Source organism: Cuculus canorus, chromosome Z (genome assembly GCF_017976375.1).
Source record: "Cuculus canorus isolate bCucCan1 chromosome Z, bCucCan1.pri, whole genome shotgun sequence".
Lineage (NCBI taxonomy): Eukaryota > Metazoa > Chordata > Aves > Cuculiformes > Cuculidae > Cuculus > Cuculus canorus.
In genome coordinates, this window is record NC_071441.1 from 33,734,203 (window position 1) to 33,806,291 (window position 72,089).

The 72,089-nt window shown below is 37.3% G+C and overlaps 1 protein-coding gene and 1 long non-coding RNA gene across 2 annotated transcripts in view; both read left to right on the forward strand.

Moving 5' to 3' along the window:
• Positions 1-18,329: 18,329 nt before the first annotated feature.
• LOC128850320 (uncharacterized) lies at positions 18,330-34,230 on the forward strand. Its single transcript, XR_008447630.1, has 4 exons — positions 18,330-18,402; positions 27,713-27,821; positions 28,463-28,642; positions 29,545-34,230. It is a non-coding gene; the product is annotated as an uncharacterized LOC128850320 (long non-coding RNA).
• Positions 34,231-62,861: 28,631 nt separating this feature from the next.
• Positions 62,862-72,089, forward strand: part of MAN2A1 (mannosidase alpha class 2A member 1) — an 83,739-nt gene continuing 74,511 nt past the window's right edge. Inside the window, exon 1 of the mRNA XM_054054780.1 lies at positions 62,862-63,259. Coding sequence (XP_053910755.1) covers positions 63,125-63,259 — 135 coding nt within the window. The 5' untranslated portion in view covers positions 62,862-63,124. The remainder of the gene's footprint in view (positions 63,260-72,089) is intronic.

Sequence of the window (72,089 nt, forward strand, 5' to 3'; positions counted from 1 at the left end):
CAGTCCTTAGGTCAACAGACATAAGGCTGACAGGCCAGCAAGTTAATATGCTGAGGAGTCTGTAAACTATGAAGCTGGAAATAAGAGCATCCAAGAAGGGAGAAAGGCTCTTTTTTAAAGACTAGCGAGGAGTTTATTTAAAAAGTACCTTTGTCTGGTCTTTTTTTAGTGCAGAGCAAAGTTTGCATGCAATTCTTCTGCTGAGTAAGTATCATGTAAGCAACAATACAACTTTGATATTCTAAAAATGGTAGAAGGCCAGAAGTAATTTTTGTGTTAGCAGGATTTTAACTTTTTCTTAGACTAGTAAATACTTATGCTGTTTCCAGCTTTCTGATTTACTGATTTCTAGATACTCCAAAGAATTTGACTTAGCAAGGTGCAAGCAGGTGGTGAAAACATCCGTATTCAGAAGTGTGGAGGCTACTGTGTAAAGTAAGAACGTACACACTAGCATTAGGTATTGCATCAGAAAATGTTTACTTCCATCACACTCTTTCAATGCTGAAAATACATTTTTAAACTAGAGATAGGTTGTTAACCTAAAGGTTGTTAAATAATACTGGAATCTGATTAATGGTCATTCTTGCAGTTACACAACCTGTTTGCAATTAGCAGGTAACCTGGTTAGTTGGTAAAATTTACTTGGTTTCTGATGGTGGCTTTCCAAATTTCATTTGGAAATAACACCAGAAAGTGCTAAGGATGCTGTATTGCGAAAGTAGGGAGGATTCTGAGGAGACTGCTCTGTTCTTACTTGTCTTTGACTTCTCTCAGAGCAAGGGAGTCCTGGATCCCAAACTAGGCTTCTTTTCCCACTCGTGCATGTTTCTGAGTGCACTGTCCAACAGTGTTGAAATATTTGGTCTCTTTTGTCTTTACATTACTTTTATTTCCCTTTTGTTGTCCTTGTAAGTTGTCTGTAATCTTCCTACCTGCAAAACTCTGCAACCAATCTTACAACTCAGACTAAGAGTAGAAACATATCCCTTTGAAACTACTTGCCCCTTTAAGAGTCCATTTTAAAACTCAACACTTTCATTTAAAATCAATACAGATTTTCTGCAGGTTACCCCTTGGATATAGTCCCTAACATGCCTCTCCACCATCACTTCCTTCTTCTTTTTTATCTTCTTTTTTAAACTGCTTCCTTTCCCTTTTCCTTCGCTGACTATGCATGCCATTAATGTCAGCTTTTTCTTCTATTTCCTGCCATCTGTATCTTGCTAACTTCCCCCATTTTTCAAACAGCATTGCATGCCACATCTCCTTTTCACATCAGTGCCACTAAATATTTTCTCCCTCAATTCTATCTGATTGAATAATTTATTCACTAAGTTATATTTTTATATAATTTCTGCAATACATACCTTATACTGACTTTCATTACTATATTCAGTGTGGAGTGTTTTCTGCTTACAGATGATAAAACAGAGAGAGAGGCTAAGCATATTAATCACAAGTAGCCAGGGCTCTGTGTCTGAGGAATGGTTTACCTAAGTGGCTAACTGATGGCTCTGCACTGTATTCAGTTTATTTCATAGTTATCAAAGATCTGCCATAAATCCACGTACTCAAAAAGTTGACTGATCTTGTTACTGGAAGAAAGGGTCAGGTAACAGCTATGGTGCCCAGCTCTGACACCGTTCCAAAGGTCATACTTCACAGTCTATGAATTACTGCTATCAGTATAGAACAAATGGGTAGGAGGTACAAAGAGTCAAGAAGGCTGTGGAGTGCTGTCCTAAGAGCTTAATTTATTCCTAATTTCCCCATGGATGCCAGTCTCCAATTGTTCTCTTGACCAAATATTGCAACTAAGACTCTGTTTGCTCAGGATAACATATCAAGTTTTTCCATAGAAAATCTTTAGTCTTCAAGGCAGTTATTTTCTGAGCGTTATAGTGAGGAACAAAATGAAACAGAATGCCCTCCCTGGAAACTACTTCACGAAAGTACTGTTTAAAATAAAATAACACTGTAAATTATGCTTTTCCTATATTTTGGTGATGTTTTGTGGCACATGATATTCTGATCTTGGATGCAGTGCTGTCTTTGCAAGAAAGAACACCATCAGCAGTTCTTGCATGTGTTTTGCTACAGATTTGGTCTAGCAAATTCGTGTTTCCCAAAGATTTAAAAAGCCATTTCTTAGATCTGTACTCCTTTCATCATGCAATTACCCTTTTAGTGATACAGGCGCAGTTAATTCCTCTGAATAATACTGCTGTACCCAGGAACAGTGGCATGACGCTTGAGCCAATAGGCTGTGCATATTCTCAAATTCAAAAAACATGAGGAATGATAGATTTTTACAACTACTGCTGTTGGCATCATTTCTACAAAGAACATTGTATCTTTTAATATTGTGAGGGTTTTTAATGAGACTTGTTTCAAGACATTATTTTTGTACTTGAGTTACAGGTAGACACTAAGCAGAGAGAAGTGAAGAAAACTGTATTATTTATGATTTGCTGCTGGAGAGGAGTATCTCGGTTTTGATATTTGTGTCCATGAACAGTGATGTCCTTGTGACTCAGCATTCCTTTCACTGATTTCATGGCACGAGATTCTTATGAAATTTTAAGGACCATGGGTAAAATACGTATTTTTACCAGAAATAGGATGTTATTCCTTTTAAATCGACAACAAATGCAATGTTACCTTGTCCCTAATCTTCTGTAAATTGTAACTATGTGAAGGCTTTTAGATCACATTTTTAATAAGAGAAAAATTATTTGGGAAATATTTAGTTTAATCAAGCAATGGAGCTGGGTGATACCATACTTTAGGAGGTTGTTAGCTTACCTAAAACCTTTTAGAGGAATTTCAAGCAATTCCATTCCTTTTCTCTGGATGACCTTGCAAAATACTTTCAAAAGAATTATTTCCCCTTGGTTGTCATGAAGATTATGCAAATCTCAAAATATGTAGACTGTAGCCAAAAGCATCTATACAACACGTAGAGTAAAGTCATAATTTTATCTATGTGACAGAAAGAGGTGTATGTAGGTAGGCATGCACTATTTAGGCTTTCAGAAGATATGGCAGAAAGGGTAAAAACAACACTTGACTCTTAGAGTTTTGACTACTTTCACATAAAGCTGCAGGATGATCAGAGGGTGCCCTAAGGTGAGAGATTTCTATGTTAGTTTTATTTATCTTTTTATCACATCAGTCTGTCGCCTAATCAGCATAATAAAAAAATTTATAGGAATGAAATTTAGGAAGCAAAATCTTTGTCTTTTGCAAGATGTTTCTTTTGTTATTTCATCTAGTCAGACCTATCAGCTTGTACATAAGGTGTGAAGTATATTTCTCAAACATTTATGATAAGTATACAGATTGAATGTGCTGAAAAGGGGAGAAAAAAGTATTTTTTTAAATGTCAGTAAAAAAACTGGCTTATAATGTTGCCATATTCAAAAGTCTATATGTGCTTTGAAGAAAAGCTAATGTTTACTTTTACTATAATGTGTTACAGAGATGTCCTGACTAGCTGTATATGAGCTAGGCTGGGTCTGAAACAAGGTGGCTGATGTCAAGCTTCATATGTTTAACTTGATCTTCAAGAATGCTGTTTAAAGTGGACTATGCTATGCTAAATCATTCTTTTAGTTGAAGGAGATTCTTCTTGAACTATTTTTTTTTTCCTTAAACCATTTGTTGCAGGTGTACGTGTGTTTTCTTTTGAAGTAACTATTACTACCGTCAGAGCATTGCAGTTCCAGTGAAAAAGGACCATTTCAAAGTTTAATACATTTAAAGGACATTTGACTTTGTTATATTGCAACCTGTGATACAGAAAAAATAGTTTACTAGTGCAGAGAGAAGATAAGCAGGAACTATTCACAGAGATGAAATATCATCTAAGAACTTTGGCAAAATAACTTAGTATTTCCAATAGTTCCTTCACTTATTGCTCTGTAATTATGAATAAAGTACTGCACAGGATCTTGTTTTAAAATAATCCTTCAGAATAGTAACAGAATTATTCCACCTGGTATATTGAAGGCACTTTGAAAAAGATGATGCAAATTGTTATGTATCACAAAAAAACTGTGTAGATTACACATAAGCATTTACACATGCAAATGCAAGGCCGTGTCCCAAACAAGCTTATTCAGCGCCTTAGCTGTTAGTATGTCAATGGTTGAAGCTCATATTAAACAAGGAACTTCTTTTAAAAAAGTGATGCTCTCTAGTTGAAAAGTTCTGCCCTACCCCTATGTTTTACAGCTGGACTTCTCCCTGGAATTTTCCTCTGCTGTCTTCTCTGGCTTCTGTTATATAAAAAAAAAAAAGTAAATAAATATTTACCTCCTCCTTCAAAGGTGAGTTGTAGTAATAGGAATAACCCTCCAAAGCAATGGGAGGATCAGATCTCTCTGTTAGTATTATCCCATCCAAAGACAGTACAAAACAGAGCAGAAGTTAAACCTGTTGAAAATTATGCATTTTGTCCCCTGGGCCAGTAGCCCTGCTAAGCACTAGAGCTGACTTGGGAAGGATCACTGTAAGTAAAGGAGCATGGCAGCTTTCTGCTCTGCCTGGGTAGGTAGTAACATTTCTATCCATTTAGATGTGAAGCAGTAACTGAGAACCTTGGCTACATTTCTCTTTTTCTGCTGAGTGGGTCAGATTGTCACTTGATGTTGTTGCTGTAGCCTGTATTTCCAGTAATAAGGGGAAAAAAAAGAAAAAGAGTTGTATATCCTGGCAGGCAACAGAAAGATGGCAGAAACAATAGCGAGCTTGCACTGTTCACAGGAGAATGTAACAGCAGTATTCACAAACTTTCCCACCCCACCGACTGTAGCATTTCATTTCACCTTTGGCTTTCCCTAACTGTTGCAAGGGATCTCTCTTGAAATTCCCATTATTGATCTGTCCTGGAATTTCCATTATCCACTTAGCCTCTACACTTAGATGGCCCATCAGCTGCTGCTGCTTTCATAGTACATTTAAGAGAGAAATTTGACAGTTGAACTAGTAGCTATGGTTGCAGGCAATCTGCTTTGTTCTTGGTTTAAAGATGCCACAAATTAAGATAGCTTTGCAGAATCTGCATAAGCATTGTGCTTCCCATGTATGGAACATCCATCTTGACTGTAGAAGCAAGGTCAGGTAGCCTGGAAGGAATACAGAGGAATTGTCTGAGCAGCCAAGGATCAGGTTAGGAAAGCTAAAGTCTTGATAAAATTAAATCTGGCCAAGGATATCAAGGGCAACAAGAAAAGCTTCTCTAGCCATATCGGTGATTAAAGGAAGTCTGGGGAGAATCTGGGACCTCTCCAGAAGGAAACGAGAGACCTGGTTACCCAGGATACAGAGAATTCTGAGGTACTCAATGACTTTTTTTGCTTCAGTCTTCACCAGCAAGGGCTCAAGCCAAACTGCCCAAGGTCACGGAAAGCGAAGGCAGGGGCTGGGAGAACGAAGAACTTCCCACTGCAGGTGCGAGACCATTTAAGAAAGCTGAAAGTGAACAAAGCCATGGGACCTGATGAGATGCATCCATGGGGTTCTGAGAGAAGTGGCGGATAAAATTGCTAAACCACTCTCCATTATATTTGAGAAGTCATGGCAGTCTGGTGAAGTTCTCACTGACTGGAAAAGTGGAAAAGTTACTTCCATTTTTGAAAAATAAAAAAAAAAAGACACAGGGATCTAGAGGCTGGTCAGTCTCATCTCCTCTCTGTGCCCAGCAAGTTCATGGAGCAGATCTTCCTGGAAAGTCTGCTGAGGCACAGGGATAATAAAGATGTGATTGGTGACAGCCAAGATGGCTTCACTAAGGACAAATCAAGCCTGACGAATTTGGTGGCCTTCTACAATGGGGCTAAAGAATTGGTGGAAAAGGGAAGAGTAACGGACATCATCTACCTGGACTTGTGCAAAGCATTTGACACTGTCCCACGTGACATTCTTGTCTCTGCTTTGAAGAGACACGGATTTGATGAGTGGACCACTCAGTGGATAAGGAATCGGCCAGATGATTGCACTCAAAGATTTGTGGTCAACAGCTCAATGTCCAGTTGGAGACTGGTGACTACTGGAGTTTTGTGGGGGTTGCCTATGGGACCAGTGTTGTTTAACATCTTTGTTAGAGACAAAGACAGCAGGATTGAGCTCAACCTCAGCAAGTATGTCAATGACACCAAGCTGTGTGGTATGGTCAACACACTGGAGGTTAGCAATGCTATCCAGAGGGACCTGGACCAACTTGAGACCTGGGCCTGTGTGAACCTCATGAAGTTGCGCAAGGCCAAGTGCAAGGTCTTGTACCTGTGTTGGGGCAATCCCAAGCACAAATACAGGCTGGGCAGGAAATGGATTGAGAGTAGCCCTGAAGAGAAGAACTTGGGGGTGCTGGGTGCAATGTGTGCCTGTAGCCCAGAAAGCCAACTGTATCCAACAAAATAAGTGTGACCAGGACTTGGACAGAGGTCATTCTGCTCCTCTACTCCGCTCTCATGAGACCTCATCTGGAACACTGCATTCAATTCTGGAATCCTCAGCACAGGAAGGATGTGGATCTCTCAGAGCAAGTCCAGAGGTGGGCTGGAACACCTCACATACAAGGACAGGCTGCAAGAGTTGGGCTTATTTAGACTAGAGAAGGCTCCAGGAAGACTTTATAGCAGCCTTCCAGTACTTAACGGGGACCTTCATGAAAGAAAGAGAGGGGCTTTTTATCAGGGAGTGTAATGATAGGACAAGGGGTAGTGGTTTTAAGCTGAAATATTAAATATTTCGAAGACTATTTTTCCTGTGAGAGTGGTGAGGCACAGGCACGGATTGCCCAGAGAAGTTGTGGATGCCCAATCCCTAGATGTGTTCAAGGCCAGGTCGTCTGAATCTTTGAGCAACCTGATCTAATGGAAGGTGTCCTTGCCTGTGGAGGCGGTTGGATCTAGATGATCTTTGACGCCTCTCCCAACCTAAACCATTCTATGATTCTATGACGGCAAGCGCATTTACTAGTTGCTAAACACACTGCAAATTTGCATAGATTAGGTGAGTCAAGAGAAGACAGATCTATTTCCTTTATCTGTTTGAGGATTACAGTCTTATGCATTGCATCTACCTCTACAGACCCTTTATTTTTGCTCAAACTAATATTTTGAAACAATTCAGCTGATGGGTATTTCCCTGTAACAAATACAGAATCTGAGTGTTTCTAACTTTAAAGATCTGTTTAAATTCAAGTATGGGGTGTGCATTGCTGAGAAGAACAAACCAGAATAGAAGTAAAATGTCATTTAGTACTCCTATGATGGGTTCAATATTGGTAGCAATGAGAAAGGAATTAGGTACATCATTTTGATCTTTCACTGAAAGAAACATGGACAGTCTATTAACTGTGTTACACCATACAGTTTAGTGAGCAAATAGTGTTGTTCCTGAAATCATTACAGCATGTGAAAGATTTTATGGAGTTTAAAAAAATAAAAAAAAAAAGAAGGAAAAACGACTATGCACCCTCTTTGGTTTATATTGCCCCCTGTACTCCAAAGAGAACAAAATATTGGTTTAAGTGACAGGGAACAGAAAAAGGGGGACAAACATCTTCTAAGTGTGCTTTGGTAGCAGAATGATGTGAACCATGAATTTTGGTAAGGGTTTCTTCTTTCCTGATGCTAACCCTTGAAACTACAGCCCCCATGTCTAATGCTAGGAGAGAATGACTAGAAGACAGATCCTTCTAAAGTTTTCTTGTTCCTCCTCTCTAGTACTTGCTGATATATTTCCATTGTTGATTTATGTAGATGTCTTGTCCTTATCTAAAAACTAATGATACCCACTACACAAACAAGAATTATAGCCAATTGTAGACTCAGACACTATGCTGTTATGGGAGACAGGAATCTTAGTATTTTGTTGGATTCAATCTTATAACTGTGCAACAACTATGGGACATATATTAATGAATTAAATTGTAGCCATTGAGTTATCTGACTAGACATGCATAACTCTGCATTTGATCTTTTGTCTTGGTGTGGTCGTTCCTCTTTTGTCTACCAAGTCCTGATTTCTGTAATTTCTTTTTCCAAAGGTCCTTTTCATTTGACCAATGCATATGATACCCTTTGGTGCATTTTGACAAAGTATGTGAGGTACATCAAGCAATTTTGGATATAACAGTATACTGTTTAATACTAATGTGTTAACTCTGTACTAGATACAGAACTCTTAGGTTTACTCTGAAATTTACTTGAATGAACATTTGATATAACAAGTAGTCTCTTACTTGAACAGACTGCAGAATACCAAGTGGGGAAATAGACAGTTTATTTCACTAGAGCTTATCCAGAGTGGTCTACATTTTATACTCAAGACAATTATTCATAGAGTCATCATTGTATTTTGTGCTGGTAACAAGCCTAAACTGGAAAGACTTGGAAAAATGCACTCATCTTTTTCATATTGACATCATTATCCTTATCCTTAATTTGAATTGCAGCCATTAGTTAAATCTTAGACAACACAAAACCTGAAATTACATCAACCGATCATATGGAACAGTGTGCATTAAAACATGTCATGAAGATAATTCATTAGATTTTACAGGATAGCAAAACTCACCAAGGGGTATGTGTGTGTGTGTGTTTAAGTGCACAATCTGCTGAAGCTGAAAAAACAACTGCTTGATGAGTGTTTCTTCCTTTGTACCAGCCTACCCACTGAGCTGGTAATTATTCTTGTTTTTTATCTAATCATTACAAGATAGAAAACAATCTTTTTTTCCTGCTTTCTGCCTTCACAAATGATACATAAGAAAGTCTCAGTATTCTGAATTAATTTTCAGTTTTCCCCTGTCCTTCACTGTTAGTTTTAAATGTTTTAATATTTATAGACAGTAATTAGTGCTATTCAAAAAATAATAGTGTCTTTATGGAACAGTTGTACTAATTTCCTATCCTATTCTTACAGACACGGCTCTAGACAACAGGTAGGGAAAAATAGATATTCAATCAAAATGTGTCAAAATATTCAGGAGGGCATTAAAAACAAAACAGCTAACCCCTGACTTCCCTCAAAAGAAGCAAGTTGATTATGCAAATAGCACTGAAAAGCAATAATGACAAGTCCTTTTAGATTCATACCTGTACGCTATTTAATAAAATACTATTTTGTAATCACAAATCTTGAATTTTGACAGAGACTAATCCCATGGAGAGACTAAAATTCTGTTTAGAGAGACTAGATCCCATTGAGTTTCCCCTTAGAAATTATGTTTCTGTAGTAATTCAGTATGGACATTTATGAATCATCTTAAGAATGTAAACTTCAGGTAACTTTATAGTGGCGTACGTATACCTGAACGAAATTAGTATATCACAAATTCTTCAAAACAAAGGCAATTTCTTTGCTTTATGTTAATACAGAGTTCAGTATTACCAAGACATCAAGCTCATTACACAAACATAATAACAACAGTAGCAGCATCATTAATATTGTATTCATGAGGTAAATTGCCTTTATTTAAAACTTTGTATCTTATATTGTATAAATTATCATATAGTGCATATATCAAATATACTATACAAAGTCGTTAGTAGTAGCAGTAGTAGTTGTATTTGTAGTTGTAGGTATCCATGTACTAGAATTAGAATGCAACAGATTATAATTCCATTTAAATGGAAAATGCATGCATACCAGAAAACAGCACAAGTATATTCTGCTGATTTAAAAAACAACTCAGAAGAAAAATTATACTGAATATAGCTCACAATCTTACAAATTGGAGAGATCCTGTGATGAAAACCTTGATTCAAGATGTTGTCTTAGATGTCCATGCTTGTAGAACATATTAAATTCTGGTTTCTCCTTGAAGTAAAACCCGAATGAAATAAAAGATGTGTAATATTAAAAGTCTGATAGCAATCAATACAGAGAAGTGAAATGACAGAAAGATATTCAGTAGAAAAATGAGATGGGGAATGGAAGAAAAAGAAGAGTGAGGAAAAAAACAAAAGAGAGAAAAAATTAGAATCACAGACGGACAGTAAAGGAAGAAAGCAAACCCAGCCCACCAGTATTTATGATGAAGACTTCTATCTAAAGACACTTTCAGACTATTTTGGTCAGTAATATGTTATTCTTCTTATTCAACCCTTGTCTTTGGCCGCTATTGAAATCTCACAGGTTATTTCTGCCAGGATTTTATAACATCTCTCAGTCTTGTCCCAGAGGTTTATGTCTTACTGGTAACCAATCATTACTTCTTCCACAGTAAATTAGTATTTTTTTTTATTTTGCATAGAAATCTTACAGTCATCAAATTTGATTTAGCCTATCTAAATTGTTTGTGTATGGAAGATAATAATCTCTTCCATCAAATCATGCTTGAATTCATACTATTAATATTTAAAAATTTGTTAGTACATTTAGATTAAAAGTAAATAAATTAATGTGTTAATGGCAGTCATCAGTTTTAAACAGAGCTATGAACATTCTGTGATATAATACATCTAAAATATATACTAAACCTGAACAACAGAATAAAAAGCCAAAATGAAATGACTCATGTGGAAACGATGAAGTAACCAACATCCAGAAAGGAATACACATGGCTGGAAACAAAAAAAAGCAAACCAGGTAATAGAAAGCATATTGTGCAGAACAAGAAAATACAAACAGCATAAAATAATATGCAGAAATTAGTGTAATAAAATGGGAAACAGAGGAAGAAGATTAATGAGACAGATATAAAAATGGGCTCATGACATGCCTAATAATAGTAATGAAAAGGAATAAGGAAGTGGAAGATCACTATGTCTAAAGCAAATGTGTTGCACAAAGCCCACCCTTCCACTATCTCTGCTTTGACACTTTTTTAAAACAAGCGTGTTTTGTCTAGGTCTAATCTGAAACACAACACTAAGAAAGAAAAATCTTTGCATCCTTTGCATTCCATGAAAAGAATCCAAAGGTAATACTGAACTCTTATTCTGAGAGCACCTGATATGCATAAGTGTAGTATTTTTATATAGGCATCTTTTAAAGTGCTTTCTGTTGACAATGCAGGGTCATTGCATCTGTTTGACAAGATGGAAGAGTAAAAAGGAGGATGAAGAAGAGTAAAAGAAGGCAGATTACTGAGCTGTTGGAAGCAGCAGAGAACCACTGGTCTGTTTTCTACAACGATCTCATTTCCAAACTGACTTCTAATAAAGTGGTGATGAGCATATTTCTCTCCAGCCTAGGATGCAGAAAAATCTGGAGATACCAGAAAAATCAGCAGGCTCCAGCTGAATGATGGCTATGCAAAGTGTAAGTAAGTGACTGGCTAGACCCTGAAAGTTTAAAAGTTGTTGGTATGAAAATGATGAAATGATGAATTACAGAAACCTTAATGGTTTTAAGAGAACAAGAAGATGTAGGAAAGACTTCTGGTGAAAAAGAAAGACTTTCAATCAATGATAAAAGAATTATTGAATCTAGTGAAAAATTTTACACTTAAGTTGCCATTTCTATGACTCAAATGGAAGACTTTCTCCAGATTTTTTTTTAAATCGATTTCTAACTTTTTTCTAGTTATTCCACGAATAGATGTTTTAAAAATAATCATGTTGGAGCTGGTAGCAGTATAGATATGCTGAACCTATGTTTATTAACATATTGGTGTAGACTGATGAAAAAGCCAGGACAATGTGATATATATCTTCTTAAAGAGGCACCTCAAATGAACGTCTGGCCGGAAAATGAAGATGTGAGTACTAGTAAAATAGACATTAAAATAATGAAGACAATGAGGAAAGAAAGAGGAAGCCTTTGTTTTACTGTAGTTTTGCTACTCTGAAGGCTACTCTGAAGAAAAAGCAAAGCGTTTCGGGTCACATGAGCATTTCAGAAGGCTAAAAGTCTGTCTGAAAAACAGAAAAGACTCAAGGTGAAGGCATCTGTTGTGAACATAAAAGCAGATGTTCTGGCATGGTCTGAGGACAGAAGCCTGTGTCTGAAGAAAGGGAACTGCATTGTGACAGCTGGAGAGTATGGAGTTCCCACCAGAGACCACTCATGAATGGAAAAAGTAGAACCACCTTCACAAGTTATCACCTTTCAGATAGGACCATAGGACTTTGTTTTTCTTATCCCATAATGGCATCTTAGCATCCACTTTTACCCAGCCATCTCCTAAGTATTTGAGACACGACCTATGACCCAGTTTGGTCCCTGTAAATAATGGAGAAAAAAAAATCAAAACACCTTATTTTCTTTTAAAAAGTGTAACTACACAGAGACCGTAGAGGGAATGGCTTGTTTCAACTGTAGGACTAATCTGCAGGTATCATTTTATAACTGCACATGCAAATAGATCATTACATCAATCCATTATCCTCTATCATGCTAGTAACATGAATGAGGCCCACAAAAAGCGGCAGGATTCTTTTTTTACCACTGGTGAAGCCAATGAAATCAGAAGATGAAGGAATGGAAAACCTGTTCATTATCAAGACACATTAGTGGAACTAAGCTTAATTCTAGTTGCTTGCTACTAAGGGAGATTGAATTTATTTATATTCATAAGAAACTTTGAGAGTCCTTTCATTCAACTTAACCAAATCTATCACTTACATTCTCTTTCTTTTTTTTTTTGTTGAAATGCAACATTTTTCACTAATATCAAATATTCCAAATGCTTTGCTACTTCGAGTAGGCACTATGTATCACTCAGCTGTTCAGTTTATGATGCAGACTCATTATCATACTCATTATTGTGAATTATGGAAGTTGCCTGGCTGGCCTTCATTAACCATCTGGCACTTAAACACTGATTTGTGTTTACATATAATGTAAATTTTACAAAATCACCTGAACATCCAGTGGAAACATGGATTTGATTTGTTTCACAGTATTTTTGTAAGATGTCAGTGACTGTTCTAAACCTGTATTTTGCTTTGCTTTTATTATTTTATTTACATACATGGTTGACATACCACAATCACATGCACACATTAACAGAGATATTTTTTTCCCTCCCTCTACTGATAAAATGATTATTTTCTCTGTCATGATCAGTGGCTGATTTAATTAAGCCTTGATCAGGATCAGCATTTCAGACCATGGTTTTCACAGAGCAGTAGTTTTTTTGTTCAGAAATTTTGATCTTGGCTTTCCTGCTTTAGATAAGTTTTCAAACTTATAAGTTGCTCCTGAAACATTCAGGAAAAAATATATTTTAAAAGTATAACATTTCAGTAATTCTGTTCTAGTGCCCAAAAGGCACTACAGCCTATTCTTAAAGGTTCTGGAGGAGAAGTAATGCAGGTTAGATACAGCTCCTTTTTCTTTTAGAATGCTCTACAGTTGCTTTTTATTCTAGATTTTGACCATTCTTATTCTGCAGTGAAAACAAAATCCAATGTAATTACTACACTATCATTGTCAACTCTATTAAATCGTAAAGATTTCTAAATACTGATTTTAAAACATTTCATAGATACCTTATAAATATTGTACTATGTTGACAGCTTGAAAATTTCTGCAGCGTCAGCGTTACTTTCTAAAACTCTTGGGAAATGTATTGACATAAATTACAATGCCTACATCTGCAGCAAAGTCTCCACGTATCTTAGTCGTATATTTCTTCAAATCATTTGCCTGAGCCTAGAGACTAGTATTTTTTCACATCGTGCCTCTGAGGCATTTTCTGCAGTGCTTTCCTTCTATATGAAATCCCCCACCAGTTAGAGGTCCAGGCAGGTGGGTGGCTTGATCCCTTAGGGCTTGTTTTTTATGTCTATCTGTGCTTTCTAGGTGCATGAGAGAACTAGCCTCGTTCTTTATTTGAATAACATAGTTTTAACTAATGCTTTCATTGCCTCGCTTCTCATTTTGTTAAATTTACTGATGGTTCTCACTTGCTAAACTTACTGATAGTAATAATAACACAAGGATTCACTGTTTGTATGACAATAGTCTCATTTAAAATAAGGTTAGACCAGTTAGTTGCAATATATGGAATATTTTTCCATTCATAATAACACCTATTGATTTTTGAGCAATTTTCATTGCTTGTCAGCCCTTGTTCTACCTTCAGCCACTCAGAAGTCAACAATTTAAACAGAGGATTCCTGCTCTTTGCTGTACTAATACATATTATTAAGCTTAGAATCTAATAATTCTTCAGACTGTGAAGGCATCAAGTAGCTATGATATTCTTTTGGGTAAATTGCCAGAATGATAGAAGCATAATGATAGAAACTAAACAAATTTGTTTGCTTAAATGCAACTGTACTTCTCCATCTTGTGTTACTATCATCAATGATGAAACTAGTTGTGGAGTAGTAAATGTCGTAGGAGTAGGTGCATTTCATAACCATACGAAAATCAACTTGTATGTATACTGCTATGTGCTTTCAAACCAGCATACAAGCTAACCTATAATAAGGATTTCCACAAGTTCTGTTACTTCCTGTTTCTCCTAAAACAACACTTGTTACTTCTGAAATCTTCTGAAAGAATATGAATTTTCACGTAAGCAGAACTGAACAATTATTAATTTAAGTACCTTTGAAACACAAATTGCCATTTAGGGTAACTGTTTTCCAAAGAATTAAGTACCTAATGTAGGCACATATGGAATTTCAATTACATTTTATCATGCCTATTGCACACCATTTTGTTCTATCAGAAAAGTGCATTTATTTCTGGATAGTACTGTCACTTTTACTGATCTTTACTGCTTTAGTCACTGCCACCTTGTTCAACAGAATACATTAGTGTTGCCCTTTCCTTCGAAAGAAGATAGTATATTTTACGAGAGGTTAAGGCTATCTTTATATAAACAGTTTTCACTGCTGCTGTAAAACTTGCCTGTTTGGAGACTGATCAGTTGTTCATATGTTTGATTTGAAGCAATATACATGCACTTTACAAGAAACATTGTTATTGCATGGGTAAACTTCAAATGAACTTCCCTATTATTTTGTGCACCTGCACATTGTGATTAGGTGGCAGAAGTCAGAAATCACTGGCTCAAAACTGCTCTGTATTTTGGAATATCTCTTTTGGGGCATATATGTGAGAGCCATTACAGCAGATATTTTTGGGAAGATACTTTTGAGTGGGTGTCTTACTCATTGCCAGAAGTGTAGGTTTGTACAATGCATTGTGTACTGTCTTCTTCATTCCTGAAGAATGGCTATTTATTTTGAGTCCTTTATGTATACAGTGGTGAAGCAGCAAACTCTGGAGGACATCGGTATTACCACTGCTGAGAGAGATTGACCTTTGTGTAATTCCCTACATGTTCTTCTTTTTGGAAGCCACTTGTTCTGCTTAATCTTTCATTGCTTGCCAACTTCAGGTGAAAGCATAGTTAGGACTAACTGCTGTGTAGTCTCTGTGCTGGCTCTGCACACTTCCCAGAGAGTCAGAAAAGCTGTCTGCCGGGGTTTTAAAATTTGTCTTGTCCTTATCACAGCACTGCTAGCTTTGTATCACATTCCAAATGAACATCAAACTATTCAAAGTCAGGGGATGGGCTTCTGCTTCCATCCGTGAACATGACTGAAAATAAATCAACAAAGGGTTTAATTTGACTGCAGAATGTGGACTGTATGAGGAACAGTCTGGACCAGATTATTCATAGGAAAAAGCTAGAGATTCATTTCAGTTGTGTGTAAATAGTCAAGACAGCAAGAATATATATTAAAACTTGCACTGCTTTTCTTTGCTTTAATCTATTCAATCAAATGCTATAATCCATTTTTATATCTAGTATTCCTTTCATGAACCTGAGTGTAATCAGGTTGTAGTGGGCATTACTGTCTTCATATGAAATACCCCTTCCTTGGGATGTTGTACAGATTACATGTATATATTTTATGTACTTCATCATTATATTATACAAGTTTGTCATCAAATACAGAGCCACCTAAATGAAACTGCATCAGAAAACTTTTTATAATTACACAGTATATTTAAATATTTCATACATTATGAAATATGTTGCTCGCCTTGCAGCTCAGGCTGGACTGATTAGACTGGCCTTTAGGTTTCATCTGCAATGATCCAGAACACTGGTAATTAACTTGCAAAGCTAGTCCAAGAATATACAGTTGCAAGTATCTGCTATTCTGAAGAGACAGATTTAAAGGGAAGAGAGAACAGAAAACAGCACATTCATTTTTGTCATGTTTTGATAGCTCAGAATAACCGAGATTGCTTTTGCATATAGACGAATCAGCTTAAGAAAGGCTGCTGTATGGTACCACATAGTTGACAAAGGACTTCTGGTCATAAACCATTTTAAAAGATTAATATTTTTTTTTTTACCACTGCTCTCTCATCATAGTAATAGGATTTAATTTTAATGAATTTAAGTCCTTTGCCAAGAAGGGAGATCTGTGGAAATAGGATCATACGCAGCATTTTTAAGGGGTTGATTCCAACTTTTTTTGCTTATTCAACAAGTTTTATTTACTCGCTCTGTTGTCTACTCTCCTGGGGGGGAAAAAAAGAGAGAGAGAATTAACACTTTCTTTATATATTTGGGCAAGTAACAGTATGAGCTGTGGAGACAATAAAAATCTAGAGCTTTACCTGACACCCACTCTGAAAAGCAGAAATGTTAAATTGGAAACTTTGTAACTTTGACTGAAAATGTCATAAACCATATTAAAAGAGAGAAACCATCTCTGAATTTGGGCACTTTCTGTATGGACAGCTGTCAGTGGCAGTGAATCCAAAATATACAAACAAACAGTAAAGTTTATTGTGATAATATACATGACTGAAGAGAGTGCAGATAAGCAAGCTGATCTACATATACTCATTTAACAAACTAAAGTTTTCAGTCCTCTTAGTCGCTTTTTTGCTGAATAAGGAGTAGATCAGATCTCAATGATGTTTCTGAGAGGAAGACAGTGGTATTGTTTGTTGAAAAATGTCCAACTGAACTGAAACCATGGGTGTAGAGAAAAGAATGAGGTAGGTGTGGGAAAAACTCAGGTTACCTAAGGAAACCAGCTCGCTGAATATGACTGTGAAAGCCAATCTGCTTCAGGAATAAAATATTCTGATATTATGGGATAGAGAATTATCAACTCAGTAGAGCCCCTGGTTTTATGATGCATTCAAATTTGACTGAAAAGTCATCACCAGCTACTTACTTATCCTTATTAGGGCCCTGCTACTTCAGACCTCTCTATTCCCTTGTCTTCAAGTCCTAATGGCCATCATGCCTTTTCCTCAGTTAATAATAAGCTTCTTTGCTCTTTTATGTAAGCAAACTTCTTCATCTTCTTTCTTTTTCTTCTGGTTTTAAAACAGATTGAAATGTTTCATTTGAAGTCATAGCAATTGTTCCCAGCCTGAAGAGAATTCTGTTGTTTAGACTTGAAGAATGGATTGCATGTCTGAAAGCCTACTTTTTTTTCCTAACAGTATCAGTTAGTATAATATGAAATATAATGTTTCTCAGCAATCTTTTTCTGATTGTAATCCACAGGGACTGGTAATTCATTCAAGTACACTTGCTGAATTATGAGTACTATGCCTGTAGGACACAGATGGACACCTGCTTTGTTTGTAGAATTATTGCTGTATCTAATGGCAGTCAGTCACTCGGCAGACACTATCTAGACTGACAGATGAAAGAACTCAAAAAAATTATATGGACATTACTACTGTCGTGGGCAGAAACAGCCTGTCACCTTATTGAATTTGGAGACACATTCCTAAAAAACAGCCAAGGTGACAATCATAAAGTCATTTGGCCATGCAAACCAGAGGCAAACCACTGCAAATGGTCAGCAGTGTAGCTAAACATATTCTAGAAGTGTTCAGGACTCTTGCTTATGATAGCCAACAAGCTAGGCATGTACTCTATTTTCTCTTAAAAATAGCTTGTTACATGAGTCACTACTCCAGTTACAAACTCTATTTATGCTGCTTAGTGGAAAAGCTATTCTATTGATCTCTTCCTGGATGCATTTATTCCACAACATTTTGATTCCATAGTAATTAAAAGGAAAGCAGAGGTCTTGTGTCATGCCCCCACTTTTATTTGAGAGTAGCGGTTTCTGCTAAAAGCTAGGTTTCCTATACTTTCTTTTGTTAATCATAATCCCAGAAGCTGTACACTTTTTAGCATACCGAAAACCTGTTGGCTAAGGGTTCATGTTCTGTACTGTATTTTAATGTCTGTCTGTATAACTAGTTTTCCATGAACATGCACCGAACTCAAATATTTGAGCAAGCAAATCTCGTAGATCTAGTAGCTGCCTGGGCAAACACTAGCACACTATTGAAACTTCCCATGAGCTTTTTTTAGAAATCTGCCAGAGAGTTTGATTCAAGGTCTACCTTTGTCTGACAAAACAGTCAAAGTCCATGAAAACCGTGACTGGTTTTAAGCTTATTCAAGAGGCATATTGGTAGGCATTGGTAGGTATTTGTGATTCTACTATTTTTTATGTCATTATAATGTATTATTTATTTATTATTTATTTGTGCTGTTTTGAATGAATGAAACATTACTCTCTCACTGTTGCCCAGCCCCATTCCAGAGGCCTTGTATGTAGCATTGCTCTTTTCCCACCCTTACTTCTGATCTCTCTATCCCTCTTCTCCAGCTGCCTGAGTCTTCTTGTCCTCCACTCCCATTCTCTTTCTGCAGGATACACTTAATCTGTGGAAAGCTTTTGATTCTCCTTCTATTTAAATAAATAGGAAATAGTGTAAAAGTTCAGGACTGCACCTGTCCTTTTAATGAAAATATGTACTCCTTTTCCTTTCCTCTCTCTGGTCTCCCCCCATTCCTTGCCTCCCTCCTCTTCTGCTCTAGGGTGGCAGCTACACTAACCAGTTAGATTTTTTTTCTGGGTCTGTGTTGTCTCCGTCAGTTAAGAAACTGAATACTTTTAAAAGCCTTGGGCATGAAGAGGAATAAGACAGCAATATTACGTGTCTGACCGGTCAATATGCATAGTTGTTTAGGCTCATAGACGAAGTTAATCTCATGCTAATACCAGAGCTTTTGAAGTGTCCTATGGAAAAGTGTCATATTCTCAAACAGTGGGACCTGCAGGACTTGTGAGCCATTGTATAGTCTGAATAAATAAACAGTATGGATTATTGGTGACAAAGATGACATTTTACATACTGCTGACTGACAACATTACTGCATTCAATGAGGAATAACACATTTTAAACACCCTACAGTCCCTCAAGTCTACCTCCCTAGCAGTCTTAGTCTCTGTGTGTGACATAACAAATTTTCTGTCCGGTAGACAGAAAACTTTGCATTTATGAGTAATGAATTCCCAGCAACTAGGTAATCACTACTCCCTGTACTAATTTGTTAGCATCAATGTCCATGGAACAAATTTCTTGCTCGTGTGGAGAGGTAGGGGGAACCACAGATGGAAGGAGGAAAGTGATGCTCTGCATATGTGTGTGTGTGCGCGTGCGCACACACATGAATATTTACAAGGACTACTTGGGTGATTAGAAAATCCTCACATGTTCAAATTCGTAAATCACAATTTTTTCTTGTAGAATCTGGAAAGTGCAGTAGCCAACAATGCATGAATACTGGATATATGTCTGGTTTTCATATTTTCTGAAAATGTTATTTAATCATATAGATGTTTTCTGGTGGTATGAAAATACTTTCTCAAGCATAATAAAGATGCTACAGCGTGCTTTTAATCCTTTTCAGCTATTATATTTGTGGGCGATAATATTAGAAATATGTCCAAGTAAGGATGAAGACTGCTTTGTGTTAGGCTATTCTCCATTAGTCCTTAAGTCAATTATTTACAGTATGCTTTGAATAGGCCTAGTAGCATTTGCAGCACGACCCTCATTGATTGTTACATATTCACAGTGGAATTTTGAATCACTATGGTTAAGTCTCTGAATTTTTTTTTTATTGAAAGGTGACAATTTTCCTTGTGACAATTTTCTAACCCCATTGGAAAGAAAACAAGACTGTATAAAACTATGAAGTTAAAAAATTGTTACAATGTGCCTTCATTTTTCCTCCTTATCTTCCGATATGCTGATAGAGAAGTAATTTGTACTAAGGAAATATCACAAATTATTTTGATAAAGGTATGAAACATCAAGCTGTGCATGTATGTTTACACTTATGTATTGTATCACAGAATTATTAGGGTTGCAAAAGACGTCTAAGATCACCAAGTCCAGCTGTTATCCCAAGGCTACCATGCCTACTGAGCCATGTCTTCACTCTTTCAGCAAAGATGTTTTTCTTAAAATCCAATCTAAACTTCCCCTGGCACAACTTGAGGCCAATTTCCCTCATCCTATCGTTTGTTAATTGAGAGATGAGACAAACACCCACCTCTCTACAACCTCCTTTCAGGCATTTGTAGGGAGAAATAAGGTCCTCCTCCAGCCTCTTCTTCTCCTGGCTAAACAACGCCAGTTCCCTCAGGTGCTCCTCATAAGACTCGTTCTCTAGACCCTTCAGCATCTTTGTTGTGCCTCTTTAAACACTCTCCAGCACCTCAATGTCAGTTTTTTTTTGTAATTTTTTATATTTTTTTAATAGGTTAGTTAAGGACAGAAATAGTTTAAACAGAAGTTTTAACAAAAATGCTGATGTATATTTTCAGTACTAATATATGTATGCATGTAATGCATAGCTATGCATTTTTATGTATGCATTTGAATGTGTATGTACATGTGTGCGTATATCTGTGTGTACAGAGATCAATGGAAAGGCACAAATCTGTACAAGGTTCTGCAGTGCCCATTCATACTCAAGTGTTTTGACTGCTCTGTCAACAGCAATGTGGGATAAGACTTCCAAGTCTTGATTCAGATATTTGCCTAATCAAATCCTTTAGTTCTAGTTTACAGAAAAGGCACTGAAAAATAACTTCAGAAATAATCTCATAAGGTTTTCAGAACCTGAATAATTTTATAATCATATTTTAGAACATGACCCTAAAATTTTTAGATCTTAAAGTCCAGTGAAGGTTTGTATGATAAATTTACTGTGCCTTGGACACGGAAGAGCTGTCAACTTTTCAAATGTTTTGGCAGCAAAGTGAGTTGTCAGAAACAATAAAGGATTTAAATATGTCATTGCATTGTCACATCTCCATAGTCTTCCGCAAAATTGCATGTATGGTCATGTCTGACAGATACTGTGTCCTTCTGACAAGCATAGTGAGAACTATATTAGAGAAAGCCTTCTACTGTTGATTTTTCTTTAGTCTCCTTCAGAAGACTAGACCTAAGATGCCAGAAGGCCCAATTGGATATATGCTACCAACTGCCAAAAAATTTTCTAAAATATAGCCCTATTTCTTTACTCCAAACTTGCAAAACACATATTACACTTTTGAAAACATTTACTGATGCTATTTACTATGAGGGAGTACTTTTTTGTTTACAGTAATTTTCAGCAGCTCTCATCACAAATTCGTGACTGTAGGCATAGTACAAGTCTGTGACATTTTTACTATGAAGCACTGAACTGCATTGGATGGGAAATCTCATTAAAGTCCCTAGAGCTGCTTGTGCATTAATGTACTGCCCATTAAGAAAAGAACCACTAATCTGAACATACAATGGATAGAAATAGGGATGCAACTAAATTATTTTTTTTAAGATTATTAAAAATTTTTATTAATATTATATTAAGATCTTTTTCTTTTATCTGCTTTCATAGATTGACTGAAATGATGGTAATGTTGCAGACTTTTTCAAAACAAATTTTCAAAACAAATTTTCAAAACATACTAAACCCATACTTTTGGTTTTTGACAAGATGCAGGGGGCTGAGGGGGTCAGATTGTTGCTCATATGCTTGTAGAGATAACATAAATAAACCACTTTTAATTGTCACGCAGAACCATAATTAAATGCATTAGTCAGTCTTGAAGTCTGTCAACAGAAGATGTATGTGCAAAAGCACACAAACAGTATTTTTTGAAAGTAAGTACTTAAAGATGTCACATTTGTGTTCAAGTGCCTGCTGGGTAGGTATTGATTTTTGTGTTCAGGGCTTTAGTTCTTGCCCAATTTTGATATACGTATCCAGATGTCTACCTGCTGAAAACTGATTCTTTAGGATTATTTTTGAAACAAAAATCTTTTCCCATAAAAACATTCATTTACAGGTTGCTGAACTCTCTGCTTTCTACTCATCTCTTTTTTTGTGGAATTTTCTCATGACTACAAGATACACTACAGTGGCTCTTTAAAATTAACTTTGTAGTTCTGTCAAAAAGAGAAAGAAGAATAAGCGCTGCTAGAGACAGAAGGACAGGCTTTAGGATTAATATTATGTCTTGTGAGTATATTTCTATTGATAAGTCTAAAGACTAAAGTCCTTCAGTCCTATGGAGATAGCATGAGGACTGTCGTCTCCATATGATGGACATAATGGATGAGAACACTTTAAAGGACTTCTTTAAATCCTTATTTTTTTTTTGTATACATTTTCATGTGTCCTACTGGAACACAACTAATGTCAAATGAAACATACATAGGAGACAGGCTTTGTGAAACAGATTTTTACAAACTAGTAGATCAGTTCTATTTTTTTTTTTTTTTTTTATTTCTTATTCAGGCTGATTAAGAGTGACTGATACTCACAAGAATGACCTCCTGTAGATTTCACATCCAAGCTACTTCAATACTGTACTGGTGTACAAAAATCTAATGAAAATATCTGTTAGAAAATAACTATTATCTCAGGAGTTACATCCACTTTCATTGTTTAGATCAGGAAACTGTACATATTCAGGAAATGTAAACAACTTGAACTACGCAAATTACTTCATTAACACAGAAACTCCACCAGACACAAAGGGAACAAGAAATACCTGACGGTCAATTTTGTAGCAGAAGAGAAGACTGAAGCAAGCGGTGAAACTGTTTTTCATTAACCAATGAAGAGAAATTAAGCGTGCATAATACACTTAATGTTTGGACCCTGTTACTTGAAAGGGTTACTGCCTCTCACCAGGTATCTCTGTCTTGCTCTCACTATAACGGGAAGTTCAATTGTCTCCCACAAATGCTAAAGCTAGGCTTACCAAGAACATATTTTTTACACAAAGAGGGACTTTTCTCCACTACTACATTTGTGTGTGAGATTAATTGCCAAGCAGTATACCACCTTCTGGTGTACTTTTATAATGTACAAGAAATGTGCTAAGAATAGGTTCAAGTCTTATCACTATTTATCTATAAAAGAGCTGGAGCACACAAAAAATCTCACTCACATATTCAGGATATTTGTGATCCTACAAAAGCAAATTTCTTTCAACACGTTTACTTGGAAGAAATGACAATGAACTCAAATTGCTCAGGACAAAAGCCCCAACAAAGTTAAAGTGAGAGGGCAGCAGTTCAATCTTATTTATATTGCAAACCAAAAATGAGTCTGCAAGGGACTATCAAAGCCTCATGCCACGTAGGTGCTGTGCGTGCACGTTGTTTATGGTATTTGACTTGCTATTACCAAAACAAGTAGTTGCATAATGATATCTTAAATAAACATGTTTCTTTTTGATCATTAACAGTTGTTTCACCTTTCTTTCACTGTTACCAATCTGTTGAAAAGTACATTTGAGTAACTGGTCATTTCAGTCAAAGAGTAAATTCTGCCTACTGAATGAAGCTTTTAGTACTTAGGAAATCTTTTCTGAAGCTGCTTAAAAATGAAAAAGCCATTATATTGTATCTCAAAGTTATGTGATTGTAGTTTCTTAAGAGGTATGTTACATAAAGCCTGGACTGCAAACCCACAGTACGAATCATTCTAAAATATATTAAGTTTTAAGTATATTATGCAGATACCTCCATAACACATTAACTGATGATGACAAATGTCTTATGATGAAATGTTAGCCATTAACACATTGGTGTAATAAACATTTGGGGATAATGATGGCATCTGCTTCCCTGCAATTCTAAGCAGGCTTGGGAATATTTTTAAATTTGAAGCTATGCTTATATTTCCTTCTTGTTGAATTATTATAGACTCCATACTGAAATAATATTATACGTACGGTTTTCTCAGTCATTCTTTGACGCAAAAGTCAAAATGTAAACTTCACTTCTTATAGACCAGTCCTGTGAATTTTGTGGTTCTGGTGCTGGTAGGGAAGAAGCCTTTCTGCTTTGGAGATTCTTGTCCTTTGATACAGGACTTTGTAATGAATTAGAAATTCACCAAGCTAGGGTTTCTGTAATTGGTGGGGGGAAGACAGACAGGAAAAAACCCAAAATAATATGGTCTAGCCATCAGTGGTATATGTTCTGAGAACAATGCAACATAATCACATTCTGATTCTTACAAAAAATACCAAATCAATCTTTTTGAGCCACTTAGCTCTAGTATGGAAGAACCACATCTCTTGATGAAACAGGCAGAATATTGTGAGGATAGGATAGTGAAGTATTTATTTATAATGTCCCTTTCCAAAGAAAGCCACAATTAAAAAAGGTGTGTTTTGGATTCTGCTGTCACCAAACCTGCAGCTATGATGTTTGCTTTTCATATTTTCAAATGAATACATGTTTTCTTTTCCTTAAAGCTCTATTGAAAGTTTATAGAGCCGCAAAATATGATAGAGAACCTTAAAGCAGTCAAGAGAAGAATCTACCCCATGTGAAGGAAATCATCATGTAAAATTTGCTGTAGAATGCAAAATGAATGTACTGAGGAGATTTGAAGATTTTCAGTGGACATATCCCATAAGGCACATGCTCTGCAGCACCTAATGTGAGAAGCTACTGTGAGAGAGGACAAGATTTCAGCCTGTCGTCGTTCTGCCTGTGGAGAGGTTGCCTTTTTGTTTGTTCTCCCACCTCTGCGGAGAACAGTGAAAAATGTAGTATCTTCTCAAGGTGGTATTTTTGTTCATTGCATCACAGTATTTTAAAAATTGAATACAGCAGAATTTCCCATTTTGAAACAGGTCTTTCTCACACTAATAATAGTTTTCAATGATTGTTATTATTGTTTATAAGTATGCCATTTCTGCATCCTCATCTGATTTCCTGGCAGTCTTGGTTTCTTTATAATACATGTCTGAAGTTATATCTGTCCTGTTGTCCTACTAAACATCTTCTGTTTTTCTTTAGACATCCAAATTTTCCTGTGATCGTATGTATTTTGGTTTACGGTACATGCATTGATATGTAGTACTTAACTTTCTGTCCTTGTAATAGAAGTGCAGGAGAGCCATGAGCACACCCATTTGTTTAATGATATTGTGTAATATTTTATAGTACCGTGGAGCTAAATGGTTGCTGGAGCCGTTGATAGACAGTAAGATTTGCATGACTCAGCATTATAATTTTTCCTCCTGTTAAATGACTATAATAATATTTCTCACCAATTTGGATTATCTTTAATTTATTTTGTTATTTCAGTGTATTGGGTTACTCAATACACACGTGTAATACCTTTAGTCACATTTTAGTTCCTCGACTGCAGGCAATACTTAACATATGTCATTAAAAAAAAGCTCAAAATCCTAATCCTGTCAAGACTTTGAAATGCAAATATTTTTTTCTGTAAGACACATTCACTCAGGCATGAATGACAAAATGTAACAATTCGATTTATTTCTGTATAATCACACATACAAAATTTCATAAAATGCTTCTGAAAGGCAAAAGTAATAGCAAGATAAAACCTTGCAAACTGACAGCAATGTCTTTAGTGTATGCAGAAAGCAATGACAAAGTGGTGTGATAGATTAAAAAAAATGAAAGTTAAACTAGAAAAGGCAGAGGTGGGAGACACTATCAGCTCTTCCTTCCCCAATTTTTGTTCAAAAGAAGGATGTGGAATACCCAGCAACCTCACTCCACTATTTATTGTGGGTGATACGCTGATGTGAGAGACATCAACGCATTAATAGCCACAGCCTTGCTATGTTTGGGCTATGGCTTATAACTCAAAATGAGTAAAAAGAGTAGCCATCAAGGTGGAAAGCCTTATGCACGTTGACGTCTAAAAGGAGAGAGACACACACTATTGCTCAAGAAATACTTACTGTTGTAAGAATCAAGGAGATAGAATCTTGTTCTTTAACCTGAGAAACATATACAAAAAGAATATGCTGATGGGGAAAAGGTCATGAACCTGGGACCCATGTGCATGCTGCACACGAGCCTGTAAAACTTCAGCCATCATTATGAAAGGGCTTTATGTCCTCGCTTCCTTGTATCCTAGTTATGCTTAACAACAGAAAAGATGTTTTACTCCTTTTATTTTGGTCTCACCCGCCTTGCATTGTGCACAGCGATGAGGATGAAGACACAGGCAGGATGACAGTAAATTGTCACCTGTATCAGTCCTCTCAGTGTTGCAAAACTGTTATTCAACCTACCAAATATTTCTTAGCTCTAGGAGTCAAATGCCAAGTGAACTTCTTTTGAGCAGATACACGTCTTTGAGCCTAGAACTGACTCATATGCAAGTTTGCTATCCTAAAGCAGAGGTATCCATTATCACCAGTACAATGATGGTACAGAGACAGGTACTCCTCTGCAGCACCCTACAAAATCCTTCTGCCACTCCAGTTCTGACAATTCTGGAGACGTGGCAGCCTTATGGCCCTCAAATGTCCTCTGAGCAGGTACACACCTCTCAAAAATGTTCCACACTGTGTTGTCAGTCACAGGTAATGTTTTATGCTCTGTGAAGGGACGCCCAAGAACACACAGAGCTCAACATGTTCTTCAGGGAATACAACTAGCCAAAGAATACAGGTATGAGCACCTGGAGTGCCTGAGCACCAGGACTATGGAATATACATAGACAGCCTATTCACAGGCTGCAGAGTTTTGTCTTAGGAGAAAGGGTTGTGAGAAAATGTCTTAGAACAGTGGCAATATCCGTGCAACCAGGAGCTACCAAGGTCAAAGAGACTCTTGTAAGTCTGTGCTAAGCTTCATCTGCACTGTTTAAGAGCTCCTAACCAGTTCAGTGCCAGCACTGCTGAGGTGGGGGTGCTTGAAAGAGCAGGCACTCCCTGTTTGCTGTATGCTGTGTTAGCAAAGTTCCCGTTCTGACAAAGATATTACATTGAAAACAGCATTGTTATGCTATACAATCTTGCTTTATGCAGTTTTTAAAACTGGGTAAAACATGCTTTGCTACAAATAAAAATATATTTTCTAGCATATTTAGGATACTTTAAAACAGTGTTACAGCCTACTAGCTGACACAATAAGAAACCTATTAATAAATTCTGATCAATTTTCTCCTCTTGAGAAATGTGATTCTTGCCCCAGTGGAGCCTTTCCTGGAAAGAAAGGATTTAATACAACACACTGTGCCAGAAAAAAGTTATGCTGAAATGAACGGAAAATGATGTAACAGTAATCCAGTTCTTTATGATTTTTATTTAAATATTGGAATAATCAATTTAAGGAAAATTTTTCTGCATTTTCTTTTATTATAGCTAATGTCTGAGTTAGATTTCTTATTTAGTCATTCTAAATAATGTCTAAAGACCACTAAATGAATACAATTATACAAAAGGCACTGATTAATTTTGCACGTCTTCCTGCTTTCATAATCTTGTAAAGTAAATGGAATAATTTGTGCCATTTATGTTTCTTATTACAGTATTTGTCATTAGAATGAGGTGTCAGGAAACATTTAGACTGTCTCATATTTTATGAATTAAAGTAGTGTGCCATACTGTTGTGACCTTTTCAATATTCTGCATTTTCCTCCGTTCTGTAGAGTTTCTTTCTCTGCACATCTTCTCCATTCTATGATGGGAAATGTGAACACACAAAGTATGAAGAAGCGAAGAGAATGAAACAGTGAGTCTTTCAAAAATATTTCAAAGGTGAGCATTCATGTGGCATGGTATCGCAAGCTGTAGACCTTGCAGCAAAAAAAACGTTGCAGATATGTCAACAGCACTGATGCAAGAGTACTGTGTTGCACAGTGCTGTGAGAACGTATTGCAGTTATGGGGAAACTCATTGCAGTAAGATGAAGGATACAAAGAAGTTTTGGACTTTTCTACACATATCGAATCTACAACACAATTAGAAAAGTGTTGCTAACAAGCATTGTAAATATGAAAAAAATTTTCTCTTTGACGTTTAGATTCCTATCTGTTATGAAACATTATGATGAAACCTTCAAAGAGTAAATTTCTCTCACTGTGGCTCAGTAGAAGGCTCTTTTACATTGAAATGCATAGTGCTTGACAATCTTGGAGACATTATTAGCAATTTTAACAGTATTTTTTAACTCAATGATTTGGCTAACAGGAAAATGGATAATGTACCAGTGTGGTTGTGTCAAACTACATGCAATCATGGTCCATCTATGAGACTGTTAATAGGAAAAAGAACTGAACAAGCAGTATAATCGATTATATAATTCCTAACAAGATTTCTTTAGCTATAATTTAAAACGCAGCTGGGAAAATACAATAGCACTGCTGACTGCTTGTCTCACCTATCCTTTCCTTCACAGTTGGATGACGACAAAAAATGGTTGCAGAGATCACAAGTCTACTAAATGCAATTTAAAACTTCCTGAATTAAGAACAATATCAGCTGACTGACAACAAGATGCTGTAGCAAATCCTGAACACTTTCCTTCACTCTTTCGTCTCAGAATGGGTTTTCCTACAAAATGGATATATGACAAGAGGTAAAAACTTAATTTTTCAAAGGAAATGTAAGTAACTCTTACACCTTAGCTGAAATCACCAAGGTATTTGTCAGAACAAAACAATAACAAAACATCTATCTTATTCATCAAGACTAGATGATTGTGTTTTGTGTCAGTCTCATGACGAGAAGGCACTAAACTGAATTCTTTTGCTTGTGATTCAGCGTGAGAAGTCTTGCAAGGGATACCATAAACTCATTTAATCATATTCCTCTTGATGATGGTTGCTGTGGTAGGTTACTTAAATAAACAACTAGAATTGGCTTCTAAATCCTCTATGAGTCTCACGTAGCATGAGAAAGACATGAGTGTGTCTTTCAGAGTGACTAGCTAACTGACAGTTGGTCCTGAAAGGCATACGAGACTGGGTAGAAGATAAGAAATCTAATTGAAACAGTGAAAGTACGAAATAGGCAGTATCCCTGTGCTGAAAAGTCTCAAGAGTGTCCCCCTGTCATGACACCAGAGCACGGAAAATGGCAGCAGCATGGCTAACAATGGATGCATGGACAAGACTGGTGGACAAGAAAAGGGAGGAGAATGAAATGCAAGACACTCCTTTTCATAGCAGGAAATTTCTGCTATATCTAGAAAATTATTTGTTAGTTGCTGTTATTATTCATATGGTCTGATGAATGGTAACATGGTATCTAATTTTTAAAATACTGGCTTTCATATAATCTTTCTGTGAGTAGGCAACACTTTAGGGAAATTGGAAACTAAATACTAAGTGCTGGTAGGTAGACATTCAAAATGGCTTTATATCTAACATCTATGTCAAACTGATAATCTGTAAGGCAACAAAGTAATAGCATGTGTAGTTATTGAATACCAGACATCATATTAAGTGTGTGCAATTCAATTGTTTCTTTCTTTTACAGAGAGGTGTGTGTCTGCGAAGAACATCAGCTCTGAGATCTATCATGATTAGAAACCCATTAACTAGTATTTTAAACAACTACTTTATTGATTCTTAATTCTAATTGATTACTGATTCGCTTAGGATGTGTCTGTCTTAGTACGTTTAATTTGCTTGAAAATTTATTAGGCAAATCAGATATTTCTTTGACATAATATTTTTGTTTACATGAAGTATACCTAAATATTCCTTACCCTGAACATAGTGCAGGCAAACAACCACAAAAGAAAGAGTCTATGTCTGCAATCTTTCTTTTGTGCTTGCTTTTGTTGCCTATCTCATGCTTATGCACATGCGGGTAATCAATATTCCTAAAAAGAAGGGTTTTAAGGACTTTTAGGTGGGAGCTTATCTTTACATTGATAATTTAATGACATCCAGAATAACATCATGATTTCACGTAAGACTGAGTTTTATGCAGATTCAGCTTGCAGTAGCTGAGGCTCTATCTTGAACTCTACTGCCTGAAGTCCTTTGGCTGTAATTCTCCCCAAGTGTTCCAAATCACACCCTGTACATTTCATCAGGTTTCCTATGTGGTCTAGTGGTTGTCAGTACATAAAAAGGCATTTTTGCACTTTCTGCTTAAATTCAATCTACGTGTAAGCTATATCCAGCTATGTGACTGATGATACAAATTCACATTTTCCTATACAGAAGTAGCAGGCAACATATTACATGATTTTATACTGAGACAACTGATCCTTTGAAAGAAAAATCCATGAATCTATTCAGATTGGCTCCTGAAAATATTGTCAAAGGGGTGTATCTCTTGATGCTTACACATTCCTCTGGATTCACTGAATGCTTAGCACGCAGATACAAACACTTGTCAGCCTAAAGCATGATTCCTGTCATTTGGTTACTCAGTTTGAGAGCACACAACAGTGAGATGGATGAAATTAGGATCTGCTTCAGCTAGATTTACCCGTGCCTCTGTAAAATGATAGCTGAGGAAGGAAGTATACAGTACTCCTAGCTGGTACAATTAAAAGAGAATAGAAACTCTGCAAGGAGACTTGAAAGTCCCTGATCTTCATTAGTGAGCTTTTAAAATAGTCCAGCATTCTCTATGTCTGCTAAGAATGATTTCCTCATTTCTCATTATGTATGAATACCAGTGCACTGTGCAGCTCCAGTGCACAGTTGATTAATAAGGTCAGAATTAGAAAATGAGGGCTTTCCTTTTCTTACTGTCTACTGCATTGTCCTCTCAACAGAATTTTCTTTGCAGTTTTACTATGATCTGAAAAACAGAACTTACTAGAACAGGGCTTATGTATTTTATTGTGTGAGGCCCTGAAGACTGTGGGGTATTCTTAAATTTTTAAGAAATATTACACACTAGGTTTTTAGTAATTTAGATTACAGCCTCTTAAAAAATACAGAATATCTTAGAGAAATGCATTAATTGTCTACAGAGTCTTTTTTTGTTCACTAATCATTGTGTACTCAGACACCATTTTGTTTCCAGAAAGATAAGTCTTAGCTCTATCTGAATGATGAACAAAGCAACTCAAAATTGTTCAAATGTCACAATGTCATCAATCCAGAATGACTAAAATTCTCTTTCATTCAGTGATTAAAGCTCTGAATTTTAAATATATTCCAATTTATTTTAGCTCGTTACAAATTACTCAACCTTCTTCCCACGACTGCAGCCAAGGTTTTGCATGTGCTGCAAGCTAATCCTTTTTCCAACTGTATTTTTATTGGTATATTTTATGAGCATATTATCGAGTATTCATCAGCTCTTCCAAATAAAAGCCCATGCCAAGCATTACAAATGTTTTTTGGATTTGGTTGTTATTTTTTTCCAAATTCCTCCTTTCTTTGCCTGAGATTATGCAGTTTTAAGTTCTATAATATTAGCTAAAGTAAGTGGACTGGTAGTTCAGTTGTTTCATCTTCAACCACCTGAGATTTTGGGTTTGAAAAAATTCATGGAAAACAAGCAAAAAATCTGCAGTAGTCCCCACCAGACTGGCACACAAAAAGAAGGAAATATAAATTTAAAGGAATTTATTCTTCAGCATCATCAAATTAACCTAGTGCAGAAAGCAGAGTCTGGGAGAATCACAGAGTCACAGAAATGATGGTTGGAAGGAATCTCTTCTGTTTGAAGTAGGACTATTGCAACATAAGAACAAGACCAGTTGTGATTTTGTCCAATTGAGTTTTGCTTTGAGGACAAGGTTCCCACAGTCTGTCTGGATACCAATACAGTGACGCACAGATCTCCTACTGAAGAAGTTAATCTTCATGTCCATGTCTGAACTTCCAAGTTGAAAGTAGTGGCTGCTGTTCCTTGTTTTAAATTCATCTTCCAGGGAGAAGACTTCTGTCAAAGGTTCTGTCACTTTGAAATGTTTATTCAGGTAGTTGAAGAAGGTGTTAAATTGCCTCCCATCCTCCTCTTTGCCAGACTACACAAGCCCATTTCTGTCTACTGCTCTTCCCATGTCACATGCTGTATACCAGTAGCCATCTTGGTAGCCCAAATGGATTCTTTTCAGTTTCTCAACATCCACCTTTAACAGGAAGGCCCAAACTGGACATCATATTCTAGGTGCAGCCTCACATTAGGTATGTGGAAGAAGATAACTTCATCTGCTGGATCAGGATCTTTCAGGATGTGGCTAGATTTTTCTGCTTTTGTGGCTGAGGCGTACTCTTAGCATGCACTCTGCTGCAACCTCCAGGTCCTTTCTACCAGGGCTAATGCTCAGCCAGTTTGTTCCTAGTCATGTTTGATTAAAGGGTTTATTCTGCCCCAGGTACAGATTTTTGCCCTTCTTGTGGTTGAACCCATCCCTTGTTGTTATGATCCTTAAGTTTCTCAGAGTCCCTTTGGCCTAAAATACTACTGTTGGGTGTGCCAGCTAACTCCCTCTGAGTTAGTATTGTTCACAGATTTGCTGCTAATATGTTCTGTTTTGTCACCCAGGTCACTCATGAAGATATTGAACAATACATACCTCAGTACAGATGTCCAGCTAAGCAGGTGTTCCAGTCAGATGTAAAGTTATTGATTACTTGCTGTCATTCTTGTTGTCTAGCCAGTTTCCACTCCATCTAAAAGATGGACTCCATCTGTCTATCTCCACTCACATTCCAACGAGAATGCTGTGGAAAGCAGTCCAAAGCTTTGCTAAATTCAGATTATTTCACACCCACCTTTCCCTCATCCACATCCAATAACCAGTCATTTCATTGTTGAAAGCAGTCACGCTAATCAAGCTCACTTTTCCCTTGCTAAATCCATATTGACTTTTTCCAATACCTTCTTGTCTTTGTCAAGATAAATTCATAGAATGTATCTTCTTACTTTTTGGATAAACAGTCACTCAAGAAGATATTTGCAGATGACCTGATCAGCTTTTGATTTCTGACAGATGAGAGATGAACTCAACATTGCAATAAAAAATTGCTGTATTGTATCAGCTGTACCCACAGATAAAAAAGAGTTAAAAGCGTAGTTTGGAAGCTGGCCTTGGAGACTGGCTACTGAACTTTGCAGCTGATCTTTGCACTGTACGAGCACACATTGCATTAATAATGGAACAAAGTAAGTCAAAGTCAAATCACTATGCTTTTAAAATAATAAACTGGTTGGAATCAGCTGCAGAGCCATTTGACCAAAGCTCTATCTTGCACAGATACTGCAGTACAGCTTGGGATCTGGGCCACAGGTCAGCTTCCTAAATAATTTTCTTTGCTGCTTCATTTATTATGGCTTTAAAATACATAATTCATTTTAATACACTATTCTACAAGCTATAGTCACAGCTATATATTCCCTGGTTGTCTCTAAAATTAACTGGTTAAACCAGGTGGTCTATATTTCTTATTAAAGTGATACATATGGGAACAGGAAATAATTTTACAGTATCGCCATCTTGCAGGCTTTCAGGTAGATGCAAAACATTAGAGTCAAAAGGATATGTGGGTGAACCTATTAGTATACTACAGAGTTCCAGATGGCACACTAGCCATTATTTCATATACAATCAATAAGAATATCTCTAAATTTTCAGAGTATTAGGGGAACAGACCTCTATACTGTTGAATAATCCAGGTTTCCAACATCCACAAATCTATTTGCAGGCTTTGATATAGATTGGTCTACCAGAAAAAGGTAAATCAGAAATCTGTTTCTGAAATTAAAAGCAATACACTAGGCAGAAATTCTTTCCACTCTACCTATACTGAAAGACAAACGATATGTATTCAGTCCCTGAGATTTCCGGCTATCAACAGCTTCTTCTGACGTTGCTGAAAAAATACCTTTCTCATTTTAATTTATTCATATAGTTCAGCCCAAAGTCTAGTTCCACAATTACAAAAACTAAAGTGAATTTAAGAAGCAGATACTGTTTTCCTTTCACTTCACTCACCTATATAATGGAAGTGCAAAAAGATAGGACTTCCCAGTTTCAAAAATGTCATGGGAGTACTAATTCTTTCATATTATACATATACATAATGTGTTATTTATATTATGTCTTATTGTAATCTATTATATGTATTAAAAATATATTGCACAGTGTATAACTACGCAATAATTTGTTTTCACTACATCAATTCAAAATACAAACCATTAAGACATTAAATATCTACGTTATGTTATTTAGATTATTTAAAGATGTCTTCCCAATCATTAATAAAATACTTTAAAATATTGCTTCTTTTTATTTTTAAACTGCATCTCATTTTCTACATTTCTATAATTTCTACAGATACAAACACAAAGAAAAATTAAATACTCTTCATCAAGAATGTAAAGGATAATGATTTTCTAATAATAAAGCAAGAACACTTAAATGTAGATAAAATTTATGTTAAATTGATTAGTTGCACACACAAATATTACCGATACTTCCAGAAATCAAAAAAAGTATTATACTTATTCTAAATTCTCTATTAGCCATAAACAAGCTGTACAACAGAGAATCAGAGAATCATAAAATCATTAAGATTGGAAAAGACTACTAAGATCATCAAGTCCAACTACAAGCCTAACTCTGTCAACTTCACCACTAAACCATGTCCCTTAGTGTCACATCTACACCTCTTTTAAATGCTTCCAGGGACTGCAAGTCCACCACTGCCCTGGGCAGCCTGTTCCAGTGCTTGAGAACCCTTTCAGTGAAGTAACATTTCGTAACATCTAGCCTAAAGCTCCCCGGTGCAACTTGAGGCTATTTCCTCTTGTTCTGTCACTTGTTACTTGGGAGAAGAGATCAGCACCCACCTCACTACACCCTCCTTTCAGGTAGCTGTAGAAAGCAATAAGGTCTCCCCTCAGCCTCCTTTCCTCCAGAGTAAACAATCCCAGTTCCTTCAGCTGCCCCATATAAGACTTGTCCTCCAGACCCTTCACCAGCTTTATTTGCACACTCTCCAGCACCTCAATGTCTTTCCTGTAGTGAGGGGCCCAAAACTGAACCAAGTATTTGAGGTGTGGCCTTACGAGCACCAAGTACAGGGGCACAATTGCTTCTCTCATCCTGCTGGCCACACCATTTCTGATACAAGCCAGGATACTGTTGGCCTTTTTGGCCACCCGGGCACACTGCTGGTCACATTCAGCAGGATGTCAACCAACCCTCCCAGGTTCTTTCCTGCTGGGCACCTTTCCAGCCATTCGTGCCTAAGCCTGTAGTGTTGGATAGTGGTGTTGTGGCCGTGGTGCAAGACCCAAGACTGAGCTCTTTTGAACCCCACACAGCTGGCCTCAGCCCATTGATTCAGCCTATCCAAACCCCTCTGTAAGAGCCTTTCCTTCCCTCAAGCGCATCAACACTCCCGCACAACTTGGTGTCATCTGCAACCTTACTGATAGTGCACTCAATCACCTTGTTGAGATCAGTGATAAAGAAATTAAACAGAACTGGCCCCACCACTGAGCCCAGGGGAACACCATTTCTGAAGGGCTGCCAAAGGGATTTAAGTCCATTCACCACAACTCTACGGGCCCAGCCATCCAGCCAGTTTTTCATCCAGTGAAGAGTAGACTCATCCAAGCCATGAGCAGCCAATTTTTCCAGGAGAATGCTGTGGGAGACAGTGTCAAAGACTTTGCCAAAGTCTAAGTAGACAATACCAACAGCCCTTCCCCTGTCCATTAAGTGTGTAACCTTGTCACCGAAGGAGATCAGACTGGTAAAGCAAGACCTACCTTTTCTAAACCCATTGTGACTGGGCCTGATCACCTGGTTTTGATCTGCTCCATAACCTTCCCTAGCACCATGTCAGGCTGACAGGCCTGTAGTTCCCTGAATTCTCCCAGTCCTTCTTATAGATGGGCATCACAGATGCTCATCTTCAGTCAAGTGGGACCTTCCCTGCTAACCCCAACTGCTGATAAATTATTGAAAATATTTTACCAGCTAATGAGAATCAACCTTCTTTTGTTAAAGTAACTAAAAATTAGCCATGAAAACCAAGATAATAAAGATCATTAAAACAAGAATTCCAGCTTACTGATTTAGATTGTGACTAATAATTCCTCTATCCTACTTCTTTCCTTGCTTGGTTCCGCTCTTGTCATTATAACTATGGGGATGTATAAGTGGTCTCCATAATGTATGTATTTTTCACTCTTGTGAGACTTTCTGAAAACTCCTCAAAGATCCTAATAGATTTCAGACATAAATTGGCTAATTACCGTAACCAAGGGAAAATACAAGTAAAGAAAATGATTTGTCTCCTGGAATAGAACCACATTGAAGATGTTTTCTGTTTTCAGAAGTGAAATCTAAACAGAGTAAGAGAAAGGTCAGAAGTATGGAGTTACTTGGATGTTTTATAAACTCCTGCTCTTTTTCTGTTCATGTCACTTTGGCAAACAATCAAAAAGACATTAAGCAATGATGATATTTAGTAATTTCTTGCTCTTGTTTTCCTTTTTATCACTGTTGTTCATTTCAGTCAAACTGTTTGCTGTTTATTAAGATGACTTACATTTTGGCTGACAGCTCAATCCAGTTCTTCGATAGAAGTCTAGGTTCTCTGTTGAATTAAGGTAGGTCTTAGCTTTTCCTCAGGGTAAACATGTCCTGACTTCTATTCAGCAGAGGTACTAGATGCAAACTTTCAGCTTGCAGGAGTTAACAACTTCTACAGAAGAATGTGAATGGAGTAAACCAAAGTGCAGATTTTCTAATAGAGGCTGCTTGTGCAGACACTCAGCATGATGGGCACTAGCCTGTCTAGGAATTAGCAATGTCAGGCACATATTGCTGAGAAGTAAGAGTTGGATGTGTTTCAGGTACTAGTAATTACTCAGACGTGGGATTAAAAAGAAGTAGGCATTTTCCAAGGAATGAGTGAGCATGAGTGTGTTGTGAATACCACAGGCTCTGGTTAAGCAGAGACATTTGGAGACATAGCAATTTCCAGAACAGCTCTGGAAAACACAGAGACTGGGATTTTCTCATCCCCAGTCTGGCACATACTCTCTGTTGTCTGTTTCCAGTAGATGTACCTCCATGAGTATTTTGGTTTGAGTCAGGTTCATAATTTGGAAGTGAATTGCCAGCTTCAGAAACCACACACTTCTTTCAGATGACGCTAAACCAGAAAGGCAGCCCGAGGCAGCAGCTTTAGTAGTTCCGTGATTATCAGGCACTCAGACCAGTGCAAATCTGAAGTAAATCCCCTCTAAAATGCATATAGTGCAAGTGTCAGGCAGTGTGGCAGAAGACCCTTTCCAAATTTCCCTTCTATTTCACAGTAAGGTGAAAATATTAGTTAGCTTATAAACAGTTAGCTTTTCAGAGATGATTTACTTTCCTTCTACATTGATTAAGGAACTACATGTTGCATTATACATTGAGGTTCCCAGAGCAAACATACTGTACACTGTTATTAACTGGGTGCTACTGGGCACTTTGCCTTTAGCTAGCTATCTCTTTACTGGGCTAGAGACCCATTAAAAATCTTTACTGTAGTTAGGGTGTGGTGTTAATCCGTAACATTTACTTTGTGCACAGTGGTTTACCATGGTTAATGTGTAGCTGAGCAGAATAAAAGTGCAACTGTTTTAGCCTACATATGTGATAACACATTATACGCAATGAGGACAATTAATCTCATCATTCCTTTCATTTTCAAGTCCACCTCTACATTTTGCCTATCCTCTCCATCTGAAACTTATTTACATCTGCCTCTCATAAGGATTTAAAAAATCTTAAATAAATCTTCCATCAAGATATTCTCACAGAGCTTATCTGTAAAGCACAGAGAAGGAAAATATTTTATAATTTTCTTAAACATGCTCATTATCTTAATGAAAATTTTGTGCCACTCTTGGATATTTTCACATTTACTTTTTTCCCTTGAGTCAAAGGTTGCAGACTACAAAGGAAGACAAGTACTGATTTAAATTTTAAACTCTGGTTACATTAGAAATACAACACCCACATAAACTGTCAGCTGATCCTACACATAGCCATCATCGATTTAAATTTGCTACAAAATACATCAAAGAAGCACTTGTTTCTATTTGCCCTTTTCTTTTAGCACCCAGAGGATTTGTTGATATTTTCATTATGCACTTAATTCTCAACTGTATCATGTCACTTTGGTGTCTGATTCGTCAGGATGTTATAGCTATACAGTACTCTTAGCTGTAGATATTCATTATCAATATGCTAAACGCTTGTTTGTGCTGTTATATCATGTTCAGTAAACCCTTAGAACAACATAAAAAACTATAACAGAGCACATTATTCTAGGTAAGTCCCACTGAGACAGCAATACAGGCTGTTGTTTCTGACAACAATAAGGATTACTGTGAAAACACCTACTGACAGTCCTTTTTAAGCTGTGCCTAAGCTATCAGCCCTGCAGCCAACAACATGGCATCAATCTTGATAAACCTGCACAGAATGGAAATAAGGACATAACAATAAGCTTGATAGGTGATTGACATCCTGAATGACAGCAAAAGAGGCAGAGAAGGCAAGGAAACACAATGGTAATGGGAGACTGCAATAATTCCCATGTAGTTTGAACAGATGTCCTAGCAGTTCATGAAGATGAGACTAAATCTTCAGACACTATGAACAACTGCTTTGTGAAGCCATTAGACAGGGCACCTCAGCAGAAGAAGCAGCACCTCAGCTGGTCCTGAGTGCAAGACCTTTTTTGTAATATCACTGTATAAAGTCACAGTGACCACAAGGTTCTGGCACTTTGCATTCTTTGTAGGATCTACAAACACAAAAATCTTATGCTTATTTTGAAGTTACAGTAAAATGAGATTTGGTATGAGAGGGCAGACAAAGAAATCTTTGTATGTAAGTGACATAGGCAAATAATAACCATCCTAATGGAGGCACGGAGCAAATATCTACCACTTCTAACAAAAAAAATTTACTTCAGGAATCCCATGAGACAGTCTGCATGCCTAACCAGCAGAGGAAATCATGTACTGAAATGCACAAAATAGAAAGAATTATCATTTCTGTTAAGTTAAGGATAGGAACAAAAGACAGATCAAAAAACAACTTGAGAAAAATGCAAAACTAGTGATAGGCAAAGATCTACTAGATGACATTATAGAACATATTGGTCAAAGGGACAAAATCAAACAATAATGGATTGCTAGGATCAGAGAGTATTCACCCATCATGTTCCATAGGGACACTACGAATTGCTGGCCATGCAGTGTAATCCTCACTTAAAACTCCCTGTGTATCAGAGGACTAGAAAGTAGTTAATGTGATGTTAACTTTTTAAAAGATTTGAAGGAAATATTTTTTGCTTTTAGAAATGCAAATAAAAAAACTCTGTATCAAAAATCCCTGTCTTCATAACTCCTTTAAAGGTCACTACTATTAATACAGAACTTAGAGGATTAAAAATGTTCAATTAGAAAAAAAGAAAACAAAAAAAATTATAATGATACTTTTAATAAGAAGTTTGTGATTTATTTATAGGCTTCAATCAGTGTTCATCTTTACCTAGCAGTTAAATTCAATGAACAATTAGGGAAAAGTCTTATCTTCCTTGAGCTATCAAAGCCACCAATTAGATTTTTACCTGACTGAAGACTGAAGCAGTGTTCAAATTATAAAAAGATCATATTTTTTTTTCTTTGAGAACTCATATCCACACATTAGTGATCTCAAAACATTCCACATTCTTCAGAGGAACCAGTAGAGGAAAAGTAAGAACAAAATACAAATTAAAGGTTCAGATGACTGGCAAGCTGTGGCCAAACAGAATCAAACCTAGTCTGAATGAACACATTTCTGCTTTCACACTTTATGTCTTGAAGTACGTAAGGGTGAGGGGTCAGGCTTGAAGAAGAAAGGGGGAGGCATTCACTATTGTAAATCTTGGACAGATGCCACCTACAAAAATCTGCCATCTAGCTTGACGTCTCCTAAAAGATGATTTAGGCAGCGCAGTCTCCTCTGGTAGTTTAGTGTTTCTTCTTGGACATGCACACAGTGATGTGGTCAGACTCAAGGTGTTCCCAGAACTGCATATGTAACAAGAAGGTATGAAAATAGTTTTCTTCTTATGCATATATGCAGCAAGCATCTATAGACTACAGCAATCAATAGTCAGAATTGACAAATCTGATTCTTGCAGCTCTTGTGACTATCAGCCTGCAAAGGATGCGACTCATGTCTTTACAGAGCTTTGCACAGGGCAGCAACATCCAACCAAAGGAGAAATGTGTGGACTTTCTGGGAAACAGGAAACTGCCTGAAATTCGAGGGATCAGGGAATAAATTGTAATCGAGGATTAATATGTTCTCTCCCTTCCTTTTGTAATCCATCAAGATGAAAGATTAACAGTCTTCAATTGTATAAATACAAGGACTTAAATAAAGGATTTCTCATGATTTTTCTAGTGAGATAGAAGAAATTGAGTATGCAAAACCAACACTTGTGTGGCACATGATATGCTGAAAACAATGATTTTCATGCTCTCCTACTTGTTTGAGGTGTCTGAATCAGCTGCATTAATACCTGAAATGAAAGAAATATTCTGAGCCCCAAATGGGTTATTGCCTAAATTTCAGGTCTCAGAAACAAGGATATGAGAGAAACATTCTAGCATGTTTGAAGTAATGGATTTTGAAAACTATTTAAAACTTCTGAATTGTTTGCATAGAGTCAATATTGCTAAGGCAAAGCAATACATGGAAGATTTATGGGACTGTGATAATAAATTAAACCTAAATTGATTCAACAAATTAATGCACATAAGAACAAGCTGAATAATTTAAAAAATCAATATGAATAATTTGAGTAAGAGGACGGTGAAGAAAAAAAGTGTTGCATAGGTTAATGTTTATTGCACATCTATTTAGTGACTAACTTAAAGCAGCTGGTTTTGAATTAACATATGAATATTAGTGTGTTTTAAGTGTATGAGAAGAGGAAGGATAAGAAACACAGGCAGACAGTTTCCAACTATCTGAAGAGTGTGCTATAATGTGCTAATATTTGGAGTCTCTTTTTCAGAGCAATATCTGCAAAATTTAAGTTGCTTACTATTTTTCATGGAACTTCTTTGCAATAAGAGAAACATTGCAAGTGCAGACTTGAAAATATCCTGGCATGTAAGGTCATTTGAACTCAAAACCTATTGTACTCAAACTGAGTAATAGTATCATTTTAGTAGCACATATGTACAAAGATTTATTTAGACCACTAATGAATTCATTTATTTATTTCTTCTAAAACACAGCAATTACTGATGTACTTTAGGATTCAGCCACAGCATGGAAAAAGGAGAACGAGACCCTTTTATAAATATACATAAAATATAAAAACAATAATTGAATAAAGAATGCCTTTATTTCCTGAAAAGATAGCTATCATGCTTAGGAAACATAATTGAAGACTGTTTGGGATTTTAGAAAAAATATACCAACTATAGTTCACCACCATAAAGTAGTTCACAAGTTCAAAATTCACTTCAGTATATGGTTGCTTCTATTTTCTGTGTCTTATTTCTTTAGGATTAGGTAGAGACCACTTAGGAAGGAGTGCTGTAGCATGTGCACTCACCAACTGACTTAATTTTGTTTGTTACTTTTTTACTTAAAGAGTTAATTCAGGCTTCTTTTTTAAACTCCTTAACTTAAAGGCTTAGATCCTCTCTTCTGTGTGCCATCCAGAGAGAAGGGAAAATCAAGTTAAATCATCTTTCCCCATTTTTTATTATTCTGTAGAAGCAACTGCATGGAATTTTTGTGTACTGTAATCTTGATTTCAGCAGAAACCAAAGACAAGTAATTAGGAAGTTTTATAGCCTTCTAGACTGAATGCAAGCTGGAGTACAGTGAAAATGGTCCATTGCAAAGAAGTGTAGGTAGGCTGTAGAAGTTATCCCGTTTAATTAAAAGAATGAGAACCAACTAAACCACAAGCCTACGGACTTGGTTACAGTTATTTGCATTATAATGGGAAAAAAATACAAAGCCTAAAGATACAACATACAAAAATCTTCAGACCTAAACAAGGAAGTACTAATGCAGGTTTTGTGATCTGTGTGGAATATGACTGTATGTTTTGTTCAGATAGGCACTTCAGTTCATGTACCACTAGGCTGTAATTTATTAATGAACATTCGTTATGAATTCCTGAAGGCAGAAAAAAGATGTCTCACTGTTGTGCTTGAATTCTTTAATTATCTTGCTGATATAGTGAAAAAAGGTCTATCCATATTTCATTAAGGCTTTTGATTTTGTACTTGAGGACATATGAATACGACAGCATCATATTCTCGAAAAATCAGAATGTAATACAGAAAGGTGTAACAAATTTAATTAAAGAGATGATGCACAGTGAAAGAGAGGTCCACAATATCTTTGGTCAGCAAATTTATGGTTGTCCACTAGCCTGGACTTTTAGTTCAAGCAGGCAGCGGAGCTGTGACAGTTATCCTATGAGTGTCTGAAAGCCACTTTTAAGCGAAGGCCAGATTCTGACTGTGCTGAGAATGCAGCAGGTGTTGCTCAAGCTGCAAGTGAGCACAGAGCCAGCCGCAAGGGTAAATGGGGGCTGAACAGCTCTGTGTGTGTGAGTGAAATAGGAAGCAGTGTGCCTGTGGGTGCACTCACTATCTGCCAGTGATGTAAAATAAACAGTTCAGTTACTGAAGGCACCACGAACGTTAATCATTTGCTATGATTTGTTCTTTCTGATAAGAATACCCAATGCTCATGTAACTCAGCAGGTGATCTAAGAACACTTTATAGTGAGGGCAACTACTGCCAGCAGTGGCTTGGATAGAAACAGTAACTGAGAAGAAGTAAAGCGAACTGCTGGAGTCCAGCAAGGAGGACAGAAGCAGAGGTCTGCAGAAAACTCGTCTTACCCAGCCTGGTTGCCCTGTGCTACAGCCACAATGCAGGAGTAAGGGAACCCATGCTCACAGAAAGACAGGAAAGAGAGGGAATGCAATCATATATAGCGCTCAGCAGCCAAGCAAGGCTTCATGGAAATAATCTGGAAATGAAAATGCGCTAGACAAGAAGAAATGTGCTTAAAAGTTCATTTTCACCGAATCAAAAACTAGAAAAAAATTCTAAGAGTTAAATGGTCAGTTAAATTCATAGGGGTTTTTTTATATTTGTTCTAAACAAAATACTGTAAAAAGCTACTTTTGTAAACAGATATTTAGGGGTAAAATTTGTTCCCATGAAGAATTTTTCAACACATAAACACTTCTCTATTCTCAGTGAAGAATTTTTCAATGTACAAACACTTTTTCACATATACTGAATAAGAGATCTACAGCCCTACTAGGCCAGTGAATTCAGGAATGAAATGTTGTGTCTGTATCTCTGGACATCTGTCGCCTGCTTAGAAGCCTTCTTTTTCAACAGAAACATGGCTCAATTTGGGATCCATTATTCAAGATGCTTTCTGCATATGGTGGCACACCATGAAATAGGCGAAGATTTCCATCTTTAGTAACATTTGTCTCACCGAATGTCCTTTCCTTTCTCCCTGCAGCTTGGCCAGTTTCCACAGCTTTTCCCCTTCAGGCCTGCCATGGAAGAAAAAAAAGAAAAAAAAAAAAAAGAAAAAAAAAGAATTGTATTGTAATTTTTTTAAAAATTCAAGATTTTGATATCTTCATACAAAAATATATGTTATCAGGTTCTCCCAACCTGTTATGAAAAGATGGCTTTCCAGAGGCTTTCTTGCTCTAGAATCAGCTAGGAAAGGGTATTAATTTATTACTGCTTTACTCAGGTTAGGTTAAACGTCATGAAAGAAAGCAGTAGGAGGGAGGAAAGTCACAAAACTGAAATGTACCATATGCCTTTTTAAATTAACTACCACACTTTACAGTACTTTATATTGTACTGTATTTTCCTACTGTTTTTGTAGAACATAAATTTCAGCTGTAATTGAATTTCATTGTTTTATTCTATCTTATTAATATTTTTCTATCTATTGCAGGTTTCTTTGTGGGCATAAATGACTTTGAAGGCATTATGCAACTCCAAACATATCTAAATTTGCTGATAATACTACATTGGGCTGGAAAAATAGGTAGAGGAGAGACCCAACCATATGAAAATTACCAGATTGCATAAAGCTGGGAGTCTGATAAAATAGTTCATTCAGATTAGCATGGAGAAGTATAGGGTAATGAAAGAGGGCAATAGAAACAATCATTGTCTCATGGGGCTAAAATAATACAAGCTTCAGGATTTTGAACAAACAGACAACTTGTGAGAGACTGCGGTAATTAAAACTGTACTTCTGCAGTTTTTCTTGCTTAAAGTCTCTTCAGTTTTTCTGGAAACGAATAAGCAACATGAGTCTAAATAGTCTTTCAAAAATTATAATGAAGGTGATTTGCAAACACAAAACACCAGGTCTAAGAGCTTACATGTCTATTTTATTTTCTTTTACCAATTAAAGCAATTGCCAGATTCTTTTGAAACTGTAATCTTTTCCAGTGCACCAAGACACCAGTTTGCTCTCAGACCAGCGTAAGTGGCTTGATCTTTCAAAGATGATTAAACAGCCTGATCCAGCAAAGGGAACGAATATTTCTAGTTTGATTCTGCAAGCTGTATGCTTGGCAGTGAGATAAAAGAAATCCACTGTACTCAGCAATCATCATTATTATTTGTATTCTCTTAGGAGTCCTAGTGGTGAACCAGGTCTCACTTTGCTGTTCATAAGATAAGCACCTGCGTCAACTATGAATGACCGATCAAAGACTATTTGATATTTATGTGCACCTTTCAATGACAAAGAAGATCTGAGGATAATTCTTTTGTTTAACAAACATGAAGAAATGCTGCTGCCATGCAGCCAACGTTCTGCGCAACAGACTGAAGTTACACAAAATAGTAGAAACTATTTAAGAGGAGGAGATTCTGCTTCCTGTGCCCTCTCCAGCCCTTACACCCCATGTCCATTCTCCCAGCCTTCGACTCTAGTCCATCTCCCAGACTGCGTCAATTCACCAGTCTGGCAGGAAAGTATTTGGTTCATTGTTAGATTCATTTTCTTTTCATTGTAGGCAACTGAAGTGGCATTGCACAAGGCTGATGAGTGCTTGAGCTGGCAAAATGTGGATGCGGAGGAGGAAGCCTGCAGCCAGGAGCTGAGTGTGGGAGATGATGCTGCCTGTGGAAACTCTCCATTTCCCCCGTCCACAGAGGATAACTGCACTCTCAGCCCCTTCTCGCTTCCCTGTGCAGGAGTCCCTGTACACCAAATGAAACAGGTGTTGCACAGTGTCAGAGAACACATGGCAATGTTGTACTTCTTGATAAAAAATAGACCTTTTCTAGCACAAGGTAGTCAAATATTAGTGTTCCTGCTTGGCTGCTTACAATCACATTTAAATGGTCAAGTAAAACAAGACAATTGACCCATTTCTTTCCATCTGTGAAAGAAATGCTCAATCTGTCCTTCACATCTCCTAGCTATTCATCTGAGAAAACATTTTAATATTGTCTATCTTCAATATTTTTAAACATGAGAAATGTTGAATGTCAGTATTTGTTAATTTAATTGGAAGAATTGCAGAGACTTAAACAAATAGACATAGAAACTTAGTTTTGTTAAAATAATGCCTTCATGACTGTCTCCTTTTAGTTTATAACTTGGCCAAAACTTAAAAATATTAAATGTGATTAATTCTTTTAAATAACTTGAATTCAACCCTGCCATATTACTATTAAATCAAGAAAATAAAATGAATTTTTTTTATTTGCTTCTAGTGACAATGGAAGATATTCTAAATACTTCGGTTTATTTAAAGGCAGTGAAATGTGTTTAAAATAGTCAAGGAAGAAAACGAATGATTCTTTGAAGAAATATAGGACCAAAACCAAATGAATATTTTCTAAAAGAAAAATATACTTCCAAGAGTTTTTCTTCGTTATCTCTGTATTTGTGTGGTCAGGTTGCTACATTCTCCATTTCATACCATGGAAATTTCTGTTTGTTTGGCCAAGATCAAAAAGAGTTTACTCCTAGCTATTGCTCCCTCTCTGCTCTAAAACAGAATGAAAACAGTATTGGTAACAGAAGTCTAAAAAAAAGGTTTAAAAATACATATTATAAAAAGCCCGAGTGAGTCCCATTTCCTCACTCATACTAGGGTATAATAATAGGAGGTTGCGGGGAGGAGGGAGCTGCCCTTTTCTCCCAAGTGACTGAGGACAGGACAAGGGGGAATGGCCTCAAGCTCCACCAGGGGAGGTTCAGGCTTGACATCAGGAAAAAATTTTTCACAGAAAGGGTCACTGGGCACTGGAATAGGCTGCCCAGGGAGGTGGTTGAGTCACCTTCCCTGGAGGTGTTTAAGGGACGGGTGGATGAGGTGCTGAGGGGTGTGGTTTAGGGAGTGTTAGGAATGGTTGGACTCAATGACACAGTGGGTCCTTTCCAACTTTGTGATTCTGTGATTCTAAATACTTTCTTAGTTTTGTTTCATGGATAAGATGAAAACAGGAGACAAGCAGGAGTTCTCCATGTTCAGTGGATCACCTACTCCAACATCATTATTATTATTTTACTATTATTATTATCAGCATTATCATTATTAGCACCATTATCATTATTATTTAGTTCAGATCTATGAAATCTGGTTTGAAGTCCAGTTTATTAAGAAAGTACTGAATGGGCCTTTCTTTAGTATCTACTCTCCTTGTAAATGGTACCTGACAACTGAACAGAAAGGAAAACAGATTGGCAAGATAAAGGGAACTCATTAAGCATGAGCTAGAAAACATAAAAAGTTACACGGGTCAATACAATACGCTAAGATATTATTTATCATATTAAAAAGTTAGTGCATCTGGATAACACCCAAGAGTCTGAATTGCAAGATAGTGTCATTTCTGTTGACCTTTTGAAGCATAGATTAGTTTTCAGAATTTAGAGGTACAAAACTTTACTATCAGTCATGAATTATTCTGCTGCAGTGGAGGTACAAGCAAACAGGATTTTGGTTAGTCTTTGCACAAATGTGATATAGTTCTCTGTTTCTACAGCCTCTCCAGACTTTAAATACCAGTACATTCTTTCTTACTATATCAGTTTCCCCGAATGACACACTTGCTGATTCAAAACAGCAATCTTTTAGAAAGATATTTGTGCTAATGCATACCTCCTTAGAAACTTCCTTAGACATGGAGTAAATAGATGAATAAGTATGCTTTTAACAGAAGGATTTTTATCAAGGCAAACTCACCACCTCTTTAGGTTTACCAGACAGTATGATTTAACTATCATGCTTCTAGAATGAATGTTGTGAAACAAATGAAAACATAGGAAATTTATCAATAGTTTAACAGTCCCATTTTTTTCCTTCAGTGAACTGATTTTTAATGCTGTTGAAAAGTGGAAAGAATATGGAAAGAATATTATTTTTGCAAGAGGCTCATTTTCCAGTGCTGCTTGGATCACACGCTTCAAACCAAGAAATGCTTGTCTACAGTCTAGGAGGTTTTACCAGCAGATACGGTTAAACCAGTGTAGTTCTTCTGATAAGGTGTAGGAGAGGATGTGATGCAGTACCTTGTGGGTTGTCTTTTCTCTGTATTTTAGACTTGGTATAATGTATAGCACAGCTCCATAACATCTGCCAAAGTACTCAGGCAAAATTCCAAGGAATCCATCTGTTCCCATTCTTTTTAGTGCCATTTATCTTTCTTAACTTGTCTTGCTGCTAGTAATATGAATGCTATATTGATCAGTGGAACTATCGCATATATAGTGAGAGAGTGAGAGGTACTTTTCTATTTGCAGAATAGACAGCACCAGGGAAGTCAATCAGCATTTTCAGTGTAAGATTTAACTATCACCTAACTCAGCCCAGGTTATAGCATGTGTCTGGAAGACAGAAGGAAGGCTAAAAATGTCCAAAACCTAGGACAGCCCTTGTTACAGAAAATTTTTGTGATGCTTTTGCAACATGATTGCATTTCAGAATCTTTGTGAGGCACAGAAGACATTCTGTCTCCGAGGCTTATGGTAAGAAGTTCAATTTGCCTGCTGACTTCGAGCAATCTGAGATAAGTCAATATTGCTGTGTGGCCAAGGTAAGATTTAAAAGGATAGTTTGACAGAACATGAAATTGTGCAATGTGAAAAGGAATAATTGCTTTACAAAATTTTGACATCTGTGTGTCTCAGGAGAAAGTAAATGCATTAATATTTTTCTTGAGCTAGAATTGTCTAGAAAATATACCTTAAAAAGTGGAAGTATTAGTATGCAAGATTCTCAGTGTATGGAGCAGATGTTACACGATCATAACCTGGCATGGGCTGTCACATTAGCATGGGCTAATACAAGGGCTGGAAATAAGGACTGTAATCACAAAAGACCAAGGTCAAGAAGAAAAGCCAAAGGCAAAGCAGGAGCATGCGCGGCACCCAGTTTAGCTGCCAATAATCCTATCAGTTTTACACTGCAAGGCAAGTCCTGAGAGAATCTTGTGGGGCAGACATGAGAAAAGCTGGAGGCAGATCTCTGCAGCAGTCACAGCTGACCAGCTTGGAGCTTAATTATGGACCCAGCAAAGCGGCTGTGTTATTTATGATCCTGGTGCAACGTAGTGCACTGAGTAAGACAGCAGCAATTGAACTAGTGTGGATATCTACCAGTTGTTTAGCCTTAATAGCCAGCCTTTTTTTCTTACGCAGTTTGGTCAAGTTATCGAGATGTAAGAGATTGGCTTCTGCCAGAGTGCTGTCTGCTGTTTAATAGTCCGTGCAGAGCATAATTGCAACAGATAGTAAGTTCATTCATAGCAGTTGTTATTTTCTGCCAGAATGAGATTATAGGTGTACTTCTAGGAAAACTACATACCTGATGAGGAGTTTTACATTACTTGGATAGAGTAATTTTTTTCTATATTGTCAACTGCCTGCTCTGCTGTAAGCCTACCTGCTGATATTTTGATCAACAGTGCACTCTTGACACTTCGGTCTTCTGCACTGAGAGATGCAAGATCTCTTTACATACTAAAGATCAGTCTTTCCTATGAGTTTTACAGTGTAACATAACATATTTAGCAAACATTCCTGCAAAATACGTCTCATTTTTGACCGCTATCAAGCATCATGTGATAATAAAAATAAATGTCCAAGTTCAAAGAGGAAAGCACATACAGCTATCATTTTGAGAAGAAGGTGGAGAAAGGATTTTGGAGAAAATAAGCTGTCTAAATTCATGAAATGGCCACTTCTGTATCCTACCTACTCAAATTCCTTTTTACTGCATCCAGAGATGTTTCCAAGCATTCAGCTCCTGCTCTCAACATCATTTGCATTTACAACTTTAACATTCTCTCCCACAGGCACCATTTTAGGAACATCTCTTAGTTCAGATCAGATCACTGTCCATTATTACTAATAGGAAGGTACTAAGGTGCCAATTTAACAGGTCAATGATGAATACTTAAAAAAGCATTATCTCAACAGGAATGTTCAGGCTTATAATTTTGCTCTTTAATCTTGGTAAATCTGGTGTCTTTAACTTCTCTTTAGTTGGTATAGACCCTGTCCTGCTGTATCTCTGGGTTTTCCTGCCTCTCATTCTAACAAAAAGTTCACCCTATTGCTTATGCAATAAGCAAGATTTTTCCTAAAGCACACAACAGCATAAAAGTGATGTGGAGCCGGCATCATTCCCAGAAAGCTATGCTGTGATTTGACAGCCAAGTTTTCAGCCAGGGTTTGTCATGTGAAGCACAATTTAAATATTGGACCAGTGAAGTTTCTTTCACAGGAATAGCTGTATTATCATCTTTCTGGAGGAGAACTGTTTAAATCGTGATATTCTTTGTCACTGCAAAAATGCAAATATAATAGATCTCTTGTTTTGTTTAAGGAACAGGTTTGTGTTGACTCGTAAATGCATGATAATTATTTAGAGAACTGTATGCATGCAGACAGATTGTGTTAAAAGAAGCCAAATGTCATTGGTAGGTCTGTAATAATGACCAGGCCGATGGTAACAGTAGGAAATATCATTTGGATTCCAAAATCTCTAATTCTGCTGAGACTTCAAACAATTGTGCCTACTGTGACAGGTAAACAGATTGGTTTGTATTTTTTTGTTTCAACCACAGACAAGCTGTAAGATTAGACATTTAAAATAATTCACTTCAGAATTTAACATAATTGTGACATTTAGTCTTACTGAGCAAAGATAGGTCCAGACTAACTGTGATGCAGAAACAAACCTCACAGTAATTATAAAATAATAATTTTAAAAAAGCTGCTGATAATCTAATCTATTCACATTTTGTTTTCAACCTGCTGATCTTCTCTTTTCTTCTGCAACACTTGCCATTACCAACATTCAAAAAATGTAATTGTAAACCTATTCTCAACTGTATTTGAATGCATAGCTTTCCAATTGCAGCATCACCAATGCAGTATACACTCTTTCACTGAATGTATCTTATCTTCGCTAACACTTACAGATATATATCTAAATATTTCTAGAGGCATGTGAAATACTTTCTGTAACTCAAGAATGATTTTCTTTTACAATACGAAAAATGCATCTATTCCTGAACTTTTGTTAAATGAAAAATATTTCAGTTAGAAGATAGTAAAAGAATAATATGACTTCTGCTTTATTTATCTATATTTTGCATCATGTCAAAGCCTTCCATAATAAAAAAGGAATCAAGAAGAGATGATGGAATACACTAACTTCTATTTACAAGGAATGTACCGTCATTTTTCAGAACTTGGGAGTTATCAAACAACTGAAAATTGCTTTGGTCACAGCTCTATTACATCTGTTGTTAAATCTGACTCAAAGGTTTTCTAGTTATTTTTTTTTTCTTCCATCATGCACCATCATGGTCTCTAATGCTGCAGCACAAGATGGGTCACATGAAATCAGGAATGGGGCAACCAGTAAGATTGACTCTGTTAGCATTAATGACAGCTTAGGTAAAATTAAACCGTACAATTAAAGGCCTGGCTTCCCACCTCGTTTGAGCCGTGATTCAGTAAACTTTAATTATCACTCTTAGCACTCTTTTGAAATTATCAAAGGTAGAAAGGCTATGCCTTAAATATCAGCTAACATATTGGTTAGTCTTAGCATTGTTAGAAATAAAATACACAAAAAGAAAACAGGATGTCTTAAAAAAAAACAGGAAAAGGGACTTATTCTATCAAGAAGCTTAATGGTTGGACTCGATGATCCAATGGGTCCTTTCCAACCTTGTGATTCTGTGATTCTGTGTAATCGTGAAATCAGTTCTGGAATAAAACCATACTTTTTCATCTAAGAAACTTCTTTGAGGTAGCATCCCTAAAAATTCTTCTGTTATGACAATAAAAACGGAGGTTCTTCCTGGCAGGTGATAAGAACTTCAAAACAAATACATGATGATTTCAGATTCACTGCTTTCCTTAGTCCAAAACTTAACAAAGATTTAGCAAATGCCAAAACTCTCTCCCAGGAAGACTGTTGCTGTATTATTAAGTAAATGATAGTGTCAGATCCCTTATGTTTTCTAAGATCAGAAACTAATGTCACTTGTTTTTCTAACTACAAAGCAGTTTTCAGATGTTTCCCATTTAGTTCTCTGTTTATGTTACTGAAGTAACAGATTAAATCTGCTCTAAATCTTGACAAAGATCTTGATTTAAAACCAAAGTTAAATTCCAATATTGCCTTTAATTCTATGTTCTATAAAATGCACAGATTAAGTGAATAGTTTGCTATATAAATTATATCTAATAAAATATGCTAAGATAAGAAAAAGTATGCTAATTATTTATATTGTCATTGTGATTTAGAAAATTACAATATCATATATTTTCATCAAATTGCGTGTCCACTTCCTTGGCAGCAAAAGATTTCATAAACAGCAAAGAAATGGGAGTATTTAGTTTGTAAGGCATCTATAAGTTGCACAACAAATACAAAGCAATAGCCACAGTTCATAATATTCACTATTTTAATGTAACGGGAAGCACAAAAATACTTCACAGAACTCCATAGTTCAGGCTCAGTGTTTTGCTGTACAGTTTAAATGCATAACCATGAATGTTCTCCTAATTGTTATCCGCAATTCTATCACAAACAATGAACCCCTTCCCAACTAGTCTCATTCAAGGTTATAAGTGTTGTAAAACTTGTTGAAGGCACATTCTCTCACTATTCACATACAGTTAAATTATTTCTTATGCAGATGACACAATATAAAAATAAAGCTTCATTTGAAGGGCAGCAAGGTTTCTCTTAGGTTTCCTGAAAGCACAGCAGGCATGAACTGCTAGAACCACTGCACCACCTAGAATTTTCTAGCACCTGTCTGATCTAAAGTCTCATTTGCCAGTATACATTGAGCAGAGTTTTCATGACCACTAAGATACAAGACATACTCCTGCATGGACATAATGTCATTAAAGCACTAAGCAAAGTCCTCATAAAAGTCTTACTTTATTTTTGTTCATGGAAAGATTCTGAGCCTGTGCTTGATCACCTTAAGTCTCTGTTAGTAAGTTGTCCTACCTATCGTTGAAGTTCCAGTTTCTGTAGAGATCTTGTACCTGATCTATACACACACACGTTTATATATTCCTCTTCAGTTGTTACACTACTCTAAAGAACAAGCTTTTGCATCTCCATTTTCTCTACCCTTTAAACAAATTTTACAATTTCTGCTATTGCTGTCCAGCAACAAAATGAACAAAGTTATGAAACACAAAATTGACACAAACTCCTCAGAACTGATTTCCCTTCTGAAAAGCAGATCTTTGCCCTAATAATTACAAAGGTGAAGATTCATACCTGCAGCATGCGACTTTAATGAAGTGACTTTTGCTGACTTGAGCGATTTCCTTCTATGATGATTAGCGTGAGTGGCAAACTAAATGCAGCTCTTACAAATGCAAGAATAAAACACTACAATGTGAATTTTGCACTCTAGATACTTGCATTACCTGTCATCACCACAGAAAGTGCCAATTGAATCTTGTATCTCGCTGACTCTGTGCAATGCGGTCATGGACCAGACATGTTCATGTTGACAAACGTGAATGCTTGTGATGCAGTTAGCATGCCTTAAAGAACAAGCTATAGAAGTCAATCCTCTCCTTGCTGCCTCCAGCGTAGAGGAAGCTGGAAGATAATTTCCTTCCCATCATTCACATATTTTTTTCTCACAGCAGAAAGAAAGAGAGATGAAAGAGCTAAGGAGCTAATTAGTAATTGACTGAAGAAATGCAATATTGCCAACAGAAAACCCAAAATACAATGTTAGGATGTAATCTTAACTAGCTAGCGATTCCTGATTACTAGCATTTGATAATGAACTGTTTGAGGGACCCTGGAGTTGAGGATAGTTACAGTATTTGATAGCACGCATTTCTATTAGGACTTGTCTCCAATATTCCGTGCCGTGGTAGTAGAGGGCACTACGGTTATTATTAAATCTTTACATGACAGAGAATAATATTTTCTCAAAAATCTCAGCAGTGTTCCTTCTTTAATGAGGAGAAATGAAATTCTGTAATAAGAAGGCTGATGTATCCTCTCTCATCTAGAACTTTTAGAAGTACAAGCAAACATCAATGAAATACTGCGGAAAAACGGTGATGACAAACACATTATGGTCTTACAGAACTAATAAAAATAGGCAATCAAGTGAAAGACAGACATCTGATTAATGTCCTTCTGATGGAGGAGTTTCACAGTTAGCTTAACTCACATTTGAACATAGAAGGTTTCCTAAGAGGAAAGATAGGCTAAGAAATGCCACTACTGTGGAAAATGGCACTTGTCTGTTATTAAATTACAGCAAATCAAAGAAGAAAGAGGAAAGTTATAGGAAACAAACTCATTTGTTCTGCTGCCAACAGAAGAGCCTCTCTTTGCCCACCTACCTTTCCTTTTCTCTTTCAAACTAAAACTCTAAAATGCTGTAAGCAGTAGACACCACGTTACAAAATTCTTCCTTTGTGTGTCTCCAGAAGGAACTGTGGCACCACCCTCTCCAGAATTATACCAACAATGCTAAAATAATTCTTTTTCTTTCTACATTTTGATGAGAAGTAGCAGAATAACACAAGGATTATGCCTCCCTGCAGTGTAGGTCATGTACTGCAAAAACCATATAAGCTTGTTACAACATGTTAGGGCATGTAAAAAACTTCTTTTTTTCCTGTTTTATTTTTTTTTTATGCTAACATTTCAAAATCCTGCAGAGTTCTCACACAAGGATATTGCAGCCCAGTAGCACCTACCATGATGTCTATCTCCTTGCTGACAGAGTTGGATATGTGCGAAATCAGTATAAACACAAAAATGAGCTGGTGAGAGGAAGTTCCAAGGTACTGGACAAGGTAGTAGGCATTCTTGCTGTTTTCCAATATATAAAAATATTCTCATCTTGCTAATGTTCTTTTTCTACATTTATTGTTTCTTTATTGTACCTAAACTACTGCACACACAAATGCACACAGGCATTTACTGCAGAAGTTTCTGTTGAAATCTCAACAAGCTGAGCAACTTAAGGCTGCTGCTAGCTCTTTCAGCCCCAAACAGCCTAGACCAGTAACCAAGGACTGTGGAAACTACTCCTCTTCTGTAGGGTGTGCTGAGACAGGAGGAGGCATGCTGTCCATCGTTTTGATTATTGTAACAGAGTTAATTTGTTAAGTTAGAGTTAACCTTAAGCACAGTTCTGAGGCACATGTGTGGGCAGCATAAAAGTTAGCAATTTTAGGGGTGTTTTTTAGGGAAGGTGAGGAAGGCATAAAAGAATAGTTTGGTCTGAAGAACAGTAACTAGTGACTTCTGTACTCCTGTAATGTTTGTTACTTTTTGTCCATTGTTGTTTGCCTTCTTCTTTTAATAGCCTATGAGCCTTTTGGAGTTGGGCTGTCTCCATATTATTTTTTGGTTGCTTTGTATAGAGCTTCACACATTAAGGAAAATTTTTTACAATCTTCTTGCCTGTAGTCAACTGTATCAATCAAGAGAATAAAGTATTTCTCAAAAGGTGAAGTTGATTTGTAATATTCTTTTCACAATATACTTTTCAATTGAAGTGAAAAGAGATCAAAGGAAAAAGTAAGAACCAGAATATCATCTGAAATACACCATACTTTGTTCCTGCAGTTGTGAAGCTTTATTTTCAAACAGCAGTAAGCAACAATAGACATATGCAAATTTTGTCCCATATTGTCAACATTATTCAAAAAAAAGTAAATCGTAAATATATGCTGTGATTTAATTACTTTGTATACCAGTTGTTAGAGCACCTTTCATATTCTTAGGGATGTTTGCATTTGAAGTTACAGTGAATTCTCTCTTCAAATAAAGATCTAGAACTTCTGTGGAAATGAATAGTAATTTTCTATCAAGGTGGGCCTTGAAATAACACATTCCCATATATTTGCATACACTCCAAGCATTGCCGCATAAACATTAGCAAAATATTCACTACCAAATGTACTTCTGGATCATCCTGACGACTTCAGCCATTACTGCATAATGTCAGAGAGAGTTGTGGATGTGCTCAGCTTCTTTCTTACAGAACAATGTTTAAAACTTGTGGATTCAAAACATGCATAAGAGCCTTAGTAAAGTTCCATAATAATTAGCTTTTTCACCTCAGGCACAAGTTCAAAAAGAACGAAACACGTCTCTAATACTTTTAATCTTTACATGAGCAAAGATGACTCTGATATTTGACCCATTTTTTTGTACTTTAGAGGCTAAGCCAGACAGTCGAGGTTCTATTTTAAACAAATATATCGCAGAGAAACATAACCAAAGTTTGGTTTACATTTATTGTTAATGCTAGTCTTACAATGATAAAACAGACTTTGTTAAGTATGTAGTACTAATTTTACACTTGTAACTGGCCTTTCTAAGAAGTATAACATTTGCTGCTTCAATGAACATTTTTGTTGCTGTTTAGTTATTCATTTTAATTAAATATTAGTTAATTAAAAATCTAAACTGATATTTCTATATGACTTCTTACATCACATCTGAGACATTGCCCTTTATTTTGAAGTTACAAATGCAAAAATTTATCTCAACTCACTACTTGTTGCTTTATTTCCTTTAAACTATATTCACACCTAAAGATTTGCCCAGAAGAAGAGGCCAGAATGGCTTCCTAGTTGTGGGCAATTCTGAGAGTAATCATGATAATACTATATTCTCTCTGTTTTATTAAATACTATTTTCCTGTTATGCTTTCTAAAGATGTTATTCAGCACATTTAGGATACTTGGAGATGCAGAATACTGACTATATCTGTTTTGGAAGCCTCGTATTACACTATAGCTCTGATCACTGTTTTTTTAAAGAACTGTGTGACACTGGACAAGACCCCTGAAAGCTCTGTTCTGTAATGCTTAGATTTTCTTTTCCTAGCTCAGCCTATACTTCACTCCTCAAGCCAGTGCTACATTGTTTACAACAAAGGCTTCTCTTTCTGTGCTCCATCCTTGCTTTGTGTTGAATACTGGAAGAATCACCATTTATTTTGAGAATAAAATATATGTATAGCAGATACATTCTTCTTTTCTTGTGTTTCGATTGTATTTTTTAGAGAATATCCATATAATTAAACACATGACTGAGAACAAAATAAAAACAGGTGGCCAATAGCATTCAGCAAAAAAAGAAGGCATTCTTTCACTTTGTAAAAATACATTGATACATTGTGTAATGACTAGATTCATCATGAATAAACAGGCTTGTACATAAACCAATTTTTTTTGTTTTGTTCCTTAAAAATTTCAATTTCAGTGTTCCTTTTTATAGAAAGGCATATTATTACTCAGCAATAACTTCAGCAAGCTTTCATGTGGTTTATACATATTCAGCCAGACTTAACAATACACGGCTTGTCACGGCTTACTTTCAGATCTTTGAAGGTAACTGTTTGATTTTTGTCATGCCCTGCTCATTAAGTTAACATTTGTTGCAGAGCTACCTGATCCCTAGAATCCAGATATTTTGACTCAGCCCATCTGGGATTAAGCCAGAACTGTCCAGTTTAAGTAGAAAAGAGTATTGTTACTGTTAATGGGCAAACTGGCCATGCATTAGTGAAAACTAATCACTCAAGGCAAATATCCAGGCTAAGACAGGTAGTTCATGAAAAAAACTTCGAAAAGGGTGTTACACAGCACTTGGTGAGAGGTATCATTTAGTTCCAACTTAACCTGTAATAACGGTCAACACTGTTGTTTATAGACAACCAACCATGGATTTGAAAGAGAGTCATGGATCTTAATGGACATGCATTTAGCATTGTTTTAGTCTGTGTTTCTGCAGTTCAGTGCCATCTATAAGAGTTTAATATAATGATGAAGTTACTTAGCCTATCAGGATAGCAGAACACAAGTAATCAACTGTCAGCCTCTACATTAACTTTCCACATAGATATAGTTTCTATATTCTGATTTTATTCTGATTTTAAGAAAGAAGTACCACACCATTTTTTCATCTCTAAATATCATATTGTTAAATAAAGATAGAAAGTGTAAACATATATTTAAAACCGTGCACTCTAAAAGCAGCTGGAGGCAAGTTCTGTACATGAGGGAATAAAAACCACCCAGAGATACAAAAGTACATTATAAAAATCAGAAAATACAAAAGGCTTTATTAATTGCTTGATGCTCCCTTCTGTTATACAGTGTTTAACAGTGTTTAATGATCTATACTAAGCCAATGCAGTCTACTTCTAAAGCCATCAGCATCTAAACAGATCTCACTCTATATAAGCAAACACTAATGATTTACTTAGAATTTACATAATTCTGGTCCTTGATTCAATCAAATGATCAAATACGATATTTAAAACTTATATACCTAAAACAAGCAAAGAAATTCAATGGTCGTGAAAGAAATGACTTTTTTTCCTTCAGTAGTTACTTCAGAGAAGAATGACCTGACCACTTGGAACACTGATTGATTTTTGCAGTTTAGATCCTTATACCTTCAATAAATGCAAGACTGGCAAGTACTACTACATGATACTTACAGCAGGCAATGAGGCACTGCTAGATAATTTCCTCGTTGATTTTTTTATTTGTATTGAAATAAAGCGATTGATCTGATATTGAGGAAACATCAAATAAGAGAACCTTGGCAGTAATGTGAGGTCTTGGTTTAAAAACAGGAAGAGGAAGAAGAAGAAGAGTAAACAGGAAGAGGGAAAGAAACACAGAAAGGACAAGGAAGCTTGCAATAATTCTAACTCAATCAAGTTACTACATGGACAACTAATGGATTATGGTTCCTTATTGCTGTATCTAAAATACTACACATCTCCAACTACAATTGGAGAAATGATCAAATCTTGCTCCCTCTCCACATTCCCTGTTTTTTTTCTGCATTTTTTCCTTACAATATTGCCAGTTCACTCTCTTCCTTTCTTCCTTCATACAATGCTTTAGCCACCTTTTCCTCCTTTGGTGTCTTCATTTTCTCCCTACGCCTTCCAGTGATCTTTGCTTATACTACAAAGGCAGTATAAGCCATGCGTGTTTTAAGCAAGAGGTCTTCTTTCACAGTCAGTATCTGTGTAGCTTCTGTACTTCTGTCACCTACTGTATCCCAGTCATCACTTTTCATGTGTCTGGGAAATCAAGTGTTTTTAGGATTCTGACTTTGTCAAAGGCATTTTAGTGCATTCACAGGTTGGAAGGTCACTGAAGTAGGAAAAGGAAAAAGGACTGTACATTCAGACAAGCAATGTTTCTTAAGAAAATTAAACTAAGAATTTTTTCCCTGTATGAAATTTTTTCCATTCGTATGAAATCTAAATTCTTAGAATATATATGCTTATCACTGGCTGAAAAAAGCAATGAAGGGCATGACGGATCTCAGGTCTTGAGAACAGATTACAATAAAACAGAATTCTCAGTTATGCGCTTGTATTTGTACATCAGAATGTACTATCCATAATCATTATACCTTCTAGGTTGTCTCTATTATAGTATCATGTATATATGCGTGTCCTGCTATTACCTCAGTTGCTTTTGTGTTGTTAAAAAACACGAAAAGCTTAGTATACAATGGCAACTTAGAAGAAATAAAAATTCTGAACAACCACAATGATTTTCAAATATATAATAATACCACAAAGTTCCATTTACAGTAAGAAATATCTTAGGCAAATAAAAACGTCCTAGCTCCTTGTACCATACTCAGAAATATAACCACCCATACAACATAATATGCTATGGATTTAAGAAATTGCCTCCATTTCATACATAGTGACTGTTGCTATAAATAATGCACAGAATGACAGAATGCTAGATTCCTTCAGGTTGGAAGAAACCTTTAGGATCACCAAGTCCAACATCATCATCAGCTTCTTCTCTTCTCCTGAGTCCTCTCCCATCTACCTGCTTCAGCATCTATATCCTCCTCAGCTGACCTGCAGGAGGGGATATGAGCCAGCTTACCAACACTTCTGAGAGCACTGGACATTAATGTATAAGCATTAAATTCAAGGAACAAATGAGAATACAAAGTTTGACAAATTCCTATGTTCTGACAAAATTTCTGAGGCTAGTTACAGTTTCCAAATAAGCAGCTATTGGTCGCTTTTAGTCCAATCCAGAATGAATAGTTTTTTACCATGATGATACACTTACAGCACCCTAATCAAAATAATTGTCTATAAGAGCTACATGTATATACATTTTAATTAAACTGAAGGTACATATATTTTAAAATGACATTGTCTCTTACTGTCATGATTCACTGATTTGGTGTGGAAACAAACTTTTTTAGTAAATAGTTTCACAGTTTTCTTTTTTTTAAACTGCTATTAACAACAATAATTATATCTTCATCTAACCTTGTGAGTTAGCAAGCACTTAATAAAATTATAGAAGTTATATCTGTATAATATTTCTTCCTAGTTTGGATGGTAGATCTCTCCATGTATGGAGTTTACTAGGCTGTACAGTTTCTTAACAGCCACAGATAAAGTTTCCATAGTCTATAAGGGGGGAAATGCAATTTAGATACTATCAGCCTGATCAGTAAGAAAATAACTATTGAGAAACTGGTTTCCTCTATTTGCTATTAGAGGCTAGATCCAGGGAAAGTATCTAAGCAAGGGATTAGGCAAACTTTAAGTGCCCAAACCCAAAACTGAGATCTAAAAATAATCACTCAGCAGCTGCCTGTGGTTTAAGACATATCTGTGTTTAAGATGAAACTTCTTCACGTAACTACTGCAATTCCGCATAAGTTTGTCACAACCTCAGTACCCAGGTTCTCCTCTATTTCTAAACAGGTAAAAAAACCCAGGTATAACTCTGAAGATACAGTATGAAGACCGTATCCCTCACAAAATGCAATTCTTGACATAACTTAAAGAATAGCAAAAGAAAACCGAAACCTAAGGTTGTTGGAAACATTGTGATGTCCACGGTCTACATTGTCGCCAAGCACATAAGTTACAGACACCAGAAAAATAGATACTAAGGTTCCAACAGTGTATTCTTGTCAGCGCTGAAGTGTTTTGACACAGTAAATGTGTGTGTAGGTACACGTAGACAACATCGATATAATATGTGGACTACACATACATATAAAAGTATATAATATGTATTTATTTATGTCTTCATACACAGAGATATATGTACATTAATCCTTACATAAACATGGCGAGTTTATAGAAGGGGTCAGCATCTCCATTTTTTTCCTTCCACATTTCAAAAGTGGAAATTGTAGAACTTTGAAAAATAAACTACAAACATCTATATTCAAGAGAAAATTCAAAACTACAGATTCCAAGTAGATGAAAATATACATTTCCTGCCTCTTACTAATACACCTAAATCCTGGGAAAGGGCTGTTGTTTTTTCTTCTTTAGTGTTTAATGTTGATTGCTAACGTGACTTCTTTGAACAGCTGTAGAGTTTTGAGCCTTATTTCTGAGGCTAACACTTCTACTTATCCCCTCTGTATCACAATTCAGGCATCTAACAAAGGAATCTGAATTCTACAAGAATTTCTTGGGCCTAGTACCACATCTGTAGAAGAATCAGAATTGTGTATACGTTTTAATACTGCATGATACTAAAATCCATTTCACATTATCTGTGAAAGAAAAAAAAAAAAACCACCAAAATTGAAATTGGAAATGTCATAGTTTTTGTCTTTGATACCACTCATACCAGATCTATTGATTCTAGACTAAAAGTTTAATTCTTAGGTCATGTTAGCTGAGTCCCTCATTCTATAGAAGATATACTCTTATTTGTCTGATATTGAACATTAGAATTCTACAGTGTATCTAAGACAATGGAACATAGCCTGTACTTAAAGAGGCAACGATATCTAGTCTTGAGTGTCACCTAAAAAGAAACTGTCCACAAGAATGGAAAGAGGTGCAAAATCAAACGCAGAGAAAACACGTCATGGTGTTTCCTAGAACACCTGAGTTGGTCCATATATACATTATGACACAGTTTTAAAGTAACCTGCATTTACCCCTCTAACAAATACACATTATGACACAGCTTTGAAGTGCAAGTTCTGCAGATTTCTGCAATTTAGGTTACATACATCTTGAGAAGGAACTTAGAAAGCAAAAACTCCTTACCAGCTTTCTGTATATATTTCAGTTCATGTGACATAATATCACCCGGAAACTCTCTAACAAAGAGGAGAGCAGGGTCCCATTGTCTGTAGCAACATTTGTTCTCTTAGCCACTTGACCACTACTCTGTCTTTTCCTGCTTTTTTCCCCTCTAGACACTCCATTACCCTACTCAATGAATCAGCAAATATTCCTTGAAAAAAAAAGGAGGAAAAATAATATCTGACCACACAGAAGATGAATGAAGGCTTCAGATGCAACCTTAATAATACATATAGCAAATCCTGAGGCCGGTTTTTTTTTTTCTAATCCCAGTCCTAATTTACTCTAGATTTGAATATAATTTGCCTCTGAAGAAGAAGAAGTTTGGAAATGAAATCTTACATAGATCATGGCAAAGCTGGATTTCTGGATTTGCAAAGGTGTCTAACCCCCTGGCAAAACAACAAAGGGAATAAGGAACATCTACTTTTTTTGTGGAGATCTGCCACTAGGAGGGGAAAAGAGCCAAGATGAAACGATAAGATCCTTGCATTTACAGCGTTTTGCTGAACAGAACAGTAGTGCCAGGTTTTAAGATTCCTGAGTTTGGTTTTATTCCAGATTCTGTAGGAGACCCGTCTGCATCTTTCCTGTTTTGCCTGACACCAAGTGTTGTACCCTTCCACTGTCATTCTCTCCTCTAACCTGCTTCATCTCTTATTCCTAGCTATTCCTACAGTTTTAACAACTTGGGGGCGGGGGGGGAAGTGGTGGTGGTGGTGTTGTATGGAGAACGAAACGAAAGCAGCGACGCTAACACCTTTTGACACGCAACACATCTCGACTTTCAGGCACGGGGGTTGCGTCTCAACGCCAGTAAAACACTTTTTCAGTGGTGGCCCGCGCATCTTAAGCAAGTCCTCCCCTCAGTATCAGTCGGAAGCACGACCACCCCCTGCGTGGAGCTCCGAGGCAACCCCCGCCCCTTCCCCGCCAGGCAGCGCCGCGCGCGGGTGGGCGGGAAGCGCCGGCGGCCGGGGGCGCGCACGGGCCCCGCCCTCCGGGCCGGGCCGGGGGGGCGCGCGTGGGGGGCGGCGCGGCACTCCCGCGGCGGTCGTTTGGGCGCGGAGCGTGCGCGCGGCGGCCCGAGGAGCTGCGGCGCTGCGAGAGGGGGGAGGGAAGGGAAGGGAAGGGAAGAAGGAGGAGGAGGAGGCGGCGGCGGCGTCGTCGGGTTCCGAGGAGGAGCCGGGGGGGGGAAGCAGGGGGGCGGCGGCGGAAGGGAGCGGTGGCGCTCTTTCGGCCCCGCGCGGGGCTGCTGCCTCCGCCGCCGCCACTTCCCGCCTGCCCGGGTGCACGATCGGCTCCCGGAACCTCGGTGTCTCGGCCGGGCTCCCGGTCGCGGCGCGACTTCTCGCGGTTCCCCCGGAGCGGCGGCGCGCAGAGCTCCCCTCCTGCGTCGCGGCGGCCGCGGCGATGAAGCTGAGCCGGCAGTTCACGGTGTTCGGCAGCGCCGTCTTCTGCGTGGTGATCTTCTCCCTGTACTTGATGCTGGACCGCGGGCACTTGGACCACCCCAAGAGCCCCCGCCGCGAGGGCACCTTCCCCAAGGTGAGCGGGGCGGCGCTGCGAGGCGGTGGGGGCCGAGCCCAGGAGTCGGATCCCGGCCCTGGCACCAACAGGTGGGGGCGGGACGGCGGCCTCGTGGCACCGCGCGGGCGGTGGGGCCGAGGTTCTGCCGCGGTGCTCGGCGCTGCCGGGGCCGCACCTCGAGTACCGCGTGCAGTTCTGGGCCCCTCGTTGTGAAAAAGATATTGGGGCGCTGGAGCGTGTCCAGAGAAGAGCGACGAAGCTGGGGAAGGGGCTGGAGAACAAGTCTTACGAGGAGCGGCTGAGGGAGCTGAGGTTGTTTATCCTGGAGAAGAGGAGGCTGAGGGGAGACCTTATTGCTCTCTACAACTACTTGAAAGGAGGTTATAGTGAGGAGGGTGCTGACCTCTTCTCCCAAGTGACAGGGCAAGGAGGAATGGCCTCAAGCTGCGCGAGGGGAGGTTCAGACTGGATATCAGGGAAAAAAATTCACTGAAATGGTCATCGGGCACTGGCAGAGGCTGCCCAGGGAGGCGGTTCAGTCACCGTCCCTGGAGGTGTTTGAGGGACGGGTGGATGAGGTGCTCAGGGACATGGTTTAGTGGCAGATAGGAATAGTTGGACTCGATGATCCAAGAGGTCTTTTCCAACCTGGTGATTCTATGATTCTCGCTTCCAAGCTGCACCCGCGGTTAAACCGTGCAGCGCTTCTTCAGCTTTGCCGTGTTTGCGTGGGAGAGGATTTTAAAAGCCTGCGTGTTTGCGGTAGCTTTCTGATAAGGAATGTTTCACTGTGATGTGAAAAAAGTGCTTCAAAGCGCACGTGCTACGCTGTGTGGAGTAATGCTGTGGATAAATAGCTCTGCTTTCTTATAGGAGTAAGCAAAAAAAAGTTAAGTTAGAGCTTATCGATGCTTCAACTGTACTTATTTTTTGAGAAATAAAAAAAAATGGAGTTCTTTAGTGCAACAGGGAATGGAATAACTCAGAGGGCGTGTTTAAAATGTAACTGTTATCTCTCCGGTAGAATCACTTAATTTTTCATTTAATGCGAGTGTAATAGTTGGTAGTATTCTGTCCTTAGTGGTAAAGATAAAAACCTTGACTTAAATGTAAGCAAAGAATGCAGATCTGTTCTGCCTTTATTCCTTTGAGTTGCAGTTCAGAGGTCAGCCGCTGTTTTTTGCAGGAACTGGGGGAATGGGAAAGAAGCTTAGAAGAAGAAGGGCTGGCTACAGCAGCCGTGTCTGATAAGTAAGTCCAGCAAGCCAGTAATGCCATGTGTGACGCTTGTAACAGCTAAGTATAAGTGCTGCTTTGGTGATACAGTTGGTATTTTATGTAAGGAAATCACTTTATTTGTTTTTATACTGCCAGTTGAGTTTAGTCCAGGTAAAGTATAGAACAGGAAAGCTCGTACATTGGTGGTCTTTTTTTTTAAGTTTTAGATTTTGGTTCAAAATGCTTTAGTGGACAGTGAAGATTATTATTAGACACGTTTTGTCTATCATTGTTGGTGTCTTGCAGTTGAAATTCCTGTCTGTGGCCTGTAGTGTGACACTGGTCTGTGGTGTGACATCATATTACTTGTTGTGACCAAGGGTTTAGTACCTTAATCTGTTGTCACACCTTTTTCCTCTAGATGATCTAGTTAGCTAAAGAGAAAACATTTCTTCTTCCATCGTCCTCCCGTCACTTGGTGTTCTAGAACATTCTATCCGTGTTTACTCTTTCTGCCTTTTCCGTATCTAAATTTCTTTGAGGCTGCTGTGTCTTACTGGAGAATCCTCTGCCTATCACTGGTTTGGCCCTTCCTTTGGATAAACCGTTACCTTTTTCTTTCTTAATACTTTGTCCTTTGAGGAAGTTACAGATGCAGTTAATGTGATTTTGTCATTTCCTTTTGCTGCCCCTAGGGTAGAAACTTTCCACTTAGAACTGTGAAATCTCTGATACCTAGCAGATGCTTTCAGAGCCCTATAACGTTACTTTAAAGTAAGTGCAAAAGGGGAACGGTGAAACAGGAGGCACCAAAAATATATGAGATGATAGCTTTAATCCTGCCTTAGCTGACAAAAAGTTGTTTGTGTCAGTGCAGTGTTGCCACAACTCTGTGTACTGTAAATGAAACTAGCCACAGATGTAGAAACTTCAAGATGTTTTTGTTTGTGAAAAGCTATGGCGTGGTAGATCCTCTCTCCTTAGGTTTAAGAAGGTATTGTCTTTCCTAATCACAAAGGTCAAAACTTAGTTTCTAAGTAAAAAAAAGAACTGAGACCTTTTTTTTCACAACTTATTCGATTAATTTACTTCATACCTCTTTCTGTTCTGACAATGTGCTAATTTTCCAGTGTTGGTGTTCCTCATTTTTGTTCTGGTAAAAACATACATAACCTTTTTCTGTCCTGGAAGTTTCATATTGATTGGTTTCTTCTTTCTGACCTACATGTCTTACACTGGGCTCAAAGGAGAGAACTGAATACCTCTGGAAGCTGTCTCCTGTTTAGCTTATAATTGTTTGTCTATGTAGGTTTTTAAATTTATTTTCTGCCTGGACAAGAGTTGGAATTTTTCATCTGGCAGTGCCTGGTGATCTGCATTCACCAAAGTGTCATGGTGTGTAATACCAGTAGTAGAATAAATTATTAGGATTGCTACTCCACTTTCATTTCCACTTTGTCTTCCAGACAAGGTGCTTTTTCTTTGCATGGACTTGGGGTAGTCTGACTTAGTCTTGTGAACTGCCTTCTTGCAGGCTTATCTGCCAGTGTGGTCAGGAGTTGTTCTTCCAGAGATTGCTTTCCACTTTGAGGGTTCAGGTAGTTCTGAAATGCCAACAGAAATGCCTTGCAGAAATAATTTGTGGACAAGTTCTCCCGAGATGGGTGAATAGGCAGATGCCTTTGTGTTCCCTCTAGCTCAATACTTGTAAATGCCTTTTACCGCTATGCTAAGCAGAACCTGAGGTCAGGTTTGGAAGGCAGTGGTGATGTTGCATCTTTTTAGGTGCTGGGTTTGCAAAAGCTGGCATCAGTAGTCAATTTGATACTAAATGTTATCCACTGAATGGTAAGGTAGAGTTATGATAACTATAATAGGACCTGAGCTAAAGGGATTTACAGCTTTGGTGGTGCATTTAAATCACGGTATCAGAATATCTGCATATTGCTGTAAAATTGAAGTCCCTGTAAGGTCCAGGCCCTTGCACTTGGCCTTGTTGAACTTGATGTGGGTATTGGTCTCCTCTCCCAAGTGACAGGTGATAGGACAAGAGGGAATGGTTTCAAGCTATGTCAGGGAAGTTTAGATTGAGCATTAGGAAAAAAATTTTCACAGAAACGGTTATCAAGCACTGGAACAGGCTGCCCAGGGAGGTGGTTGGGTCACCATCCTTGGAGGTATTTAGAAGGTGGGTGGATGAGGTGCTTGGGGGCATGATTTAGTAGTGGACAGGTACAGTTGGAGTTGATGATCTGAAAGGTCTTCCAACCTAATCGTTATAGGATTCTTCCCCCAGGTCTTTTTTCTTCCCTTCCCCCTTGCCTTTGACTGTCGTTATTTGAAGTGTGCACTGATCTTCTCATGTGTGTCTCACTGCTTTTATGGGTTCACTAGTTGCATTGCATTGTACAGACATGATCAAGTACAGTTTCTCTAAAAGCAGCTAGCTTGTTCTTTTGTTTCCGGTGTCCTTCCGGCAAAGCATTAAGTGGTCTGGCTGTTCGTTATACTGCTAAAGCTTATTGACTTGATTCATACTTTCAAGGCATCTACACAATCCATCAAATACTTCCACCCAAATGGTGCAAGCAGTGATGTTGCAGTATGGAGTGTTATTTCATCAGAGCTTACCAATAATTTGATAGTGGTACCACCTGACCTACCAGTGATGGTAGGAAATTAGGACCAAGTACATGGCAGAGACACCAGCAGTTTTCTGAATCTGTGTGTTGAACCAAGGTGCCTTGTGAACTTTGCTCTGGAGTACTGCTATGGTAGTACTTCCCCGTCTGTAAGGAAGCATCGCCTTTAGTCAGCCCGAGTGCCCCAGCAGGTGGTCCTAACTGCAGCATATCAGCTCGTGCTTCGTAGTTACCGTGCCCCAATTCTGTGTAGTGTAAACCTGCTCCCTCTACTGTCAGCACATCTGACAGTGTGCTTCCTGTTTTGAAATAGCTCCTGATACACTATGAACACCTTTTCTGGCTCGAGTTTTGTTAAATACCTGTCCGTAGTTAAGTTAATGAAATCAGTCGCTTACGTGGACTGTAAATACACACATTTTGTTGCTGTGTGTTCTCAGTAATTGATGAGCTCATTTGGGAGCTCTCAGACCTGTATTGTATGACAAAGAGCAAGACATCTCTATATGTAGAACTATTGGAGGCAGTTTGATCAGGTATTTAGGAAATATTTGTTTTACTTGAAGATGTGGATAGTGACAATTAAGGTTGTATATAATTCTAAAGTTGTCATTTTCTGTCTTCTGAGTACTGAAAAATTGTGAGCACAGTGGTTTAGTGGCATTCTTATGAGTTACATATCAAAGAAGATTGAATGTTGAATGAAGAAGGCCAGAAAAGGAATTATCATTTTCCTGCATTTGAAACATGTTGACTTATTTAAAAAAACAACACACAGACCCCTGTTAACAACATGTAGTAAGCTGACAATCTAAGTCTTTTAGTGCCATGGGAATAATCTTGAGTGAAAGGTAACGGAAATTTAGAATTTCTTCTGCTGAGCTTCTTAGTACATTGTAAAGGAGAAGGGGCTGTCTTCCTGAACATAATTGCAGGTCAGTAACAGTTCTTTATATTTCATAAAGTTTATGGTGTCTTCATGGCTTGTGCGTTTTGTGTGAAGTTTTGGCTAAGCATTATTCAAGCAGATGCTATATACTCCTTCAATTACAATCTTTAAATCTCGTGGAAAATACTGAGTAAAATGTGTTTTTCAGAAAAAAGGTAACACCACGTATATAAATGAGTACTTTCTTCTGCCTAACTTAAACTGCATAAACTAAATAGGGGTTTGTTATGTACCTTTTCTTTGTCTGACACATGGTTTTTTTTACTTTAAGTTTTGACTTGTTAAAATAAAAATAAACATTATTAAAATGTGCATACGCGTAATGGCATGTAAGCTGGGCTTCAGTCTTGTCCTGCTAGCCATTTAAAGATTCAATATGGAGTAGGGAGGGGAATCAAAAGGAAACTACCCTGAAATATATCAGCCAGATAGCAGTGAACATTTTTCAGGTTTATTGACTTTAAATAGGGAACAGCTCTAGGTTTGTCTCCGTTTCCCTGTTCTCTTTCCTTGCCATCAAATCACTGATGACAGTGTCAAATTAGTTCCTAACAGCATGCCTTATTTTTGCCTCTGTAAATTGCGTGAAACTAAAGTCTAGCATAATAGTATATTAAAGACCCTGTTATTGCTGCCTCTGGTAAAACAGAATGTGGAAGTCCATCCACTTCTTAGAATCTGTCAAACTGCTGCATCTTTAGAATAGAACTTTGTGATTTTTTTAAGAGAGCAAGCTTCTGTTTTGTAGTTTAGTCAATTCAGAAGAATTCCAGTGCCTTCCTGAAGTGAGCTTATTTTGAATGGTACTTTAAAGGTAAGAAATTGTTAATAAGGTTACTTGTGCAATTGTCATCCTCAGATATGCACATAAGCCCCCTGCCCAGATGAATAAGGACTTTAAACCTCGACTCGTCCTTTTGACATTAGCATTGTATGCTCGTTTTTTTGTTCTCTGCCCTAACTTGCAATATGAATACATACTGAAACAGTGTGTTTGAATATTATGCTTTGATGCTACATCAGATTGCATTTTTAACTTTTACCTTCTTGATTTTTCTGTACAGGAGGTGACTACTTAATTGCAATTTAGTGTGTTCTGTTCACTATACAGTGCTGTAATAATGAACAGAGAATGCTTTCTGGTCTAACCATCTTGATATACTGGCATCTGATCCGAGGTCTATATTAAGATTTTAGCAAAGTTAGTATGTAATTTGTGAAGATGTACCTGGAAATAGTTATTGAGAAGACTGGTACAGGAAATTAAGATTACTGCCATTCAGTGTAGCCAGAAAATGAGACTTTTTGAGTCCAGTTTCCTTACTGCTTCCTCTGGTATATTTGTACAGGCAGGCAACAATCTTGACTTGAATTCCACATTCCCTGGAGAACTCTGTCAATTGTGGTGTTTTATGTTCACCACAGCTCATTGGGACACTAGAGCCTCTTAGCAAAACAGTGCCAGAGAAGGAGAATGGGCTTTGGCTTGTTTTGAACCAAGCACTTTGTGTTTGTTGGCTGAATCTACATACAAATAATCAGGTTCCAGCTGATTAACCTCAGATGTTTCTCCTGTGGCTTCCTCCTCTGCCTTCCTGTTTCCATGAGATTTCCTCACCTCCGGGCCTGTCATACTTTAAACTTCAGTCATTTGAGCTAGCTGTCTTTTTCCTGATGAAATGATTGTTAGTGACCTGCTGAAGGTGACTGCATTTAGAGGAAGAGTGAACATTTACTGAGGAAATGAAAGTTGTGAGTAATATCCTTTCTGCAATGCTTAGATGGGAGAAACTGTCTGTTTTCCACTTCCCCAGAATAAAGCAGCGTGACCTTTCATTTTGTCATTGGATTTCCTTCCTTGGGTTGACAGTACGCTCCTTTCTGGAGAGAATCTGTGCTACAGATCAGGCTGCTGTCAGAAGCAAACAGAGAAGGACAAGCAGAGGGCAGTGCAAAAGCAGACTGCTTTGGAGTATTTGGGGCATGAAAACTGCTGGAGGGTTTGAACTGATTGAAGCATAAGGAGCTGTTTATGTAGCTGGGTCGTGTAGTGACAGTGGCAGGTTGCTCAGTGTAGCTAGCAGGTATAGAGAGTTTTTCTTCCGCATGGGAGGAGGGTATGCTGATCAGTGCTGTCTTCGCGTGGGAAGATCTGTTGGTTAGTTCCAACCCTATGTAACCATGGGGATGGTGAACAGATGCACTGCTCATGTGGTGCCATTCTTCTACCAATGCAGCTGTGCTTTTACTACTGTTGGTTTGTTGGCACTTTGCATTCACTTCTTGTAGAAACAGTTGCTTTGAGGTGGAGTAACAGCGTGGTTACCTTTTCACTTCTTAATAAAATCTTTTTTTTGCACAGTCTTATCAGTATGTTAAGGCAGAGAGACATGAAAGAGGTTTATACCAAAGTTGTTATAAACTTATTCACTGGTTGTGTAGGCCAGGTGATTCACATAGTGTTACATTTCATTTCTTTACGTTAAAGCAAGTATGTGGATTAACAGAACATCCTTTAATGATGTTCACTTGGACTAAAATGTACTTATCCAAACAATGTAGGTCCAATTTTCTGTGCATTTAGGCAGGGCTCAAAATCTTGGATAAGGCATGCTTCTTGTCTGACAAGACATGATGCTGTAAAGTCAGTGGGATTTTGCTGACATTTATGAATTATGCAGCTATCCAGATTTTGCTCTTCAGTGTCTACAAAGCCATGCAGATTACAAAAATTCAGGCAGAATTGGATAAGGTGAAATTGGTGCATCTCTGCTCAGATTAAAAAGAAACAAAATTCCCCCTACTCGCTACTAAGTATGTGGAAGATTTTCAGACTTATTTTAAAACAAACTCCTGTTAGAGTACATTTTTAGTAATGAAGGTTTTTTAGTTTTATTTTTTAATTAGACCTATTTAAAGCCACCTGTAATATGCTTCTAATCTGGTTTACTAGTAAATCAACATCTGTTACTAGCAACCAATAAGATGAAAAAGTTCTGAACTTCACTGTTCTATACTGTTTGGCCTTGGTATTTGAAGTTTGTTGGTGTTAAGTCAGTTGACTTCCTCAAAATGCTGAAACTGAGTTTCATTGTTTTTCACATGTTAATTTTATTGTCCTGAAGAGTTGCAGTATTTTCCATGTTTAGCTAATACTTTGAAATAATTTTGCTATTGATTTTTATGTTCTAGGCATTGTCTAGTTCTATCTGTTTAAAATCAGTAAGGTGAAAAGGTGAGTGTGCAATGAAAACAGACCCAGTTTTAGCATAATTTGGATCCATATAAAATTTTCACCTTGAAAATGGATTCCTTACACTGTTTTTATGTTGAATGAAAACTGGTATCCATTTCTATTTTGTGACACTATTGTTTCTTAAAGTTAATTCTCATAGCTGATGCATTTCACAACAGAATTTGAAAATATTTTTAAAATCTCAAAAGATTTGTTTGTCTGTCAGTTTTGACTTGGGTACTGCGTGAGGTCATAGTTAATGATCTTTAACTGCAGGTTTTTTATTTCAGGTTTTGCATTCGAGTTGAGTTAGTGCATGGCATGTTTAAATGCCTTAGAAGGAAGGCGTGATGCATCTCAGTCTTCAGAAAAGAGAGCAGAATTAATTAATGTCAAGTTCCATAGTTGGAGGTCTTTGTAAAGATTCTTTCTCCAAATAAGAGAACATCTATAGCTTAAAACTCCAGCTTAAAAATAAATTATTGCTGTAAGTATATAGAAATATATAAAGTAATTTTTGATTAAAGATAGTCAGGGACCAACTCATTGGTTCTTGTGACACAGGAAGCAGAGAACTTAGTTTGCAAAGAAAAGCGTTTTGTCACATAATAAACAGTAAAACCGTAGAACTTGTTATTGTAGATATTTGAAGATTTAATGTAGAATAAGTTAAATGAGAAGTCCATCGTAGAGCTATGAAATGACCTCCAGATTGGAAGTTTCTATCAGTCTAAACATGTATTTGGTGTTTTCTTTAATGTTGGGGTTATTTTTTTCCACCTCTGCCCCCATGTCTGTTATTGG